This window comes from Triturus cristatus, chromosome 3_1 (genome assembly GCF_964204655.1).
Source record: "Triturus cristatus chromosome 3_1, aTriCri1.1, whole genome shotgun sequence".
NCBI lineage: Eukaryota > Metazoa > Chordata > Amphibia > Caudata > Salamandridae > Triturus > Triturus cristatus.
In genome coordinates this window covers 957015532-957087620 of record NC_140583.1, presented here as the reverse complement: position 1 = coordinate 957087620, position 72089 = coordinate 957015532, and positions in this window count along the sequence as shown.

The window sequence follows — 72089 nt, the reverse complement described above, 5'->3', positions numbered from 1 at the left end:
GAATACCAGCAGCAGAATTCCCTGGTGAGCAGTAGCTTTACTACAGTGATCTAATGAGCAACTAGAGTGCTAACATTCAGTATTTATGGCAAATGTGTGACACATCTGAATGCCTTCTTGATGGAACCAAAGTAAAAAACTGAAAGTATTTCCTACTGAGGAGACTGCAGTAAATGAGGAAATTAGGAAACTTCATAACAAATAAATCTCCCAAGATGGCCACCAGAGACAAAAGAGCCCAAATGTAGCCCAAATATCACCCAGATGTAGCCCAAGTATAGCCCAATGACAGAATGTCCCAGAGTGTTCTTAAGAACAACTAGAACGCTTACTGTCTTACTTATGACAAAAGTATGGCACGCCTGAAGCCATCTTGATTGGAATAAACTGGTAACACTTAAAACATTTAATTTAAAAAGGAACACAATGAGGGGGATCATTTTGCCATCGAAATTATGATTAGTGCTGAAGAAAGATAAATTAGGGCACATTTTGAGTGACTTCTCAAATCCTCTTCTATTTCATTAAAAAATTATGATATGCAGACTGAAACATGCAGTTTTAATACCAGCAGCAGACTTCCGTGGTGAGCAGTAGCTTTACTACAGTGATCTAATGAGCAACTAGAGTGCTAACATTCAGAATTTATGGCAAATGTGTGACATATCTGAATACCTTCTTGATGGAATCAAAGTAAAAAACTGAAAGCATTTCCTACTGAAGAGACTGCAGTAAATGAGGAAATTAGGAAACTTCATAACAAATAAATCTCCCAAGATGGCCCTCAGAGACAAAAGAGCCCAAATGCAGCACAAATATCACCCAGATGTATCCCACATGTAGCCCAATGACAGAAGTGTGCAAAACACTTATTTTTTGTATATTTGCAGGTTTATATAGTGCAGACTTGTCAGGTATTGGAGTGCTTTACATGCGCATTGGTTACATCACACAAGATCAAATTCATTTTGGTTGTAGACATGGGGAGATTAAGTGATTTGACCAGAATCACAGAATGTTGAGCTGAAGCAGAAACTCCAACCTGGTTCCCTAGTTGCAAAGTCTGCAGCTCTGGAAGTAACACCACATCCTCTCCCCTAGGTGCAACATTTAATCAAGTGGTCAACTGGATAAAAAAACATAAAAATTACAAATAATTTAAAAGTTCTTTGTCGCTATTTGAAAACTCAGAAAATATGTCCTCATTTTAGTTTTTTAGAGCACTAACCATAATTTTGATGCAAATATCTCATATATGTAATTTCTAAAGGAAATGCTCTAGGTATTACAGTTTTGATTACATCAAGATGACGTCAGGCGTTCCACACTTTTGTAATAAATATAGAATGTTAGCAATCTAGTTGTTCATTGGGATACTGTTGAGAGGCAGAGGCCAGGGGCACAGACTCTGAACATTGAAGGCAGGTAGGAGAGTGCAGAGGCAACAATTTGACCACACTGGGCAGGCAGGAAGGGCAGTGGCAGCAAAACAGACTATGGAGGGCAGTGGAAAGGGGGGCAGGGGCAACAAACCAACAATACAGGACTGGCAAGAGAGGCTGTGGCAATATAATAGACCATTGTGGGCAGAAGGAAGAGGCAGTGGTAGTACAACCATACATGCCAACAGACCCGTTTCAGCTAGGAAACGTCCAATGTTTTTAAGCTCCAATGGGCTTTATTTGATCTGTCTCCTGTCTACAATCTCCTCTTTTTCAATGTAACTCAAAGGGGAAAATCAATACCTCCGTTTTTTTTCAAAATCTCCCTCTTACCAAGTTCAAAATGTTCGCAAGTATGGTACATTGGATCATGATAGGCAGGAGGAATTGGGGTAGGGACATGGACTCGGATAGCAGAGGACAGGAGGGACATGGAGAGGTGCACCAAACTGACCCTACAGGGCAGGCATCAGGGTTTGCAGCAGCACAATACACCACACAGGGCATGCGGGCTGGGAGTGCAGCACAACAATCTACAGAAAGCAATAGGGAGGGGACAGGACCATGCACATGGACAACAGAGAACAGAGGGGAAAGAGGCAATGGTAGCTAGCTGACCATAATGGACAGACAGAAGAGAAAGCTGCATCATGTCATGAGTGATGTCATGAGTGATGTCACAGACCATGTCATGAGTGATGTAATATGTGACGTCATCAGCAGTGCATTGCGGGCGGGCGCGCGAGTTATAGTTAGCTGAACTAACTATAACGGGGGAATGTCAATGGTTTTGTACGAGTGAAAAGTCCAGCTAACTATAACGCCCCTGAAACCTATGGTTTTTTCAGTGAATATATATAGAAATTCACTGAAAAAAACATAGGTTTCAGGGACGTTATAGTTAGAAATTAGCATTTAAAAAAACCTTAGAAATTCACAAAAAAAAACCACAGGTTTTGGTGACGTTATAGTTAGTTGGACATGTCACTCGTACAAAACCAGAGAAATGTGTCCATTATAGTTAGTTCAGCTAACTATAACTCGCGCCCCAGCAATGCACTGCTGATGATGTCACATATTACATCATTCATGACATGGCCAGTGACACCACTGATGATATCTCAAATGACATCCCTGATGACATCATCCAGTGACTGAGTGTTTCTATAAAGTTTAAATATGTTTTATATGTATGCCACGGTGTATTGAAGAATGAGTGGATGTATAAGTGTCTGGATGGATGATTTAGTAGGTGCATGACTGATTGCATAAGTGAGTGATTAAATGTGTCTTACTGAATGCATGGGTTAGTGACTGATACAGACATTCACGCAGTTTAGTTTGTCAGTTGTTGTGTAAGTGGTTGCATGGGTTGGTGAGTAGCTAAATGAGGATCTATATGGGTTATTGATTGGTTGTCTGAGTATCTGTATGGGTGCCTGAGTGTCTGTGTGGGTGGGTGGGGGGTGTGACTCTGTGCATGGATGTGTGAGTGGATGATTCACTGGGCGTATGGGTTCAAGAGTGTATCTGTGAAGGGCTGTATGGGTGGGTGAGTGTGTGTATGGGTGTGTTGGTGAGTAAATGGATGCCTCAGTAGTGCATGTGTGAGTAACTGCATATGTAAAAGGCAGTATATGCGGGTGTTGGAGTGTATAAATGACTATTTGTGAGAGTGAGTGATTGTGAAAGTGGCTGTATGGATCAGTGTGTGCTTGTATTAGTTACTGTATAAGAGTGTAAGTATGTGTTAGTATATGTTTGAATAAGTGAGGTGGTGTGTGTGTATAACTGTATAGGTGAGTAAATGGGAGTGTGTTTGATTCTTTGCATGACTGACTAGGTGTGTGAGTAACTCTATGGATGAGTGGCGGAGTGTGGGTGTCTGTATAGATATGTGAGTGCATATGATAATGCCGTATTGATGGTTGACTGCATGTGTGAGTGACTGTATGGGTGAATGAGTGGATGTGTGTGTAGACCTAGTAATTAGTGAGTGGGTATGTACTAACTGGTATTGGTGTGTCTATGGTTATGAAAATGGTACTCTGTATTTTAAAGTGGGTGTATCAAAGGTTATATTAGGGTATGAGAAGGTGCATCAGATTGTCACGTGGATGATGTCATCAGTGATGTCATTTGAGATGTCATCAGTGATGTCATCAGTGATGTCACTGACCATGTCATGAATGATGTAATATGTGACGTCATCAGCAGTGCATTGCGGGGGCTCAAGTTATAGTAAGCTGAACGAGTGAAATGTAACGTCCTTAAAACCTATAGTTTTTCAGTGAATTTCAAAGGTTTTTTAAATACTAATCCAACTAGACCACCAGGAACTTCCAGTAAGCGCCACAGGACTGCATTGCAGAGAGGTGGTCCGAGGCCACGCTCCTTTTTACACCTCTCTGCAACACAACCCTGTAGCGCTTACTGGAGATACCTGGTGGTCTATTTGGCCCCCAGGGACCCTCAGGATTTAAGGGGACTTAATCCCCCAACTTAAAACACGCCACAGGACGTGTTTGCACACATGTCCCATTAGGCCCCACCCCCTTCCTTCACCACTGTGCAAACACACCCCGTGGCTCATTTTAAGTTGGAGATTAAGTCCCCTTAAATCCTGATGGTCCGTGGGGTCCAAGTAGTCCACCAGGTACCTCCAGTAAGTGCCACAGAGCTGTGTTGCAGAGAGGTGTAAAAAGGGGCATGGCCTCGGACCATATCTGTGAAACGCAGCACTGTGGCGCTTACTGGAGGTACCTGGTGGGCTGGTTGGCCCCCAGGGACCCTCAGGATTGAAGGGGAATTAATTCCCCAACTTAAAATGCGCCACAGGGTGCATTTGCAGAGTGTTGCTGGGAGGGGGCAGGGCCTCCGGTGTGATCCTGGCTTTTATTCTTTTTCTTTTTTTAGAAGGGGGGCTGTGTGGCCCCCCTTCCTTCCCTATTTTTTGGGCACTGGGGACCCCATCCCCCAGGGCCTGATCCCTATTTTGTTAATTTAATTAAAAAAAACAGAAGTGGGCCGTGCGTCCCCCCTCCCGAGGCAATTTTCGGCCCCGGGGACCCCATTCCCCGGGGCATGGCCAGTATTTTTTATTTTTATGTTTTACATTGGAGGGGGCACATGGCCCCCCTCCTCAGGGCATTTTTGGCCCCGGGGATCTCATCCAACGGGGCCGGCCTTTCCTTTTTGAATTTTTTTTTAGTGGAGGGGGGCCGCGTGGCCCCCCTCCCGGGCCACTTCTGGCCCCGGGGACACCATCCCCAGGGCCTGGCCATCGTTTTTTTAAATGTATTTTTGGGAGGTGGCCGCGAGGCCCCCCTCCCCAGGCCAATTGTGGCCCCTGGGAACCCATCCCCCGGGGCCGGCCTGCTTTTTATTTTTATTTTAAAAAGTTTTTATTTTATTGGGGAGGGGGCCATGTGGCCCCCCTCCTGTGCCACTTCTGGCCCCGGAGACCACATCCCCCGAGGCCTGACCACTCTGTTGGGGACCGTGGGGGGAGCCCCAATTCCCCCACAGTCCCTACCAGCTCCCCGCCTCCTGCGGGAGCTGGCATTGCTTTTCCACACGGGGAGCTGCTGGCATGCAGCTCCCCATGTGGAAAAGCAATCTGCTTTGGATTTTGAAAGCGAGAGCAGGAAACCTGCTCTCACTCCCAAAATCCAATACAGAGTTTACTATGACAGGGCGGGGATTTTAATTTGTTACCGACAGCAACCCTGCAAATCATTTTCCGGGACTTCCATACCCAGAATGCCCCACATGATATTTAATCTAGCCCATCTGAGGGCGTGGCACACAGCAGTATTTCAGGAGGAAGACCGGAAGCACGCTATCCTTTCCGCCAGCAGCAGCCTTGAAAAAGAAGACTTTCCTTCGAAACGTGTCAGGCAGGGGCTGACGGAACTGCTGTGGAGGTATCAGGGGCAGATTCACTGTCTGTACCTAGTGAAGGCTTGATGTCGAATGCGGGCATTGGAGTGCAGCCCACAGCTTGGGAAGGCTTGGAGCATACATATTAGGCGGCTGTCCCCGCCGCCGGGTCTGCACCACCCCATAACAGGGGGCCACATGGTTTGGTATCCAACCTAGCCGAATTGTGGAAGCGCCTGTCTGGGATTAGGACAGCATCTTCCCTTGAGTACCATCCAGGGATTTTAATTTTTTACCGACAGCAACCCTGCTAATCATTTTCTGGGACTTCCATACCCAGAATGCCCCACATGATATTTAATCTAGCCCATCTGAGGGCGTGGCACACGGCAGTATTTCAGGAGGAAGACCGGAAGCACGCTATCCTTTCCGCCAGCAGCAGCCTTTGAAAAAGAAGACTTTCCTTCGAAACGCGTCAGGCGGGAGCTGACGGAACTGCTGTGGAGGTATCAGGGGCAGATTCACTGTCTGTACCTAGTGAAGGCTTGATGTCGAATGCGGGCGTTGGAGTGCAGCCCACAGCTTGGGAAGGCTTGGAGCATACATATATATATATGCATATATATATATATATATATTTATGGCGGCTGTGCAAAGTTCTTGTCCGTAAATAAAGACTTTCAGCACTTACTTTGGGTCCGTGTTCGTCTCTGCGCTTTGACGGTGCGCGTTGGAGGAGGCGATTCCTGGTGTTATATATATATATATATATATATATTTATATAGATATAGATATATATATATAGTGGAGGGCCATCACCAATAATGACCTGAGCTACAGCACATCCAGACATTTACGTGAGTCACACCAAAGTGTTTGGACCAAAGCCAAGTTCTTTGGCTTGGTTACTATGCAGAAAACACCCCAGAGGAGGTATTAGAGTAATGGCCCTCCATAGACTTAAATCGAGATTCATTCTGCAAGCTGGTTGTTTGTTCCTGGATGGGATGACTAACAGTGAAGAATTACATTCACATCTATGAGTCTCTGTTGTTGTTATTCATCGTCCCACATGTTTTTCTTTCTTTTTTTTGGTTTTTCTCGGCACACAGTTAGCTTAATGACCGTTGTAGTTGTCTTTTCACTGTTTAATATTATATTACTGTACTGCAGATGCACTTTGAAACATGAGGCCTGGGGTGTTCATAGAAATGTCTTTTTTATATGCAGTTGTGTATTATTATAAAAATGATTAAATAAAACAATAAAAAAGGACTTGTTTTTTCTTTTTAATGATATCTGCCTCTTCTTTCTTTTGACCCTAGCCCATATTTATTTTGCACTTTCTTTCTCTATTCTCTCTTGTTCCAACCTTGGTCCAATAAGTCGGCAATAGTTGTTTTTCATGAGTATTATCAGTATATAGAGTATTAATCGATGATGTATTAGACATGGTTTGGTTATGAAAGTTAATTATTTATGTAATCTTTTTTCAATTTTAGATTTGCACATGGCTTCTTTGCACTGATGGGCACCATGGATTCAGGGATAATCTGCACGAAGAAGTAACAGCATTATAGAACCTCTTCTTTGGAATCTTCAGCTGCTTCAGCCAAATTGACTATGGTCTGTTCCTTTGATATATCTTTTATTACTTCCTGCTGATCCATTAAATAGATCTACGCTAATTGCTCATCCCTACATGAGGGAGATATCAAATATAGTGCCAGGCTACTTGACCCTTTTCAAAGCATCTCAATAACCAGAACGTACGGTCGTCTATAGCCACGTGATTTGACTTTTTGACTAATATTGCTATCACTTGTTTTCATTTAATATTACAAAGCATTATGGTAAAAGGAGTTTTTCCTTTTTGCAAGAATTACGAGGCGCACAGATTATTTTGATATGTTTGGTGTTTAAATATGTTTCTGATGGATCCATTGTATATAGAATTGATAACTTTTCACCCTGTGCGCATACTTTCTCTTTTTTTAAATATATTTTTTATTGCACAGTATTTCATATACATAAATACATTAAAGAATTCATCAGTTTGAAACAAAAGGTCATGAAAAAAAGGATTGCAAGACTCAATTGTTCAAAGACGTGCATTTTTTCCCCTTTTTTTGCCCCCAACCCCACCCAGAGCACACCCCTGGTGGCTGGTGAGAACCTCAATATATATATATTCCATTCTTAAAACTCTTGAATAATTTCCAGACTAATCATTCACAGCATTTATATAGCCATCTTAAAAATCCAGTGATCATATAAATCTCTTTCCTCTTAGGACAATAAAGTGCAATGTGCCATAACCACTGTGTCAAGGATTTGCCATTACTGATTCTCCTCTACCCATTCTGTCAGTGGCGCCCATAGTCTTAAACCTTTCATTCATGCCCGGATCCCCCTCCTCGCATTAACAACCTTTTCCAGATTGTAAACTGGCAGAAACTGGGAAAGCCAATGCTGAAATCCGGGGGGATGGGGTCCCGCCAGGCTGATGCGATACACATCCGCAGAACCGCCATACCAACAAACACTAAATCTTGTCCAGCATCACCCACCTCCTCTTCTGCCACCACTAACACAACCAAGCTTGAAGAGAGGGTACATTCTACTCCTAATGCTTCCTTAAAAAATTTGGTGATATCTTGTTTTAACTTCATGAGCATATTACAGGAAGCAAAAATATGAACCAGGTCTGCCTGGTGAAATGCACAACGAGGACAATATGTCCCTTTACCCCTCCCCCATTTAGCAATCTTATGTGGAGTGTAATAGAGAGAAAAACAGGTCTTGTAATATTGCACTTGTAGCTGAGCAGGAATTAGAATATTCTGTGCCATTTTATATGATTGCTGGAATATATCCTCCGAATGCCAATGTTCACTTTCCATTTCAACGACCATTGCTCCAAATCATCTTTTATCAATGAGTTAAAGAGATTATAGATAACCCGTAGTGACAAATCCCCATTCTCTACCAATTTCTCAACTACAACATTTCTGGAGAATCCTATCAGTCCGTCTCCTTTCTTAGACAAAAAGTCCCTTATTTGAAGATATTTAAAGAAATCCCTCCGATCTATTTCAAACATCTCTTTAAGATCCTCAAAGTAGACAAAACCCTCTAGAGAAAAGAAGGACCCTAGTTTAGCCAAGCCCGCCTCCCCCCATCTTTTAGTCAGTTGGTCCTTAAAAATCCCTGGTAGATTTGGGTTATTTGTTAGCAATGTATAAAAATTAAACCTGCCTATATCAATCAACCCACAGACTGTTTTCCACACTTTAAAAAACCCCAGTAATGTCTTAAAACAGACGTTTTTTATAATGGTTATCGTTTAGATATCACCACAGCCATACCCAGGCTTCTTCCCCCATTATGAGTTGGAGGGGGGTAGGAACTTCTTCAATGTTCCTTTCAACCGGTTTCTCTTGCAACAGCACCAGGCTACGCAATAGTGTGGTGGCCAGCAGTTAAGTCTGAGATTAGGTAAAGCCCATCTCCCCCTATCCCTGGGCAATGTAAGAAATTTGAAAGCCCTTCCTGGTTTGGCATATGCCCAAACAAATCGAGAGAATAGATCTTCTAATTTCTTCAGCCATTCAGTTGAAAACTCTAATGGAATTGCCTGGAAAAGATATAAAATCTTGGGAAAGAATAGCATTCTGACTATGTTACATCTCCCCACCATAAACAGATGTAGATAGTTTAATCTGAACCAATCCTGTATAGTTTTGACTAAAAGGCGTTCTACATTTTCCTTGACCATGTAATCAATTTTTGCAGAAATATTGATCCCTAGATAGGTCGCACTCTTTAGCACTCTGTCGTCATTTATGGTTATATCACCATTAACCACCACTTGTGTTTTATAGCGATTAAGAGCATAACCAGAAAGTCTCCCAAACCTGTCTGCTTCCTCTTCTACTTCCCGAAGAGTGGTTGTAGGGTAAGGGGTCACAACGGCAATGTCGTCAGCATTTACCAACCCTTTTATTTCCCAACCTTATGTCTGAATAGACCTAATGGCCCTGTTGTTTTCTAACTTGCGTATAATACGGTCAATATATACAGCTAACAAAAGAGGTGAGCTTGGGCAGACTTGGCGGGTCCTTCTACTTATTACAAAAGGGGCCGATAGGGCTCCATTGACAAAGACCCTAGCTGTTGGATGGTGATAGAGCATCTTAATGGGCTGCAAAAAGCCCTCCTTCATTCCATAAAAATTGACAAGAGACCCTGTCAAAGGCGTTTTCTGTATCCAATAGAATTAAAGCTATTGAATTCTTAAGTGTTGTTGAGGTATCTAAAAGTGTGATAACCCCCCATATATGATCAATTGTCCCCCATACTGGAATGAATCCATGCTGAAGGTTTGAGATTACCTTGTGGATAATTGACACTAGACTGGAGGCTAGGATTTTGGAATAGATCTTGCTATCATTATTGATCAAAGTTATCGGGCGATATGAACTAGGATCTATTGCTGGCTTATTTGTTTTAAGAAACATGACTATTTTTGCTGAGGACCAGGAGTTCGGAGGCCTACCCCCTTTAAACATATGGACAAACGACTGAGTCATGCATTCTTTAAGTTGCTGTGAGAATTTTTTTATAAACTTTAGTGGGTATGCTGTCCATACCTGTGGCTCTGCCATTAGGAAGGCTATTAATGCTTAGTAACATTTCTATCCATTGTGGGAGATCATCTAGCTGTTGTTAGTCTTCTGAGGAAAATTGCTTTACCGGGGTTGAGTCCAGATATTACTTGAGCTCTCTGAGGTTTCCCTTTAAATCATCCTGATATAGATTTTCATAGTACTGATGAAATGTGTGTCGAATACTATCTGTAATTAGCCCCTTAGCCCCTTAGTTAGATCCTGAATCTCCCGAATTAGGTTTTGCATAGTTTTTTGCCTAGCTCTCATCGCCAAGTGGTGCCCAATCTGTTCACTGCATTCATATGCTTTCTCTCTCCAGACTGTAAGTATTCTATCTGCAGCATTTTTTGTTATTATTTCCAGAATTGAGGATTTTTCTACTGCCACCTTTGCATGAGCTTCCTCCAAGTCCCAGCCCTGTTGTAGAGTTTTAACTAAATCCTCCTCTGCTTGAGCCAGCCTGATTTGTAGGTCGTATATTTGCTGCTGGCCTTTTTTTATTAAGGTTCAGGGAGTAACTGAGAGTTTTCCCTCGTATGTCAGCTTTCAATGTATCCCATACAATATCTATTTCTGCACTCCCTATATTTTGTTTCAGGAACAACGGGTTCCAGCTCCTCATATGAATACAATACTCTTCATTAACTAAGAAGGTTCACTCAAAACTCCAGATTTTTTGCTTGGGTTTAAAGCAATTTCCCTTGATCTCAACCACTAAGGAATTGTGGTCTGAAAGTATATGCGGGGCTTTCTCTATCATGCAATCATGAAGCAGGGAATAGGAGACTAACATAAAGTCAAGTCAGGCATGAACTTTATGTGGTATGGAAAAGTAAGTAAAACCAGGATCCAATGTATTTTTCCAGTTCCATACATCGCTTAGCCCATGATCTTTACATAACACCCTTAATGCCCTAAACACTTTAGGTTTCCTGCTAGTATATGTTCAATTTGTTTCAGAGCTCAATTTCTTATTAGTAGGTATATTTATATTAAAATCTCCGCAGAGAACAACAGGGAGAGGCCAGGCTACAAGTTCGCTGTTTACCTGCTTGAACACTCCTGGATCGTCCAAAATACTACCATAGATCGAGCAGATAGTAAAGGATTCTCCAGTACTTTTCTGACATTCAGTTATAACCCATTGGCCTAATCGGTCTGCTAATGTTCGGGTAAATTGCAGATTAGTATTACGTGTCAGAATCGCTACCCCTCGTGTCCGGGTGTTTTGTGTCGTCCCCCCAACCAACCTGTATCCTAGTAAATTCAAAAGATACAGTTGGGCCCCTTCTATATGAGTTTCCTGAACACATACAATATCTGCATTCAGTAGACGTAACCCTGTCGCAGTATTTCGCCTTTTCCTAGGATCATTAAGGCTACTGATGTTGATAGTGGCTATACGTATTTTACCCATCCCTTAGAGGATAAAGGTATCTAGACCACTCCTCACGCCAAATATGCTGAAGGAGAAAAGAAGGACAGCAAAGAAAACAGAGAAAAGCCGAAGGTAGAAGAAAAAAAAAACATACCCCCACCCACCTCCCACCACCTATACCTGAGGTAACCTGGCTCAGTCCGAGCCAGGGTGATGTCATCCAAGTAATCCCATCCTTGCTACTCCTCCAATCTTCCCCACCTGCCACCCCCAAAACAATATATCACATATTTCACTTATTTGCCGAACTACCACCAGTCATATTGAGTACACCACCATATTTGAGACACCACCATATTGAGACACCATCACAATCATAAACCAAAGTGCCATAGTACTCCATTATATGACCTATTAAACCCGATTCTCGGATCTACCAGAAATCTCCTTTAGATGCGTTTGGGCTTGGATTACTGAAATAAAGCTGCATGTTAACCCCTGAAGACAACTTTTAATCGGGCTGGATTCTGAAGGCAGACTTCAGCCCCAAGCTTTTGAAAAGGGGAAAAAAATTGCCTAAGTCACCTCCATTCAACAGTGGCATGTGTGAAATCCGGCCTGGTGAAAAACGTCACTCCTTCATACACTTTCTTGGCTGTTGGTTGAGCTAGGTCATAGAGGGCCTGTCGCAACAGAAAATTTCCAAAGTATAACAACATTGCCCGTGGCCGTACATGGGTATTCAAAGATTGCTTTGGGGGCATTAAAGTAAACCTGTGAGCCCTCTGAATTTCCTTATCCCAGTCCCAAGTGTTCAGCTCCAGAAAGGCACCTCTCAATAGGGAAACCATGTATTTTTCTGGGGTCGTTCCCTTCGGCCCCCTCTGGGATTCCCAAAAATCATAGATTGTTACGGTGTTGCTTATTTTCTTGATTATCCATTTTCCACATCATGTCTTTAACAATCCCCTATGCACATTGCACTGTGTGTCTAGGGCCACAACTTCTTTTTCCAGGTTTTCGGTCCGGACTTCTATGGAAGCCATTCTTTTGGCTATGTCCACGCATGTTCTGCCTACTTTTCAAACCATCCCATGTAGTTTTTTTGCAGCCAAACAAGCTCTCTGATTGTCCATCTTCGCCTCCTCCTGGAAGCTCTTAATTGATTGCAATACCATTGACAGGGAGGGATCATTCTTCTTCCCAATCTCTGAGACCTCTCCATCATTTGCCATTGTGAGATTTCCTTCAGCTCTATCTGTTTTATTTGTTAGAGTAGTTAGCTGTGAGGCTGAATAGTCCCATTTCAGATCTCCGATACTGCCACTGTCGGAGGTCTCACGTAGGCCTTTCCTCCTTCCCTTTTTTTATAGAGATTTCCCTTTCCCCTGTGGCTTTAATGAATATTCCGGCCCAGAGCTGCTCTTCCAATTAGCCCCTTCTCCCTCACTTGATGCTAATATGCTTGCGTCCGAGACTTCGGACTCATCTGTCAGAGAGTAGAATTTTTCAATCATATCAGGGGATCTAGCCCGTAATGATGGGGTGTTTGCTGCTTTATTCCTGATGTCCGTATCCCCACGAGAACTCATGTTTTGATTACTGCCTGTCTGGTTTCAGTTATTTTGTCACCGTTCGTGAGGTCTTGGCAGGAGTCTGTATGGAGAGAATCTCCTGCATCCAAAGTATGTTCTGCACCAGGTTTTGCCATTAGGCGGGGCACGGCTTCCGCTGTGGGAGTAGTCACGGCACCGGCTACAGTTTGCTCCCCAGCTCTCTTCTCTTGACCATCCGTCACATGCAGACCCACCCCGGTGGGACCGAAAAGTTTAGTGATCAGCGGTTGACAGCCTTCTACATCACGGGGTTCTTTTGATGTGCTTTCTTGATGGTTTCAGTTTTGTCCACTTTTTCCCCCCTGCTGATGCGACCTTCCATTTCTTTGCCGCTGGTGGATTTTTTATGGGCATTTCTTTCCGTGGGGGGCTGTACAGCTGCTGTTATTATGGCCACAGCAGGTTGGGTGCTCCTCATTTTTGCAGCTTTCCCGCTGCATCCCGTCATACCTGAATGCAAGATGTACTGCTGTGACAATGAGGATCTGGCCAGAAGTACGCTTTACCGGCCGCGCAGATTCCCCAGTCCAGCAGGGACCAATGACGACTGCAGTTGTTGGTTCGGCATGAATTGTGGCCACAGGCTGAGCATGAGCATCGAAATCGCTCGAGGAAAAAGCTGATCCGTGACAAGCCGCCGCAGGCAGAGGGGCATAGTGGATGCCTGAGTGAATGGCTCAGATGCCGGGGGCTGCCGCGTGCCGCCTGTTTCAGAGATTTCCCGAGGTCAGAGGCTGTGTCCGTCTGTCTCTCTAATCTTGACTTTCAGGTAATACACCAGTAGCATCCTGGCTTGGCATCGGCTTACAGATATTTGGTGGCTGGGAGTCCGACTGGAGGAGAGTCTCGAGCGAAGTGTTACTCTGACACCATCTTGACTCCTTGCACATACTTTCTCATTTTAAGTTTTGCTGGAACACTTGTGAAACCCCCCGAGTGAAACTTATTTTCATTAAGTGCATCGTCGCACTGACGTAGTATTTAGATGCCTGAGAAACTGTTGTGGTCATGTGACCAAGACTCTGGTGAGTTGAAACGCGTTATCTTACGTCTAACACTGAAATAAATTGTTACCTTTGCAACAATTCCGGAGTGGCTGGTTCTTTTTCGGGACCCTTTGGGAAAACAATTTTCTTCTGCATTTATATATAAATTCACTGAAAAAAACACAGGTTTCAGAGACATTATAGTTAGGCTGACATTTCACTCGTGCAAAACCTGAACAATTCAGTGGTTATAGTTAGCTAAGCTAACTATAACTCACGCCCCGCAATGCACTGCTGATGACGTCACATATTACATCACTCATGACATGGTCAGTGACATCACTACTCTGGGATTGGTGAGCGACAACTCTCAAAACTCCAATCTCTGCAGAACGCAGCTGTAAGAGTATTGCTGGACCTCCCAAAACATCATCCCACCTCAGCAAGCATGAAGAGGCTTCATTGGCTTCCTGTGCGCAATCGTATTCAATTCAAGATCCTATGCCTAGTGCACAAAGCAGTATATGGAGGCGGTGCAGATGACGTGGAAACGTTATTTCCTCGGTACGTTCCTAGTCGTACACTCAGATCCATGAGTAAGGGCCTGGTTGGCATTTCTAAATTCAAAAGGGCCCGTTGGGGAGGCAAGGCTTTCTCTTTCCAGGCAGCAAGCCTATGGAACAGATTACCTATAGAACTTCGGCTAACAACAAGTAAGTTTCAGTTTAGAAAGGCCGCGAAAACCTGGCTCTTTACCAAACCATAGATTTTCTCCTCGTACCCCTTTCCAGCTCAGCGCCAAGACGCCTCGGCATAAGTGCGCTTAACAAATATTTCAGTCAGTCAGTCAGTCAGTCAGTAACTGTGAGTGTTTTTAAAATGTTTGAGTGTTAAATATATATACCAAGGTGTTTTGATGAATCAGTGGGTGTATGAGTGCCTGTATCAATGCTTCAGTAGGTGTGTGACTGACTGTATAAGTGAGTGATTAGGTGTCTCAGTGAATGTATGGGTCACTGACTAGGTTGTCTGAATGTCTGTATCAGTCTGTCAGTTGGTGTCGAAGTGGCTGTATGTTTTGGTGAGTGGGTATGTGAGGTACTGTATGGGTGATTGATTTGTTGTGTGAGTACCTGTATGGGTGTATGAGTGTCTGTGTGGTTGGGTGTGAGAGGGGGTGTGACTGCCTGCATGGATGAGTGATTGCGTAAGTCAGTGGGTATATGGGTAAGTGAGTGTGAGGAATATGTGATGTTGCAACACATGCCTTTACAACGCATGCCTTTACAATACAGTCATTACAACAACTGCGTTGTTACCACGCATGCCATTACATTACAAGTCGTATCAACAACTTGCTGTAGTGGGCACGCTGGACTTAGGAATAGTATTAATTACTATTCCTACTCCAGTTTGTGCAACAGCAGGGAAGGTGTTGGATTTAAAAACTAACACATTCCCTGGTGCTGCACGCCCCCTGCAGTAAGTCTTTGATACGACTTGCGATGTAATGGCATGCGTGGTAACAACGCGGTCGTTGTAACGACCTTGTTGTAAAGTTACCGTGTTGTGTTTACAGCGTTGTTAATGCTGTTTCCCAGTGTGAGAGAAGGGTTGCATAAGTGACTGAGTGGGTATGTGGCTGTGTCAGTGAGTGAATTGATGTGTCAGTGGTATAGGGGTGAGTAAGTGGATATATGAAAGGCAGTAGATGGTGACAGCCTCTACTTAATTTTTGTTGATCTGAAGTCAGCTTTTGATGTCGTACCTAGAGAACGACTCTGGGAAGTGCTCAGTGATCTGGGAATTCCTTAATGTTGTAAGGCTCCATCAAGATAACTTTGCCCAAGTGAGATGTGGAAAATACGGGGAGCTTATCTCGCGCTTCCCAGTTAGGAAAGGGGTTCGCCAGGGCTGTGTCCTGGCCTCCACTTTATTCTGCCTCTTTGTCAATGGGCTCATTGACCATCTCAATAGAATTAAAGACAATGATGCCCCAAAGTTAGCCTCAGCGAGGGTGCCAGCACAGATGTTCGTGGACGACACCCTCCTACTTGCTAAAACACCAATGGGTATTCAGCGTATTCTCGACGGGTTTGCTAATTTCTGCAAGCTCCGGGGATTGGAGATCCATATTTTAAAAACAAAGTATATGGTCTTCAACCCCCCTAAAACTACTCGCCCCAACCCATCTCTCTATGGAATTCCCCTGGAAAGAGTTAAGGAGTTTGGTTATTTGGGTGTAACTTTGTCCCTACACTTTGAATGGGGGCCACAGATGGCAAATGCAAGGTTCAGGCTTATACAGACGGTGGGTGGGATTATGAAATTATATAGCTCCTCTGCATTTAAACCGGCGGGCCCTGTGGTGGAAGTTTATAAGGCAAAAGCACGGGGTGCTTCTTTATATGGGGCAGAACTGTGAGGGCACCGCCACTCTTCTGATCTGAGTAAGGTGGAGAATAGCTTCTTGCGGCAGCTCCTAGGCCTTCCTCGTAGTACTCTCCTGCTGCCTATTCGCATGGACTTGAGTATTAGGCCCATAGATGAGGAGATCGCCCTTAGAGCCATCACATTTTAGCGTCGTCTAAGGGCGACCCCGGAACTGTCCGCTTTTAGGGCTGAGCTTAAGGAGTTTTTAGCTCCCTGTATTCTTAAGAAAATTTCCTGGTTAAACCATATAAGAGACCACGCTTAAGTTAGGTATGCCAGACTTATGGAGGACACCTGACATAACATGCCCAACGATCCCCAGGGTGGCCCTAGTTGGGCGCTATAGATCCCACAAACTAGCGGCCACCCAGGAACGTTCTTCTCATGGTCGTTTGACTATGGAGTTTCTCCAAGTCAAAGACGTGTACAAAAGAGAATCCTTTCTGGATACCATCGAACCCCTTCTAGCCAGGAAACGTTATGTTCAGTTTAGGATAGGGTCCCTCCCACTTCGTTCTTTTACCAGCAAATGGGCTAAAGAAAGTAATAGTGAGTGACCTGCCTGTAAGTACAAGGAAGAGTCGATCACCCACATTTTCTATTTTTGTCCGGTTTATCTCACGCCGCACAAGCATTGGCTAATCCAACTGTTCAAGAACATCGGCTTTGTGCTTTGCGCGGAGGCATTGAGGGTCTTAAAATATGCAACTCCCCGGCCAATAGTGTTTGATGAGTAAGTGAGTGGGTGTGTGTATAACTTTATAGGTGAGTAAATGGCTGTCTGATTGACTCTATAGGTGGGTGAGTAGGTGTGTGAGTAGCTCTATGAGTGACTGACAGTGTCTGAGTGGCTGTATGGCTGTATGCGTGGATATATCAGTGGCTGTATCGGTGACTAAGTGGGTGTACAAGTGGCTGTATGGGTGACTGAGTGGATGTGTGTGTAGACCTATTAATTAGTGAGTGGATATGTAAGTACTGGTGTGGGCGTGTCAATTATTTCAAGAATGATAGTGTGGAAGTTGCTGGGGGTGTTTTTTTGAAGGTTACATAGGGGGTGAGAGGGTGCATCAGAGATTATGTGGATGATGGCATCAGTGAAGTCATCAGTGATGTCATTTGAGATGTCATCAGTGATGTCATCAGTAATGCCACTGACCATGTCATGAGTGATGTAATATGTGACATCATCAGCAGTGCATTGCGGGGGTGCGAACTATAGTTAGCTCAGCTAACGATAATGGCTGAATTTCTCAGGTTTTGTACGAGTAAAATGCCAGCCTAACTATAACGTCCCTGAAACCTGTGGTTTTTCCAGTAAATTTCAAAGGTTTTTTAAATGCTAGTTTCTAACTACAACCTCCCTGAAACCTGAGTTTTTTTCAGTGAATTTCTAAGGTTTCTTAACCAGCAGTCATGGATGCAGACTGGTGGAGATAGGGAGCTGGGCCTCCAACCACTGCTCAGGAATTCTGCTGCGTTGGACTTACAGGAGCTACCAGGAGGGCTTCTTGGCCCCCCAGGCCCGTCAGGAGTAAAGTAGATTTCATCCCCTAACAAGTAATGTGCCAGAAGGAGCGCATCCAGAGTGGTGGAGAAAGGGGGTCGTGGCCTCTGCAGACCTCTTAGCAATCCCACTGTGTGGAACTTACTGGAGGTAACAGGAGGGGTAGTTGGCCCCCAAGGATGTCCTTGGGGGCCAACCACCCCTCCTATTACCTCCAGTAAGTCCGACACAGCAGGATTGCAGAGTTCTCATACCAGGCCACACTCCCTTTGTCCACCACTCTGTAAACGTGCTCCCTGGTGCTCTTGGTTAGGGGATGAATCCCCTTCGCTGCTGGGGTTACTTAGGGGCCAACAAGCCTATCTGATACCTCCAGTATGCCCCAGATAGTGGGATTGCTGAGAGGTGGACACAGGCCATGCCCCCTTTCTCCACCACTAAGCAAATATGCCTCCTGGACCACTCTTGGTTGTGGGATGGAGTCTCCTTGCCTCCTGAGGGTCCCTGGGGGCCAACTAGCCCTCCTGTTATCTCTTGTAAGGCCCACCCAGCTGGATTGCTGAGAGTGGTCCCAGGCCACGCACCACTCTGCAAATGCGCCTCCTGGTGCACTGCTGCTTGGGGGATGAAGTCCACTTTAGTCTTGAGGTCCTCAGGACACAAGAAGACCCCATCGCCCGACCAGCAGTCCGCTAAGAGGTGCGCTTGCAGAGTAGTGTAAAAAGGGGCATGGCCTCAGACCACCTCTCAGCAATCCCACTGTGTGGGGCATACTGGAGGTACCTGGTGGGCTAGGTGGCCCCTTAGCACCCTTATGATTCAAGGAGACTTCATCCCCTAACCCAGAATGCGCCAGGAGGCACGTTTGCAGAGTGGTGCAAGGAGGGGGTGCGACCTCCGGCGAGATAACAGCTTCTCTTTTCTTTGTATATTTTTTTAAGGGGGTCTGTGTGCCCCTTCTCTTAAATTTTTTGGGGCCCTTAGGACTCTACCCCCCAGGGCCTAAGCCATTTATTTATTATTAAAAACGGAAAGTAGCTGCACGGCCCCCCTCTCGAGGCTGATTTTGGCCCCAGGGACCCCATCCCACAGGGCATGGCCAGTTTTTAAAAGAAAAAATCTACATTTAAAGGTGGGGGGACCACACAGCTCCCCTCCTGAGGTCTTTTTCGGCCCTGTGGACCCCTTCCACCGGTGCTATGCCTCTTTTTTTTAATCTTTATGGGAGGGGGGGCGCGTGGTCCCTTGGCCCCATCCCCTGGGGCCTGGCCTCACGTTGGGGACCGTGGGGGGAGCCCTAATGCCCCCATGGTCTCTGCTGGCTCTGCGCCTCCTGCGGGAGCCCGAATTTCCTTTGGACAAAGGGAGCTGCTGCTTTGCCCAAAAGCAATTCTGCTTCGCTTCATGGAAGCGAGAGTAGTTTTTCTGCTCTCGCTTCTGTGAAGGGAAGCAGAAGTTTGCAACGGCAGGGTGGGAGCAGCGTTCCCACACTGCCTTTGCAAACTGCAATGTCCTGTTGGTGGGCACCCCGGTACATTGCTGCAGCCGGCCCTAGGGGGGGGCTGTCGCCAGGGTCGTGGAGGGCTCCAGGAGGAGGGCCGTGAGGCCCCCCTCCCAACTTCTACATAGCACCGGGGAAGTGGTGGTCCCCGGGGCGCCACAACGGACCCCCATAGTTTAAATGAAGTGTGCCCCGGGGAGGTGGTGGACCCTGGGTCAGTCTGTGGGGGCATGAGGCAGGGTTTTAAAAAGTAGCCCGGGGAGGTGGCAGACCCCGGAGCTGCCGGGGTCACATGTCCCGTGCATTATCAGCAAAGCCCTGGGGAGGTGGGGGTCCCCACGGCCTCCGCTACATAAATCTGCACTGCCCCTGAGACCTCGCCCACCCGGGGGCTTAAAACAGACGAAGCGCGGGAGCTTGTACTTCGTTTTTTTTTTCTGCTGGATTCACGCACCCGACGGGAATCCTGCTTACAAATTTATTTAAAAAAAGCTTTTTTGGGACCCCCTGACCAGGCCTAGGGGGTCAGGGTGTTTCTACCCGGCCCCCTTTTCTTCTTTTTAATGTTTTTATTACCTTTTTGCTTGTGACTCACAAGATGGCTGCCAACACTTCCTGGTTTGAAGTGTTGGCAGCCAATCAGAAACAAGCTAAAGATCGGGAGGGTTCAGCCAATCAGATCTCACAATTCTCAAATATCGATATCTGTAAATGTTTACTTTCTCAAAAACTACTAAATGGATTTACTCCATTTAAAGAATAGAGTGCTTTCTGGACCAAAAGCTACATTTTTGCCAAATTTGGTGTAATTCCGTTCAGCAGTTCAGACTGTAGCCATGTCTAAAGTTTCCTATGGAGATTAACATGGAAAAAATAAATTTGGGACCCCCCTTTTTCTCGGCCCCCACTTGGCGAATCACCCCGAAACTTTCAAGACTGGACCTGACCGGAGCACCCCATTGATTTAGAAAATTTCCCGATGATTTGTCAACCGGTGCCAAAGATAATGGCAAAAGAAAAAATGCTTTTTGAATAGAAACAATGTTCTAACTATAATTACCTACTATATTGCAATTATGAGTTTTGGAATAATTATCAGCAGGTCAAACTTGATAATATTTAGTGGGGGGAACAATGCCCAGTATTTACCAGAACATGCAGATTTTGGTGAAACAAGTAGCAAAATCAGCATGCCATTCCCCAAAAACTCGTAAATGAGAAATATTTATAAATATCACACCAATTACCGTGTCACTCTTAACGAGGGCCTAAGTGGGCTTTGCCTCCCTGACTCCCATGGAGTGCATGCATTGTAATGAATTGGCTAGATGCATCTCAAAAAGTACACTGAATCATCACACATTTAGTTCTTTATCTTAAAGTTTCATGCAGAAACCAATTTTGTTTTGTTTTGTTTTTTCACCATAACAGGCTTTTAAAACATTGTAGTCAGGGCTCAATTGTCCTCATTATTTACAAAAATCTATTCTGCGACCTTGCACTGGTAGAGGCAATGCCTATAGTATTGTGAGTCGGTATCCTACCGCCCTTCTGTGCTCCGAGCTGGAATAGATAGCTTTCAACTGGCCTTTCATTAATTTGATGTGAGTCTATTACAAAATAGTCACAGCTTAGATATTGCTTTATGGTTACCTCTCTTCCATATTTAGTTTTTCAGTGTGAAGGGCCTTCTTCTCTCACTGCCTCATTTTATTGTCTCGAAGCACCAGCTAATTGCTCTCAACTAACACACGTTTTTCATTTAATGGAGAACAAATTATCCTGTCTGCCTCTGTCAATAATGTCTTGGCATATTTCCATAATAAAGAAACATTATTTCCGAATGGCCTTTCAGTTATAAGCAAATATGAGATTGTCTACCTTTCAATGCTGTCTGATAGAAAAGCCTGTTTGAAAAGAAGTTCCTCAGAGCATTAGCAAGTTCATTGTTTAGTGTTCTAGACAGGGTGATGATTACATTGCCTAGGCAAAGTCATCACTAATGAAAATAAAAAAAGGACCACTAACTCCTCCATATGTATTACTAACTAAGGTTTATTTTTTGGTATGTTGCATATCGTCAAGTCATCATTAAGTGGATGAGTGATCAGAAAAAATCTGTACAACATCTTTATTCATCATAGCTCAACGTGTGAAGAACAGTCCATGAGAAAAATGCACAATTTACCCTTCGTGTGCCGCCTTTCTCTGTGGTGGGAAGCGGTTAGCTTTACAGCTATATATTACTTGTAATAACAAAACATATTTGTGCAGTTTTCATCCTTTTGGATATTTTGAAAAATGCATAATGTAGGGACAAGCCCCAAAGGTTGATACTGTTAGATACAAATGGGTTTAGTCAGAAGCCCGTATAATTGCGGGTGCAAATTGTGCACCTAGTAAATTAAGCTATTCTGTGGGGAATGTTATTTCTCAAAGGTGCAGTTTGGTCATTATTCTGCGTTTGGACTTTGAGATGTGGGATAGCATTATAATTGTGCACGTTTTTCCCATTTCGGAGGTGCACAAAGTCAGACTTTACATAGTTTGCTCACTAGGTTTGCGCCGGGTTTTTCCTTGGTGCGAATCTCAATGGTCCATATTAGAGTCGAAATCCCAATCCCAATTCAGGTGCCCAGGGCGTTGGCGCCTAAATCAGGATTAGTGTGGCCACCTGAATGAGGACCTAATTGCAATATATTTAAATTAAAAAGACATGCATTATTACTTCTAATTGGCACCCAGTGCACTGAATAATTGTTCTGCTTCGGCACCAGCCAGCTAAGGATTTCAACTATCAGATTCTAATGAGTTTTCACCACGCAACAAGGAGGTTTAAACAGTGCTTCAGTGGTTCATCATTTCACATTCCCCTTCCAATCATATTGCCACATCACCCAGGTTTCACGCCCACGTACAAATGGTGCTCTTCTGAATTACAATAATCGCACTAAGGGCCTGATTACGAGTATGGCGGTCCCAAGGCCACTGCCACCACCAGGATCTTGGATCCCACGGTGGGGGCGGTGGGGAAAGCAGCAATTAATGGCGGCACTACACTGATCACAACCTGCATTTCCACCGATTGTTTCGTGGTGGAGAATCCGCCAAGACAAGATCGGCAGAAATGCAGGAGAGGAGCCCCAAACAGGGCCCCACGGCGATTTTGCCCATGAGTGTGTGTGTGCATGAGGGCACATGTTGTGCACACCCCCACTGCTTACACTATCATGCATGCTCTGTGTGTCATGCAAGAAATGGTGCATGGTACACAGTTCACCGATGTGCAAGTGGTGGTGCCATGGTGGTGGCTTGATCTGCAGGTTCTCTATGAGCCGAAGCATACAGCCGCATTGGCACAGCCACCGCAACACCGCCAGCCCAGGATAAAATCTTAGGGGGTGATTAAGATGGCGGAAGGACCACCACAGCAGGGCCGGCGGTGCCAACCGCCCGCCCTGCGGTGGCGGTCCTTCCGCCATCAAACAGATTATTCCCACCACCAGATTAGGATGGTGGTGGGATCTTGACTGCGTCTGCAGAGGATGCAAAGACGTCCGCCGCCAGCAATCGTTCTGATTGCCTGGCAGATGGTGCAGAGTGCCTAAAATGGTGGCGGTTAGGATGCATTGCGGTCAAGGCCTTTCCATGGTGCCGGCCATGGAAAAGCCGGCGGAAATTGCTTTGGGGGCCCGTTGCGGGCCCCCGGGGGAGGGGTGGGTGGCTGCACTTGGGGGGTATCTATGGTAGCCCCCTACATTGCCATGCACAAGGTGGCAGGCACTGCGTGGTGCCTGCCATGTTTTGCATGGGAATGCACATCATGTTTCTGGACATTGCGGCGGGTGCTGCTGTGAGAAGCAACCACCGCAATGTTAACTTGCAGAATGCGACCGCCAGGGTGGCGGTCGTTTCCTAATCAGGGATGCGGGACCACCGCATGTCTGGCGGCCAGTCCCGTTTCCTAATCAGCCCCTTAATGTGGCAGTACGGCGGTCAGACCTTCAAAGTCCAAATCGGGCCTTAAATCAGGGAGCAAATCCTACCCCCACACAGTCAGACACTGCAGCATTTTATTTACGATTGCCAAGGAGAAATGAGGTAATTTGGCATCTGTCAATAAGAAGAGAAAAACTTCTCACCAGCAATGCAAACATTTCTGGAAATTACTAGGAGATATGTTTGTAATATCGCCACATCCTGCTAGTTTTTAGGTCTGAGTTAGTCAAGGCCTTCGATTCTAATACATTTTTATCTACACTTTATTAGTTATAGGGGCTTTCAGCCAGCTCTCTTCATCCACTGGTCGTTTAGTATGTCATTCACATTTTTGGTCCGTGCATGTGGCACAAGGTCAGCCACTCTAGCCACTGACTTACATTTCTCTGAGTGAAAGCATTCTGCTCTTGCACAATGTTCAGTTGTATAGAAAAACTTAGTCATCTTCCACAGAAGTACTAAATTTCAAACATTGGCAAGGCCAAAAGTCAGTAACCAACACCAGACATATTTGAATTTGACAATGGTTTTTAGAAATATTTCCGACTCGCCAGAGAGAAGAAGATAGTCTATATTTACTTTTGTGGAGACATTGATTTTGCATCTCCCTGCAGTGGTACAGCACTTGTCAATGTCCTCCAATACATGGTCAGTGTCGTTTGAAAGATCAAGTAGTTCTTCCATTATAATTGTCTTTTCTCTAACAAGCAGATTAATGGGTGTATACCACAGAGTACCCTCAAGTAAGAAGCCCCCCACCTGCTAGATTGGATGAAAGCCCTCTTCAAAGACTTTGTGCGACTGTTAGTGTGATAACTGACTACACTCTGCCTGTTTTGGAAGTACTGGCCATGCTAAACTGAGAGAATCTTTTCAGGTGAAGGTGCGGTACATTTGTGCAACAGCTGCCAATTAAAAAAAACAACTTGTGAGCTCTCTTCAGTTATCTGAACCCTTTGCAGATCTTTGTATGTTACGGCATCATTCCACACAGTGTAGGATTCAACAACGAGCCACACTTCAGTAATTGAGGTTTCTCTTTTATGCCGAGAGAGAATCTTGGAGTCTGTCATCAGTTTCTTTCAATTTTATCACCAATTTTCCCTTTTGATAACATGTGTACATGGCGTTCCACGAAAGCCACAGCATTCATATAAGGGTTTGTCACAAAAGCAGAAAATAGGTCACAATGGCTTTAACACACCTTTGACATACAAATATGCAAGGATATAAACCATATTGATAAAAAAAACAAATTTGATTTGTCACATTTCACTGCAAGCAAATGGTGTTTGTCCTGATGGAGAAGGAATCTGTAGCATAACCCAGCAGTTGGTACATGGAAGCCTTGCTCTTCATTCATCAGAAAGTGTCTGGCTCCTTCCCTCTCTCAGAAGACATGTAGAGTTCTGGGCACTACAGAGCAGACACGAGCTCCTCTAGCAAGTAATCCAGACTTCAGGTATTGTCCCCTCACCTTTGGGAGACTGGCTGCCAGTTGGACCCCAAACCTGGTTGTACAGCAGCCTCTCACTACTCTGCAGATCTCTCCCTTCCTTGGTCATAGATAACTTGCAACTGGAACTAAGAGGGGTGCCTTGGGTTGCAATTTCATAAACAACTCACAGACAGAAGATGTGACCAGTTTGAGAGTTTCTTTTTATTTCACATGTGCTTTCCTTGTGTCTCTCCAGTCACAGTATTTGCAAATATTTAAGTTTCACACAACAGGTACCACTGTGGCTGTTTCCATTCTGAAGTGATCCAACAGTGAGGTTTCGGCACTTGGTTGTCAGCAGCCCGACTGAAAGAGTAATCAGTGAACTAAAAAAGGCAGGCCTCACCTGCATACTTCCTCACCTTCAACAATAGTCTGCAGTCTCCCCCCCACTCCTACCATTAACCAAATGGCGGTGCTTAGCATTCACTCATTGCTAAACCACATTGTCCAATTAGTATCTAAGGCAGCCCTGTCTCCATTCCCCTTGCTTCAGTGTCTGGATTTCATTCCTCTAGCTGATTGAATGTTATCAAAACACTTCCACTGTGTAGGAGCACAGTCCTCAACCTCCATCTTGTGCTAGGCCAGGTCAGGGTATCCAAAATGGATCTCACTGGCTTCCATTCATAGAGCACTTATGTGCTATACTGGCTACATACAGAACCATTCTTAACACATACTCTTAACATGCACTCAGGATGTAAGAATCTGAGTAATTGCATAGAAGTTGAACCTTACACATAGGTGAGCCTGTAGGCCTAATTTAGAATGACTAATCACAAAACAGCAATCCAGGTTCGGATGAAAGCCGTTCACCTCAAATGAGGCTATAGGAAATACGTCTGAAACACATCAACTTTAGGATTAAGTATCATTATCTTTCCTCTATGCATCCCGTCTCTCTTTATTAAACTTACCATAGAAATCCAGAACAAAACTTTACCTATAGGCAATTTTAGATGGATGTATTATGGATCCTATTGTCTCAATTCCATAATATATGAAAAAAGATCTCCTTTAAGAGCTCTGAGTTGAAGAAGCTCATCATGATCCCCAGCAATGGCATCTGGATGAGATACAACCCAATGAAGAAGCATCCAACTTAGGCTGGTGGGTGAGGGTCCACATTTTTTTTAGATAAAATGCAAAGACAGGTAACTATTGTTGTTTATCTCACTTATACATAGTAAATAGCCTTTGATAGCTCTTTAAGGATCAGGTTGTTGGAGTCTCGGGAGTTTTTAATGATTAGTACTATTCCGAATGACCCAAGTATTGATTCTTTTAACTGTGGTATGCTGCAACCACTGCTCTATTTTCTAAACTCATGACAGGGACATTAGTAATTGTGAACAATGAGGGCACGTGTGGTACACCTCCAGGTTACAGGCCAGGTTCAGGGCCCTTAAATTCAGAGACAGGCCTTGGCCTCTATGCACACCCTTAGATTAGCATAACACTAATGCAAAATTGCCAGCAAGCAATAAATACGGGCAGTTGAGCACTTAGGGCAGAGGAAAATGCTTGTGTACCATGATCTAAAAAGAGGGGTTCTGGTGACATCATGAACCACAATGCCAAAGCTGAGTTGTTTGTTGATGTATTTAAACATGAAGGCAACGTACCTTTTTGAAGCAATCTCATTTTTCAAAACTACTACTGACCTGATTTGCATGGAAATCTAAATGAAACACATACAATTCCAATAAGGGTAACAGGGATGGTTAGGTAAACTCCTGCAATTACGAGTGACATTGCCCCACCCATCTCGGTTTAGCAGATATTGTTTAGGAACAGTAAGTTATAAGTAAGTTACTGCAAGTCCTGTTATTCTTCCAGAGTCACTCTCCATTCAACCTTGTTCAAAAATATGGCGAGGGAAATCAGATTGGACATTTGAAAAAAGCTACAGAAAGATCCAACTTTCATTAATATCAAAATATCTGTAAGCATAATGCTGCTAGGAGAGGCAACAATATCTCATTGTCCACCCTTCTTGGAACTAGTATACTGTTTGATACTAGCCAAGTAGGCCCGCAACCATCTCATAACACATAATTCTTGGAAATGTCAATTGAGGATGATTTGTGTTTCGATTTAGATGTAGATGATGTCACACCCTCATTTTATCTGATCTATCAGAGGGCTTTCACACTATGGACCGTCTTACCCTTACCTCGAGTCTCTCCAGGATGAGCATATCAGGTAAAACATTATTGTGAATATCTTTCTTTCTCTGGAAATGCAAACAGATGGTGACATCTTCACCATTTATTTCATCACCCTTAGTTAAAAGTACAGTGTTCTGCAGGGTTCATCATTGTCACAACACATCTTGAATGCATAAACGAAGTAGGTGTCTTAAAACTTTTCAATGAAGTCTGATGAAATTAGCCTTTACAAAGAAAGGTTCACTGACAAAATAACTAAACCCTAAATATCGTGGCAAGAAATGTTGTGTCAAAAATATCTTTTTCCTATACCTAAAATGTAAATTATCAAAATATATTGTTTGACACTAATATCGAAAAATATATACAAAAACATCGTTTTTTAAAGATATATATGGTTAAACATAGTAAACATTAAAGGCGTGATTATGATGTTGGTCGGAGTTGCCTCCGGCCTACATCACTGCTGTTTCGGAACTGACCGACCTCGGGCCGGTGGTCCGAAACTACAATTGTGATGCAACCACAGTCGCAAACTCTCATTTCCCAATGGGAGCTTGTACAGCGGTCGGAAACCGGCCGCAGCACACGCTCCCATAGAGAAACAGGAGTTACTGTAAATCCCTGCACCGTAGGCCACGGAGAGAAGGGGACCCTGCTAGGGTCCCCCAAAGTCGCATTCCGACAGGCTTCCATGTCGGAAAGACTGATATGGAAAGCCTGTCATAAACCGACATCATAATCCCGACGGCTGAAAAGCCGTCCATAAGGGATTATGATGGGTTTCCGACCAGCCAACGGGCTCCTTGAGGCCGTAGGATGCTGGTCAGATTGACCGGGTGATTTAAACTCTGACCGCCTTCTTTGTAATTAGGCAGTCGTAGTTAAAACCATGGATGTCGGTCGGTCGGAGGCTTTCTGACCGACATCCAAATGAGGCCCTTATAACCCCATGTAACAGTAATATGATGTAAATTAAATATATTCTAAAAATATAAAAAATATATATAAATATATACTTGTTTAAACAAACACACATATAAACACTCACAATACACACATATATGTATGTGTGTATGTTTATTTACACATATAACATGTAAAACTATTAAAATAATAATTTTATTTTATATTTTAATTTACTTTTTTTACAATTTAGTAATATAGAAAGTAGATATGTATATATATATATATATATATATTATGTTTCTGTGTCTATATCTAGAGTACAGGATCTCTAGTTATTGATAGGGTTAGATATACTCAATAAATTTAAAAGCGTTATAAATTAACTGGATATTTTTTTTCAACATACCGATTTAATTACACATAAAAAAGTAAGCAACATAATAGAATACATTTTACTATAAATATTTTATACATTAAAAACAGTACTAATTAAAAGAATATAATTTTAAATGCACAGAAACATAATATTAATATAATTTTAAACAATATAAACAAAAGAATAACATTCTAGGAATAATACATATACTAATCTCACTGCAGTCTTTGCAACAGTAGGGAAAGCATTGGACTCAGGAGGGGTAAAATTTACTATTCCCACTCCAGTCTTTGCAACAGTAGGGAAAGCATTGGACTCAGGAGGGGTAAAATTTACTATTCCCACTCCAGTCTTTGCAACAGTAGGGAAAGCGTTGGACTCAGGAGAGGTAACATTTACTATTCCCACTCCAGTTGGTGTAACAGTAGGGAAAGCGTTGGACTCAGGAGAAGTAAAATGTACTATTCCCGTGCCAGTCTGTGCAACAGTAGGGAAAGTGTTGGACTCAGGAGGGGCAAAATGTACTATTCCCACTCCAGTCGGTCCAATAATAGGGAAAGCGTTGGACTCAGGAGAGGTAAAATTGACTTTTCCCACTCCAGTCTGTGCAACATTAGGAAAAGCGCTGGACTCAGGAGGGGCAACATTTACTATTCCCACTCCAGTCAGTGCAACAGTAGGGAAAACATTGGACTCAGGAGAGGTAAAATTTCCTATTCCCACTCCAATCTGTGCAACAGTAGAGACAGCGTTGGATTCAGGAGGGGTAACATTTACTGTTCCCACTGGAGTCTGTGCAACAGTAGACAAAGCGTTGGACTCAGGAGAGGTAAAAAATACTATTCCCACTCCAATCTGTGCAACAGTAGGAAAAGCGTTGGACCCGGAAGTGGTAGAATTTACTATTCCCACTCCAGTCTGCGCAACAGTAAGGAAAGTACTTCACTTCAAACACCTACCTTATTTTAATAGAAGTATTAATTTAATAAAATTATAAAACTATTAACTTAAAATCAAATATATCCATTAAAAAAACTATTATCCAATTAAACAATAATGCATTTTTTAAAATAGTTAATATAAAAAATGTTATTTATTAATTATTTCATTAAATTCCCACACTATATTCCAACATACCTAGTGACACACATTTAACATATATCTAAATGTATAAATTGTAAAAATTATACAATTTCCATATTTAATTAACAATGAATTAATAACAAATAAATAATAATCAATTAATATTTATTTACCTTCCCACCCTATACCCCTACAAACACAACAACCCACATCTAAAATGTGAATTAAAAAATTATAATAATTACACAATTTTCATAATTAACAAATAATTAATTGATAATGTATCAATAATTAAGAATTAATCAATTATTTTCTAATGAACCTCCCACCCTATACCCCTACAAACCCATTACCCCACACCTAAAAATTAAACTACAAAATTATAATGATTACACAATTTACATAATTAATTAGCAATTCATTTATTAATACTTTATCAATAATTAATAATTAATCAATTATTATTTTATTTAACTTCCCACCCTATACCCCTACAAACCCAACAACCCGCAACTAAATTATAACTTAAAAAAATATTATTTACACAATTTGCATACCTAATAATCAATACATAATTAATATTAATTCAGAAAATATACGTTTTTAACGTAACGTTCACAACCCACTACTGCACTATAGATTACCAGTTTGCAATCAAATAAAAAATATAAATAACTTAAAATTACAAACTATATTCAAAAACATTAACAACAAGTATATACACAATATAAAACATGTACAAATAAAATAATATTTAAACACATAAAGAAACTAAAAAAAACAATATTCTTTACCTTAAAAAATCGATATTTGGGGCGACTATATTTTTGCACATGATATTTCTGTGTCCAATTTTAAAGCCTCGACATTTCTGCAACTCGATATTTGTCACTCTGTATTTTGTCTGAATACCGCAGAGAAGGGTAGAGATTTCTGACTTTGCGATATGTCACCTGCAGTGGATCCTAAGCTTCAAATGACTTGAATCAGAGGTCCAACTCAAAATGGACTGTGTTTCAGGCTGCAGGAAAATGACTGGTTAGTTGTGGTATTCCCCACTGTCATTCAGGGTTGCTCCCCCATTAGCAGTGGTGGGAAAACACAGGAGCATCTTCTCTCTAGTTATGTACAGCCAACTCACCATTGCTGATAGGTGCACCCTATAAACTCCGGTAGCAGACATAATGAGGCAGTTCCAACGTTCCTGCAGTTGCACAACACCTCCTTTTCACTCCTATTTATTTGTTTTTAAACGTTACCAGCTTCTCACTTCATGATTTGAAGGAGTTTCAAAGAAGGTATGGAAAGTTGTGATGCATCTGCCCTTTGTAACATCACTCACCCATTTATCAATACAGATCTTTAACTATGCATGTAGAGTTAAGGCAATTGTGGAAATGCTTAATTTTAGCATTGGCAGAAGCTTCCATTTTCCTACAACTGCGTGAACCGTTGATAACAACTGCCCAGGCTGTTCTTCCTGGCACCTACCTGTGTTCCTTGGAAGGATTCAACATGAATCTACCCTTTCCAGGTGAAAGTTGCCCCACCCTTGCCTGCTCATGATGCCCCTGGGAGGAAAGCAATGCATAAACAGTAAAAGCTGGGTGCAAAGTGCACCTTTCCTTGGAACACTTGTAGGTACTCGGTAGGACAGCGTACACAATTTGGAGTGATGCAGCAGTGTTTGGTAGGTTGGACCGAGCCTTCATGTACTTTTTTTGTGGGCCTGTTTGAATGTATTCTCAGGCAAAGCAAGGAACAAGGAGGAAAGCTGCTGAGCCACACCAATCATCTCATTTACTGGAGAGGGCCTCACATTAAAAAAAATAGGTATGGGAAAATGCTTGCTATGTATAGCAACTTCAAGTTTGAAAATAATTTAAATAGTATGGCGAGCCATGAAGATCCACAGCTTTGCACACCTCAGCAAGGTTAACCCACCTAGTCAACTGATGCATATGTTTGGTGCAACATTTCACATCTAAGATGAAAATAATGTGTGAATCCTTAAAAAAGGCCAAAGAAAGAAAGAAAAGAGCTAAACAATATCTTGGTATGGTGGCCTTTGACCAATGAAAGAACGTTTCGAAAAAGAAACATATTGAAGCTAGAGATCATGGTGGTTAGAGCCCCATATGAAGCACAACCTATGGAAATCCAGGACCATGTCTAGCCTCTCTACCCATTGTTGAAATCTGATGATTCTGATGGCAAAGGGATCCAAAGGAATCCGAAATCTATTCAATGCTATGAAGCAAAGCTTTTTCCGTCTAAATCAAATTGAGATTGAGAGGACTTTCTCCAGTTTCAAATCCCGGCAAAGGACCTTAGCTGAAACTGTCTAGGGTAGACTATGCAAATAAGGCTTGCCTAGTTCTTCCAACACAACAGCTTGAGCATTTCTAAATGGTGCTGATTGTGAACACTAGATCTTTGCTTGGGCTGAAACAATAAGGCAAACTCGTTTTCCTAGGTACGAGTGTTAACTTACATCGCAGATTGTAAAACCAAACGTTTTTTAGATCATGGCAGCCTTTATCATTTCAAAAGCCATTCAGAACAAAGTTTCTCCACTCATAGGCAGTAAAATGTCTAGTTATCAACCATTAAGATCAATTTGCTCATTAGGGCACTTCTTGGTAACAGTACCTTAATTCAGGGGAATCGGAATTGGACGTTTGTTCATTCGGAGTAAGAACCTAATTTTGAATTTGGTGGTTGGAATATTATTTCAAAAATATGTTATATAACACAACTGACAAACTCGCAAATGCCCTACTCTATATAGCTTTTGGCGATCCACCATGTTTCCCCAGGGACAGCCTACTCTAATACCTAGGGAGAAAACCTTTGGCCAGCAGTCTGTTTGATACTGGGTAAACCATCAAAGTATCTCAAACAGTCCACAAAAATGTTCAGATTCACATTTTTTCTGTTTGGCACTGTGAGGAAAATACTGGTGGTCCCAAACAGGAAAACAAGAAAATTACTGCACCCACTAGAAGAAAAAACTTAGGGCCTTATTATGAGTTTGGCTGTCCTTCTGTCGACACGCCACTACCGCGCCGACAGGAGGACCACCAAACCCGTAGTGCGCCCGCCAGATTACAAGTGTAATTCATGGTGAGCGGGTGGTGCTGCTGGGGTCTCACGACAGGGGTCGATTAAGCTCATAGGAGAGCCTAACATGCAGACCACTTCCATGAGCGCGCTGACTGCACATTCCTGCACGCTGCGATATGCACCATGTTGTTCATGCCACACCATGCAAGAAGAGGGATGCAATGCCAGGGAGACACAACATGTGCCCCCCTACATGCACCCCCATCCGATGAGTAGCAGGAGGACCTAGTTGCCTCTTTGCCACCCTTTTCATGGCGGGCTCACCGGGAGCGACCCTTGACCCTCCCAGGTAGGTCGCTCCCCCTCCGCACAGCACCGCCTGTGTGTCCCTGCCCCAGCTGCCGCTGCTGAGGAAGTTCGAGGCCCTCCTCCACCCGCAGGCTACCACTGTGCCTCATCTCTGGTGGCCAGTGGTAAGCCGTAGGTTTGTTCATCTCCACTTTTTTCCGCTAGTTATTGGATTGTAGTGTATTGTTTTTATTGTTTTCACTGTATTTCCTGTATTGCCGTTGTCTTCATTACTGTGCCTGTGACTGCTCTGTTCCCCGTCTTTCCCCGCTGCCTGTACATGATCTGGGCCGTTTTTCCCTCTGTTCCCCTCGCTGCCCCATGCCTCTCTGCCCGTTTCTGCCTTCTGTCTCCTAGCTACCCCTGTATTTCTCTGCCCTCCTGCCTTCTGTTCCACTTGTATCCCCCTCATTTTTTGAGCCCTTTTACTTTCTGTACCACTCGATCTTGTGCCCTTCCCTCTGTTCCCTTCATCATCCCTCTCCTCCCCCCCGCTGTCCTCTGCGGCCCACCCCCCTGACTGCCCATTCGCTGCCCCCGCCTCCCAGCTACTTCTCCCTCCCACCTCCGCATATATGCCGGCCACTGATGCAAGCCCGTCCGCGCCTGGACCGCGCCCAACGCCAGAACCCCTGGCCCCCGCTCCCGCCACGACGACCGCCGCCGCTACGATGCCAGCACACTCCACGCTCTCAACCCTTGACGGACCCTCACCTGCTTTAAGGCTGCCCCGAAACACACACATGGTCCCTTCACTTGCCGGAACTGCAGCTACACCAGCCTCAGAGCCAACGAACCACCTGCCAAGAAAGACCGCACCCACCTGCGATGCATACTACTGAACACCCGCTCCGCACGCAAACACGCCGTTGAGCTCTGGGACTTGCTCGACAGAACATCCCCAGACATCGCCTTCCTAACAGAGACCTGGTTGAATGACTCCTCCACATCGCCAGAGCCATCCTACAGGGCTACAAGATCACCTGCAGAGACCGCACCAACGGAGTCGGAGGAGGAATCACCATCGTCCACAAGAACAGCATCAGGGTCGCGACTACCACCGACGACGCGCTCCGCACCGCCGAACACATGCACTTCCAGATCCACACAGACCCCAACTCCACCCTCAGAGGCATTCTCGTCTACTGATCCCCCGGACCCCGCCCCCAGTTCAGCGACTCCATCGCCGACTTCATCAGGACACACGCCCTGACCTCCACTGACTACATCCTCCTCGGAGACCTGAACTTCCACCTCAAGAACAACAACGACAACAACTCCACAACCCTAAACGATAACCTCGCCAACCTCGGACTGAAGCAACTCGTAACAACACCCACCCACTCCACCAGCCACACGCTCGACCCCGTCTTCTCCTCAAGGCCGCATGTCTCCGTCAGCCACACCACGAACTCCTCTGGACCGACCACCGCTGCATCCATTTCACCTTCCAGAAACCCACCACACACCACTGCACCCAACAGATCCCCACCGATGCTGGAGCAAAATCACCGAAGCCCAACTACATGCAAACCTCGCTCTCAGCCCACCCACCGAACCCTCTAACACCGACGACGCTGCCCACAGCCTCAAACGCTGGATCGAGGACTGCGCCAACACCCTCACCCCACTGAAGAAACCCCCCCACAGAGACACCAGCAATAGGGCCAGCTGGTTCACCCCAGAACTCCTAGCCTCCAAGCAAGCCTGCCAGAAACTAGAGAAGAAATGGCACAGCGAACAAACTCCGGACAACAGCGCAGCACACAAGGACGCCATCCGTAACCACCACCACCTCATCAGGGCTGCCAAGAGAACCTCGTTCAAAGACCGCCTCAACAACAACGCACACAATAGCAAGGAGCTCTTCAACATCGTGAAGGAACTCTCCAACCCCAGCTCCAACACCAACAACATCCCGCCGTCACAAGCCCTGTGCGACTTCCTCGCCACCTTCTTTCACCGCAAGGTAGCAGACATCCACAACAGCTTCAACACCCAGAAAGCCTCAACAAACAGCAACACAACAGACCCTCCGCACACCATTGACCACGACCCCCTGCTAGCCTGGACCAGCGTGAGCATCGATGACACCATCAAGACCATGATCACAATCCACTCCGGCTCCCCGTCAGATCCCTTCCCGCACCACGTCTTCAACAAAGCAAGCAGCTCCATCGCACCCCACCTGCGCAATGTCATCAATCTCTCCCTCGAGACCGCGAACTTCCCAGAGAGCTGGAAACACGCCGAGATCAACGCCCTACAAAAAAAAACAAGGCATACCCAAGAGACCTCAAGAACTTCTGGCCCATCTCTCTGCTCCCCTTCCTGGCCAAGGTCATCGAGAAAATCGCCAACAGACAGCTAACCCGATACCTCGAAGAAAACAGAATCCTGGACCCTTCCCAGTCAGGGTTCCACAGCAACCACAGCACCGAGACTGCTCTCATCGCCGCCACCGATTACATCAGGACCCTGCTTGACAACGGTGAGACCGCAGCACTCATCCTCCTAGACCTCTCTGCCGCCTTCGACAACATCTGCCACCGCACACTACGCGCACGCCTCCACGCCGCAGGGATCCGAGACAAGGCTCTGGAATGGACCACCTCCTTCCTCTCTGGCAGAACCCAGAGCGTCTGCCTCCCCCATTCCGGTCCAAAGCCTCCGAGATCATCTGCGGCGTACCCCAAGGATCCTCCCTCAGCCCGACACTGTTCAACATTTACATGGCCCCGCTCACACACATCGCCCAACAGCACGACCTCAACATAATCTCCTACGCCGACGACACTCAACTGATCCTCTCCCTCACCAAGGACCCCATCACCACCAAAGCCAACCTCTATGAAGGAATGAAGGCCGTCGCTGACAGGATGAAGACCAGCCGTCTGAAGCTGAACTTGGACAAGACAGAGATCCTCATCCTCGGCACCAACCCTTCAGCCTGGGACGACTCCTGGTGGCTGACGGCACTGGGAGCAGCCCCGACACCCACTGACCACGCACGCAACCTGGGAATCATCCTCGACTCAACGCTATCAATGACCAAGTAGGTCAACACCGACTCCTCCTCCTGCTTCAACACCCTCCCTATGCTCCGCAAGATCTACAGATGGATCCCGACAGACACAAGAAAGACAATCACCCAGGCCCTCGTCAGCAGCAGACTCGACTACGGAAACGCTCTCTACGCGGGAGCCCCGACCAAGCTCATCAAACTACTACAACGCATCCAAAACGCCTCGGCACTACTGATCCTCGACGTACCATGCCACGGCCACATCACCCCCCACCTGAGGGACCTGCACTGGCTCCCCATCAGCAAGAGAATATCCCTCAAGCTCCTCATCCACACACACAAGGCACTCCACAAGACCGGCCCAGCCTACCTCAACAGACGGCTCTCCTTCTACATCCCCAACCGCCAGTTACGCTCCGCCGGCCTCTCACTAGCCACCGTCCCGCGCATCTGAAGAACAACCACCGGCGGGTGATCCTTCTCCCACCTCGCCGCCAAGACATGGAACACCCTCCCACTGAGCCTACGACAGACCCAAGACCTGCTGACCTTCAGGAGGATGCTCAAGACCTGGCTGTTCGATCAGTAGCGCCCCCCCCAGCACCTTGAGACCCTCCCGGGTATGTAGTGCACTTTACAAATGATTGATTGATTGATTGATATGTTCAGTGGTGCAGCAGCACCAGCACCAATATATTACTGCTCCTGACCGCTGGTCCACCGCTGCTGGATCCTTGATCTCGGCGGTCGTGTGCCAGACAGACCACCGCACTCAGAATACTCCAGGCAGCTCCATGGTGGCGGTGGTTAGACTTCCACCATGAGTACGGCGGTCCTGAGGAATTCTGTATTCATAATAAGGCCCTTAGCATACTAGATAAAAAAAAAATTGTGTTTCAATGACAAATTCATTGTGTGCAGGTTTGTATTTGAAGAACAAAGCATTTTGCTGATAGGCCTCAATAAATATGACAGCTGCACAGACAACTTTAAGTGCCTTCATAGGATCTATGACAAAAGGGTCTCTTCTGAAGGCATTGAAATGAAAATATTCTGAAAGTCTATATTAGTAAAATATTCAGCGAAATGAAAAGAAATTATTAAAATTAACTCCGAATGGTTAAAAAATAGAAGAGCCGTTATCCAAGATGCAGTGAAATTTAGAGAAGAACTGGTTTTTAGGTCGAGTCTATAGCAGCGCGCATGCGCTGCAATAGGAAAACGACCTCTTGGAGCTCACCACAACTTTTCACACGCTTGTGCTTGTGGTTTTTTTGGGCTGACAGCCTATTGTCCTTTGCGAGTGTCTTTCTAAGAAAGACAGCACGCAATTGGGTAAAGGCGGGCGCATGTGCCGCCTTTCTCAACAAATGTAACCGCCCATGGCCTATTGCTTGCAGTTACGCGCAGTAGCTGCATCTGTTTCTCATTATGACCATTTGTTTATAATTAGCTTGTTCGCTTCCCTGCCGCGCTCGCTTGCCCCCACTCCTCTCTTGTGGGCTTGTTAAAAGGGTGGGTGGAGTTTGCCGTAACAAACGCACAAGATGGCGGCTCCCAGGCGGGCGTGAAGAGACTGCACAGTGCTACCCGGGATCTCTTTGGTGGCAGAGCGTTTCTCCCCGGTGTTTGCAAAGCGGAAGGGCAGTGTTAAGCATCTGGTGCAGCGAGTGGTGCTGGTGATCAGAGTGGAGGGTTCTGTGCCATTCGTAAGCTGTTTCTGTCTTTTTTTATATATATTATTTTTTTATTAAGCAGCGTGACACGCCTCCCTTTATAATCAACAATGGCGACTTTGCGCATTTCTTTTCATAGGCGCAGCTCGCAACCACTACACTATGACACCCTACACTTTGCCACATATTTGCAGATGTCTGACATTCCCCACAGCCTGACCTTGAGGGCCTCGATATAAGGGTGGCGCCCGGGCCGCACTCCCAGCCTCTCTGCCCTGTAGCAAAGGTGGATACAGCCCCGTGTGTTTTCGTTACCTGTATGTAGTGTTCCCACTAACCCGCGTTTGTGATAGCCAAAGCACTCACTAACAGAAGCACCCCTGAATGGACCCCTTTCACCCACTAACCTTTAGGCTCGCCCAGGGCGTCCTCTAACCAGTGCTGCCATTAGAAGGCCCCTGGGGGGGGTGCGGCATCACTTCTGTTGTATTTGATGATTTGTGTAGCGCTTAGAACCGTGTTTAACTTACTGCCTTACCTGCAGTGGGTGTGATGAGTCAACAACATGCAGAGCCCCCAATAGAGGCCAGGGCTAAAAACAAGAGTGCTTTAAACGCAGCCCCGTATTTTCCAATCCGTGACGCGACAGAAGTTCTTCATAGATGGGTAAAAAAGTCTGGTATACATACAGGATGTCTCGTCCCATGCACTTGCTTCGGGGATAGTGAGTAAATAGCCGTGAAAACACGTTTATGGGTGAACGTATTTGCCATGATCCGCCTTCCTAAAGAGATTATTATGTAGGGTGTCCCGGCAGATTTCAGTAGAATTGGCTCATGTCCCGGTTTTTTGAGAGGGTAAGCTGAAAACAGTGAGATGCATTTTTTAGGTGTTCCAAAAGCAGGGCAAGTAAGCAGCTGTTAATATGAGAAAGCAATTTAATTAACAGGTATGATGCTGGTTTTAAAAATTACATTTTATTTATTTTCTGTTTGCCTCTTCTGTGCTTCTATGAGGAATGAGGGCTGTCATTCTTAGCCACTTTATTGATGTAAATTTGTAGTCCCTCCTCTATATTTTCAAAATGTCCCATTATGGCTGCGTCCGGCCCCGGTGGTGTAGCAGCGGATCTGGTGCAGACGCACGCATAGCGCCTTTCAGTCTTGGACTATTTTCCAAGCTCTTTTCTTCTAGTTTTGTGTAACTGGTGAAGGCTCTGGGTGCAGCCGTGGGCTGGTGGGTTTACTGAAAGGGACACCAGGCCGTATCGTTCTTAACAAGCTCCTGGCTTGGAGCAAACACCACAGAGTGGTGCGTGGGACGTGGCAGCGCCGGGGGGTACGAAAGATGGGGCATATTTACAAGCAGGCGATAAAAAATTATCGTCGCTTTTCGGCAAAAGCGGCGCTAATTTTTTATCGCCTGCTTGTAAATATACATTTTATCGCCTAATTAGCAAGGCCACGCTAACGCGTGAAACCTTGCTTTAGCGTCAAGATTCCTAACGCCCAGCTTTGCATCTCTAATGAGACGCAAAGTGGGCGTTCCTGACCTAACATGATAGGAGAAATGTCGCTAAGCGACATTTCTCCTATCATCAAGCCCCACGCTATGAAGCATAGCGTCAGGAAAAGTAGCGATAACCCCTGTTATCGCTACTTTCCTTACGCCTGCTTCAGGACTGACTTAGCCATGATATTCTATAGAAGGTGGATATCATGGCTAAATTTGTGAGTCCCTATCAGCAAGCTAACGCCACATTGCGTGAGATTATCGCTGGGTTTCCAGCGATAATCTCACATTAGGCAGTTAGCGTGAGGATTTTTATCACTGAGGAGATAAGCGTTGCTAATAGCACGCTATCTCAGCGATAAAAATCCACGTTACCCGGCGATAAATATCCTCACGCTAAGAGAGCTGAGCGATAATTATCGTCGGATGTTGCTTATATGCCCCAACGCCCCTGCTTCGCTCGCAGCCGGACACCGAGGCGCAGAAGGAGAAAGGCATTGTTTACCTGGACTCTGATCAAACGGAAAGCCTGTATGATCTACTGTTTTTATACTTGGCAATCTAACAATTAAATGCGGTTATTATCACGGTGATTAGTAATACAATATTTAGCTAGCATTAGTGTCATCGTTATTTATATTCTTTTCAATAAATTCCTCACTCCCCAGCGGTGTGCGTATTGTTAGTAAGACTTTGGATTGCAAAAATCGCTGTTATTGCCTTTATTATGATGAGGATGAATGACGTTACTATATGTGTGATCAATAACTAGTCATAACAGATTCCGCATTTTGGTCGAGCGTGGGAAACCAGGTTACGAGCAGGGCTTTAAGTGGTCCGGGTCTTGCCGGGGCTGAGCACCAGGCAGTTCTAAAAAGCAGGTGCCAGGACGGGTCCCTATCGGGCTCTCCATGTTTGCCCTCACCCTCAGGTTGAATAGGAAACCTTAACTCTGCAGCAGTGCCACTGCTCAAAGCCTTTGAGGTAACTTCAAACAGACTCATTTCAGTTCTTTCACGGCCTCATCATTTCAGAGCGGGAACATTTTCAATCCAGTATACGAAGCCGTAGCTTATTTATTATATGCAACTAACAACTATTGACAAAGCCAATAGCCCTGGCTTGTTGAAGGTGTAATGTTACTTGTTGTATTATATATCTGGATGCAATAACAGAAGCAGAAAAATACCAGTCGTGCAGGGTCGGATTGGTAAGACGGGCACTCGGGCAATGGCCGAGGGGCCGGTATCGAAGTTCCAGCTGTGGGCTGGTTTTTTGGAAGCCTATGGGGGGCGATTTGGGCTGTGTCTGGTATGTTCAGCTGTCGCCAGTGGCCCAGTGGGGCCCTCATGGGCCTTTCTGGAAGCAGATGGGCATCCATCACCTCCCTTTTATCAACGGGCAGAGGTGTCACTCCCTTTCTCTTGCTGGGCCGGCCAATTAATGTGTGCATACTGAGTGGGGGCAGGGGGCCTGAGCAGAAGTGTCCTTATACACGTCTGTGAATGAATACATATACTCTGTGCTAGCACACAAGCTACAACGTGAGCACTGGCGTTTCTGCTTTGCCACATGCATCCAAACAACCCGACATCTTCACTGATATCTACCCCATTTCCTGTCCCTTAGCTCTTTCATTCCCGTCTTGTCCACCAGTAACACCTCCTGCTGTCTCTCACCCTCAAAGTTAAGTCATTTCCTGTCTCTACCCAACTTCCTTGCCCCTCCCAACTTTCCCTCTCCCATGCAGGTTGTAACTGCACATGGCGCTGTGCCAGTGTGACATCTCCAGCCTGCCTTGGCTTTCTTTTCAACACAACTTTCCATGCTGGAATTGTCTGAGCCCTCCCAGGATAATGTGCTGCATGACTAAACACTTATAAGGTCCCAAAGGCGAGACCTGTTGGCTATGCCAATGCTTGTTTATTTTGTTGACATTACAAAAGGCGGCCGGATATGTCATCCAGGTGTCTCTGCAGGACTTGATGATCCGCCATTACAGGCCGCCAGTTGAGGTTTGACTGCACACTCTTTCTAGCTCCAAAGCCCGGAGTACACCAGCTCCAAGAAACCCTGGAGACAAACTCCCAAAATTGCGCTTGTGGGGGTCAGGTCATCATCAACATTTTCATTTACTGAGCCGACACTTGCAACGACTGGCCAGTGTGACAACATTTTGTAAAAGATGATGGGTGTAAATGTCAATGCAAAATTGCAGGGCAGTTGTGTAACTTTTCTTGGCACTAGAGCAATAAATGCAATCTGGCTCAAGTGCTTGTTATTCCATGATAGCGTCCAGAACAATATATCTGTCAGCTCTAGTGAGCCTCCGGTTCGCACAAAATGTGCTATTCTCTAGTTTTAAATAAAAAAGAAGCCGAATCCTTTTGTGTCATTTCTTTGGTATCCTTTGCTGGAATGCTGTATCAAGAATGTAAACATTTAAGAAGTATTTCAAGCTGCTCGCAAATATGCAGCACGCTGAACAAAAGTTGCAGTTTTCTCATAGGATCGACCACATTCTTGGAAAGCCTTTTATGTGACTCCAGAGAAGTTTCAGTTTCATCAGGTTGAGCTCCCCACTGATAAAATAAGGGCTTTGTTGAACTTGCCATGTGATACTATTCATGAGCCTTCTAATACTTTCTGGTACCTTTTATTGAAAGTATGCATGAGATCGAATACAACCGAGGTTACTGGGAGGACCATGGGAAATAGTACAAGCACAAAGGGCAGCCTCAGCGGTCTACAGTGAAAGAAGCATTTCACGAAGATAATGTTAGGGATTTAAAACTGAAAAAATAAGGGAACACTGTGTGCAAGCAACACATATAGACATATAATTTGAAGCTCGAATTTTACAAATGTTTTTTTTTGTATAATATAGTTTTACTGTGTTACACCAAAGATGGTGTTGGCATAGTGTTGACATTCTCCCAGTTGACAGCTCTCATACTCCTGATTCTAATGCTTGGCCCAAACACTGCTACAGTACCAACTCTCAGCTAGCCAGCAGCTACATTTGCTGTATAGAATGACATACACACACACACACACACACACACCCACGCGCACACACACACACACTTTCTCTCTCTCACTTGTGGCAACTAATGATAATAAGCAGCACCATTACCTGTGAGTGCAGGCGATGGGGGAAAGAATAGGGCAAAGGATGAATATGGATAATCAAAAATAATTGGATTAGTGTAAAAAGTTTTATTACAACCGGCACATTTCATAACTAATCAAGTGTAAACGTTTAGATTCGGAAACGTGTCTGACCCTCGACTTCGTCAATGGTTCATGCTTACCTGTGTAAGTTTATGGTGCACATCCTTTACTGAAGTTTTTATATAAGGAATTTCTTATCTTCCTCGAATAGCAAAATGGTTCTATTTGGAGCACTTTTTTGCACTTTATTCCCCAAGTATGTCCAGTTCATTCACTTTTAACTAGATTAAAGCTAATGCTGCGAGAGTGCAAAATGCAAATCGCATTTGCATTGAATGTTCCTGACCACTCTGCCAGTCACCGGAAAATGCCACAAGGCTAAGGGCCTTATAATGAGTTTGGTGGCATGTTGGAGGTGCAGCTACCGCCGCACTGTTGGTCCGACCGCCCTATAACAAGTAGGGTGGACGGACAGCCATGGGACTGCTACTGCAGTCAGGGATCTGCGATCCCTGGTTGTGTTGCCACGGTCTTGAGGCTGCAAGATGCTTGGTGGGGCAACTACGGGCCTGCAAAGCATATTACGAGTTTCCGCTACGCCACGGTTTTCATGGCGGTGAGCCTGCCATTTAAACTACGGTGGAGAGGAAGCAAAGGCCTCTGCGTCAGGGGATGCATGCAGGGGTCCACATGGCATGCCCCCCTGTCTGCATGCACCCTCAGTTCCTTCACGACATAGATTTGACAGTCCATGTCCTGCAAGAATTTACTTTGAGGTTCCCATTGCGGTGCCTTTTTTATAGGCACCGCAGTGGGTCCGCCAAGGAATCGCCCGCCAGTGACGAAAAAAGTAATGATGGCGGGTGGCGTGCACACAGGTTTGGGGGTGCTGGGTAGTCCAGCTCCCGCACCACCAAACTCATAATAAGGCCCTAATGCAGTGCAAGATACTGTGTATGAAATGTACACTTGAGTGACATATGTTATTTACATATAGCATATAACTTTGTAAATCCCATTTAATTAAAAACCTACTACCAATGACTTCTCCAGTCACACTTACAGATACACTAAACTCTGCGATTTGGACCCTTAAAGCCTGATTCACAAAGGCACTTCTGCATATACGTGTACATTTACAGTAGAGAATGGCTCTATTTATGGGTGTCAAGTATCCTCTAAAGAGTACCTGGCAGGCGTAAATGCTTTTATCACTGCACAGTTTTCCACCATGACTGTGTACATTTACATGGTGGTCGATCCAACACTAGGGTTGGGTAGTAGACATGCTACAGCATGGTTTACCTTTGAGATTTGCAAACACCCACAATCTTGAGATTGTAAACATCCATCAACTGCTCTCTGATCCTTCCCCACCATAGACGCAGTCACAGATTTACTCCAACACAGTGCTGGAGTAAATCCCCTTCCAGAGTGGGAAAAGGAACAGAACCCCCCCAAACTTTGTTGAGGATAGTATATTGTGAAAAAACGTCCTCCTCATCTCTTTGAGGGTTTTCCTGAAATGTTAAGACTGCCCTCATGAGTTTGAACAGATCCTGCATATTATGCCTTTGGGCATATTTTCCATTAGGACCTTGCCCTTGGTCTTCATCGGCAGGAACTCTAGGTCTCTTTCTTGATATTCCTGCATTGTAATGTTTACTGCCACTTTAATTGATGGTTCTAGACCACTCCTAGAACAAGAAATGACCTTCTCCTCCTCCTCTTCTTCTGGCTCTGGATTCTTTTACTTTTCCAAGCTCTTTCTGTGTTCCATGTTGAACACTTAGATGGCTATTCACAAACTGCAATAGTACAAAAAAAACATACTACAAAATGCTATACACAAACGTATGTGCAGAGTTTATGCCTCTGCCACTCCTATCTTTTTATGTGTGGAGATCTCATTCTTGACTGTGGAATCTCCGCACACGTAGGTATATGTTTTAGTAGTAAATACAGGAAGGACAGGGGTGAGAGGCAGAAAATGGGGAATACATATGAGTAAAGGGGGTGATTAGGAAAGAGTAAGTAGTGGTTTGGGGAGGATCAGAGAGGGTCAGGGAGAAGGTTAGGGAGGGATATCAACCTGCCCTGAAAAGAGTAAGTCCATAGCTAATCATGCACTTCTATAGTTACTACAGCCAAAAGGGGACCCAGAATAGTAGTAGATCACTACACTCAGAGCTGAGGTAAGTCTAGCAACATGCATGTCCAACCACTGGTATTGCAACCGCCTCCTTTAAAAAATAATGGACTTATGGACAACCCGCCCCCCCAGGAAATAACGTTAAACTAAATTAAAATAGTAATTAAAAATAGTAATTAAAAGAGTTAGACATGTAAATAAATATAATTTAATGTAAAAAATATAGTATAAAAATAGCACAATTGTATTTAATGATAACATATTTTAATCGCTTTTTTGCATTTATCAATTAATGCAATTATAAATATATTTAAAGTATAATTAAATTACTTTTGATGAATTCTATACATTACTTTTAATATTTATTAATACATAATAACAAATAATTTTAATTTTTTAGTTCTACATTTAAAATAAATATATAAAATGTATTTACATTGCTATTTTACGTAAAAATATTTGTAATCATGTTTTTTCGTGGCAAATAAACATTTAACATTTTCCCCTATATTTTACCATAGGGAGACTGTAGTTGAGGTGGAGAGCTCAGCATGGTTGGAAAAGCAAGTTTGAGATTCAGAAGTCGATAAATGCGTACGTTTTGCTGTACAAGACTTGAACAGTGACTATGGGGATCCTCTGTCGAACTTTACTTTGAATCTTGGCAACCCGTAAAGAAAAAAGCATTCTGAAGTGATTGATAGACATCCTTTTTGGTACAATAGAAAATACATAAAATACATTAATTCATATTCTTTATGTAAGGGGATGTTGTTTTTAAGGGGCTATGTGAAATTAAATATGGCTAGCACATATATATACTGATATTGGTTTTGGGTTACCCAATGACATTTATAAAGGGTTTCTGTCGGAACCATGACATTTTAAAGGAATCATGTCAAAAAAGGAGTACCAAATGGTTCTGTTAACCATGTGAGTTTGTTATGGAGCAGAGCAGAATTTTTAGTGAGATAGAAAAGCAGGAAGGAGCTGATAAAGAATCTTAAATTATCTGAAGTGAAATGCTCATGTAAAGTTATTTCAGGAAAGCAAAGTATGTGTTCTGCTCCACACAATGCTTCCAGTGACACTGTGTGCATGAGGCCCACATCTGGGCATAAAAGTGGAACTGGAGCCAAGCTATACCCGGCTGATAAGACTAATTTGCATATAGCTGGGTCCAAACTGAGGTGGCATGGTGTGCAAAATAACAATGGATTGGAATGCAGGCCAAGTAATTACCAGTGGCTGAGAGTATTTCAAGCATTCCATCCTAGGGAAGATCCTATCTGAAGCAATTAATCACACGCCACTAAGGAGTGGGGAAGGGAGCACTTCCTTTAGTTTATATTACCCTCACACACCCTAGTGGTGTCATGCTTCATCATCGGGTCACCCTGACCCCTATAAGTCAGGGTGGGCTCGACCGTATTTCAGGGTGCCTGGAAGAGTTAAAGATTAAAAATCCGCAAGCAGATGCCGGTATACATTTATTCTTGGATCTGCCAGGGATATTAAAATATTCAAAATGGGGGGGGGGGGGGGGCAATGGGATTTTAATGGTCCTATGACCCTAGTGCCAACATGTTTCAGTCCTTGATTGGCCCACCAGGGTCCTGGACTTTCATCAGGGCAAACAAGAGGTGTCCTCCCCGCTAGGAGTGAAAGGGGAATTCCTTATTCTACATCAATGGCTCGAGGGCAGAAAGCTGCTCCTTCGAGCGACCCGACCTATTTGTCGTATTGAATTTTCTTTACTCCATCTGTGAGTAAGGAGAAACAAAAGGGAAAGAAAAAAGATCATAGTATAACATTGCAGTGTACACTTAGCTCTTCCCATGTGTGATGTGCTTGTGATGACACCCATGCTTTCAAGACAATAGGGTGTGCTACTGCCATCACTCAACATACTAAATTAGTATCTATTTCCAGTAGTTTTTCACAATACCACACCCTACTAAGTGGTATATATAGTGAAGTGGCGAATAAGATCGCAAACTGCCGGTACTTAAACTTCTATGTGTACGTGTCACCTTTAAAACACTCTAGTGTCGCTCCCAATAAACCACACCATGCTCAAGTCACTCGCTACGTTTATACATTCATGTCATTAATGCACCACCCTCTTCCTTAACCCTCTTTGGGAGAATATATGCATCACTGAGGACTCCGGCATCAAGGGGTAGCCCTTTAGTTAGACTTTGTCGGTATTTAATATATGCGCCGTGGGTGCCAGCAGTAACCAGCATAAGCAAAAAAAAAGAAAAGAACAAACAAAGCCGCATTTAAATTGCCATTAGTAAATTATCTGGTGAAATTGGTTCAATAACATCGTACTTGTCTTGAAGGATCTGCTTCTATGGTCCTGTATACTTACACCATCAAGGGTCCAGCCCCGCAAATAATACCTATTGTGACCGAGTCCCAGGGCTTGTGCCTCGATCAACAGTATGTGCCACATTATATTGCCGATACGTTCGTGGGGAAACTGGATCCAGACACGCCCACTAGGGTGTGTAGCCACACATGGGCGTAGTGACAATGAACGCGCCCAATGTGACGTTGAGGAATCATGGGAAATGTAGTCCCATGTATACTTGGTATCGAAACCAGTGTTTGTTTCAAAAGGACAGGGAAAAAAACACTTTAAGTATGGAACCCCTTAATGTGTTGTACTGTGTCCAATTATTGGCATTCTCATACACTTCTAGAGTTCAGACAGTGATATTCGGCACTTCGCACTCTTAGTTTTTGGCTCCATGAAACTTTATTGATGTCATTGTTATGCTCTATTGTGACACAAAAAGCATCCTAGAATTAGCGCGCTTGGGTTTTTGGCTATGACTATACTACTGGACCACGATGTTATTATTCCATTAAAAATTCTATCACCACGAGTGTTACGTCGTGAAGATGCCGTGTGTGGCACGGTGCTAATTTTAAATAGCTCGAGGTCGTTTTTATTTTAACAATTGCTTAGTTACTTAAAACCCTTGCAATATTTACAGAATATATATTTACATAGTAAGTTAAGATCATTAATAAAATCTTCATTTATCAAATATAACAGATTAGAAAGAAGTCTAGTAATTTCAACTTAAAATTTGAAAATGCTGATATGCGGACACATTTCAATTCGTGTACATGCCAATAGATTAAAATTCGCCCTTAACGGCCTACCAATTTAATATTGACATTTGATAGTAACTTATATATACATAATAAAACCCGATATGCATAATGAGGCAAAGTTTGAAAATAAAATCTGTAGTATCCAAATATTTCTAATGGTAGGAGGCAAACGTAGGTCAAGAACATTTAAATTCAAGGGGGTTCAGTTAGAGTCAATAGTTCAACCCCTAGTAATGTTGTGGGGACTCTGATTTGCTTCCAATTGTTTGGTGTAACAGTTAAATTGTTTCTTATGTCAAAAACACTGAATGATTTTCATGTTCTTTAAGTCTTTGCTCCACTTTCAGTAGAAATTTGATAAAACGGTAATTTAGTTGAGTGTCCCCTGGATCGAAGCAGGCTAAAATAGCCTGTCTTCTTGTTCGTATTCTTCTTTGGTTGAAAGCTTTTTTTAACAGTTGTTTTCTTTCTTCCCTTACAATATTGCAGGAACAAACTAAATGCAAAAGATCCTCCTTGCAGCTCCCACAGAGGTGACAAGTGACGGGTAGACTACCACGTTGCCAGCGAGCCATATGTTCTTTGGCTGGTAGTAACCTTAGCCGATATCTTAAAAACTGCTGCTTAATAAAAACCGGATTGCTGGTGGCGAAGTAGTCTTGTGGTGAGACAGACTTATAATTGTTTAGTGTCATCCACCCATGTGCCCTTTGAGCTAGTGTAGCTTTATCTTCTGTTGCTGATTGTATTTTAAGAGACTTCTTTACTAAACGTTTAAAGGCCTGTTGGTCAATTGACATTTCCTAAAGCTGGCCGAGACCTGTATGCTCGAGAGACTTTTGCAGATACTCTCTGCCTGGTGATATATGACGATTCTGTGACTCATCCCACAGCATGTAATTGAACTATTCAATTCAGCTTTCCTAATTTTATTCCAGCATGTTATATATGAGCAGTGCCTGGCTAGTGATTGCTTGACAAGTCAGAATTCAAGCCTTATCTGTGCCAGTGAGGTGTAACTTGGCAAGGAAAATATAAAACTATAAGCTTGGGAGTCTACTTTGTTCAACGTGGTTGCTTCCTGCCCTCTTAAAGCCTCGCTTCCATATGTAATTGTTGGAAGGAATTTTGCTCTTATGACCTCCAGTAGGGGCGATAAAACCGGTCCCGCAACCTTTTTCTTCAAATTTTTAAAAGCTTTAGCTAAAACCAGGCCTTTCTTTTTGATTGCCTCCTTCTGTGCATCTATGATTACTCCAAGATATTTGTATTCGGCTGTATTTTTCAACTGCCTTTTACCCATAAACCAAGCCTGTGCTTGTGTCTTCTTAACGTTATAACACATTGTTTTCGTTTTCCCGTAATTAATCTGCAGGCCATTGGTTTGCGAGTAAGTAGATATTGTAACGAGAAGTCGTTGTAGCCCCACCCGAGTGCGACTCACCAGTACCACGTTATCGGTGTAAAGAAAAGATGATATTGAATTTGCCCCTAGATTCGGGGGATGGGGGTTGCATGATTGCAACATTTCCGTCAGGTCCGCCAGGAAAAGGTTAAATAAGGTTGGTGCCAAAACACAGCCGTGTTTTAGGCCTCAGGTAGTTTGAATTTTCCGAGAAAGATGTGTGCCAGCTCCTATTTTAACTTGAACCCATGTATCAGTATGGAGCATTATCAACATTTGTAAAAGATTCTGCGGTATACCCCTGTTTGCTAGTTTCTGCCATAATTTCCCCCAGTCGACACAATCAAAGGCTGATTTAAAGTCAATAAACACAAACATAAAGGAAATTTTGATGCGCGAGCCGCATGCATGAGTAAAGAAATTGCCAAAATATTCATCATTGTGCCGGTCGATTTCATAAACCCAGTCGGATTGTACGGAATTATATTATTACTAGAGGACCATGACGTCAACTCCTCCAGGACAGTTCCGGCGAAGTATTAAGCCTCAACGTCCATCAATGTTATGAGCCGATAATTTCCTGGAAGTGATCTATTCCCCCTTTTGAATATGGGAGATATAATTGACCCCTTCGAAGATTCAGGAATAATTTGTATACTCCTAATCTCAATAAATACTGGTGCCAGGATTTCAGCCCAAAGGTCTGGCTTGTGTTTGAAGACCGCAGGAGATACACAGTTTGGGCTGGGAGTCCCCTCTTTCCGTCCTTTAGTTATCTGCCTTTTGATTGTATCTATATTTGACTCCGACGAGCCCATGTACTGCATTTTTGAGGGAATTACCGGAAGACTCGTTGGTAAATTTTCTTCTGATGGATCATTGAAGTAGGTTCATAAGTATTGGACCCATGTAGCCTCTGGAATATGAGAATTAATTGCTCTGTTGTCTGAATTCAGGAGTTGATTTATTGTGGACCAAAATCTGGTGCCATTTTTACGTTTTGTACCGAAAAGCAATTTGACCCATAGTTCGTTGTCTTTGTCTCTTTGAATTCTCCATTTTAGCTTTTTGATTTGTTGTTTATTTGACTTCAGTGTTACAAATGCAGTTAAATCACCCGGCTTACTCCTAAGGATTCTCAGTGCTTTGTTAATTTTAGATTTATATTCCCGGAATCTGTTTTCATGGTTTGCAGTAGCGGCTTCTTTATTTATTTTGTTGTTACCTTTGGGTTTTACTGGTTTAGAATGCTTTTCATAAATTATACATATGAGTCGTTCCCACATGTTAACTGCTGTACTTTCGTTGCTTGAAATTTCCTGGAACTTATCCATTACAGTTTCGTGCAATTGGTCAAGCCCTACTGTTGAGCTCTTAATACGTCTGCAGTTTATTAGATATGTTTGGTCAATTATTTCCTTTATATGCATTGAGCGATTAATACATGGGGAAAATATAACTTCTTGTGGGAGGTGGTCACTACCAGTTCTGTCCTGTATTAGAAAAGAGTGAATGTGTTGAAATAAACTCAGGGAGACAAATGTGTAGTCCAAACATGAGCTGGAATTACTAGAATAGTATGTAGCATTAGGCGGGTTGTCTGTTTGAATCCTTCCATTTAAGGCCCTAAGAGATAGATGTTCAAGATCCTCGAGAAGTTGGTGACCCATTTTTGACCATTTCCCTAGTGTGACTGCTCTGGTCCGGTATTTCCCACAACACAGATTGGGAGATTACTAGATCGCCTGCCGAAGAGTCCATTAGGTATAGGTTGAAATCCCCAGATACTATGAAGTGGGTCGCACTCTCTGTCTCCAGCAATCTCGTTAATTTATGTACTAACTTTTTACTACCATCAACTTTGTTTTTAGGGTGGATATAAGTGCTAATCATAATAACTTCTGTCGCAGCATTTTGGATGTTTATAGTACATTTGATAGCATTCATTCCCGTGTCCTTTTTGTCCAAAGTTGTTCCTAGGATTCCACTAGCTATCGTGATAAAAGTAGCCAGCCCCCCTGAAGGATGCCCATGTTTTCTTTATCTTCACCAAGTACATCCCAAAGTGCATGTCATGCTCTGTAATAATAAAAGCGAGCAAGGGCAGTGGGCTCATTAGCACATGCTTGGACCATTTCCCAAGTACATATTGCGCTATCTTGAAAAAAGTCCCCCATTGTTTTGATACCCAGCCCTTTCAAAGCCCTCATGGCACCACGTTCAAGGCCTATAGGAAACCAGAAGCACCACGTCAGTGGAATGTGCAGGGAATATAACAAGGAGCCAGCCTGCTGCTCCAAAAGCTGGTGCCAGTAGTGGATTGTGGTGTCAAAAATGCCATGTTGCCACGTTGGTTTACTAAATAATGTCTGTGGCAATGAGTGTGGAGCTGCTGCATCCCTTTCTAGGAAAAGGTGCGGCATTTCGCTTGGGCCATGAATCCAGTAGTGTGAGAACCCACTTTCCTCTGCTCTGTAATAGGTCTCTAAGTCTGGGGCATTAAGGCCACCCATATCATAAGGCCAGGTGAGCGCCTCTCAATGCACTTTCGGTTGTTTACCCGCCCCAGCCAGGTTTATAAAAAAGGGCCCACAAGTTGTCAAACACTGCATGTGGCAGCAACATCAGAATATTTAGGAACAGAAAAAGGAAGTGCTGCAACACCACCATCTTCATTATGGCAATGCACCCCATGGATGACAGTGGTAATTTGATCCAATGATCAACCGCATCCAATAACCTTTTTGCCGTTCCATAGTTGTTGAACGTGTCCACTGCCAAGTCTGTGTGCCCCTTTATCCCAGATACCTAACTGAATCAGTTGACCTCTGTAACGGGTACTCCAAGGATATCTGCCTCATAGCAGGGGTTAGCAGAAATATTATGGACTTATCAGGGCAGTGCCTTTTGCAGGTCTGGTGTCAATCTGTTCAGTAGTTCCTGAGAAAATAGCATTTAAAAGCATATAAATATCTATAAGCGTGCACCGTGCGCGCATCGTGCGCACGGTGCGAGCACCCTAACCTGCGCGAGCGTAATTCTGATTGGTGGTTACATGTTAGTCAACGTTCGAATCGGTCGAAATCAGGAAGTGTCGTCCGCCATTTTGTTTGTTTTCAGTGCGAGAGTGAAAAAGGAAGGTGGCGAACGTGAAAGGGGGCAGGGTAGAGAGTTCCTGACCCCCTAGCCTTTGTCAGGGGGTCCCTGAAGGACCCCGAAGGCAGAATTTTTTTTTTTTAATCGCGGGGGTGAAAAGCCCAAAAAAAAAAACGTACAAATTCACTTAAAAAACCATAGGTTTCACACATGTTATAGTTAGGTGGATATTTCACTCGTAAAAAAACAATGAAATTCCCCCGTTACAGTTAGTTCAGATAACTATAACAAGCGCGACCGCCACTTTATCACAAGGATGATGTCATCAGTGATGTCATGAGTGATGCCACTGACCATGTCATGAGTGATGAAATATGTGACGTCATCAGCAGTGGATTGCGGGCGCGTGAGTTATAGTTATCTGAACTAACTATAAGGGGGGAATTTCAATGGTTTTTTACGAGTGAAATGTCCAGCTAACTATAACATGTGTGAAACCTATGGTTTTTTAAGTGAATATATATATATATATATATTATCAAAGTGTAACCTGGGAAGTGCAATCCCCGTTGTCCGTGATGTTCCCAGAGAGCGCATGCCAACGGTTCAGCTACCAGGGTATATAGCAAAGGAGGCAGGGGGCATCCCAGGGTGGTGCACCTACCGATATTATTAGGAGCAATGACTACACCATTGACTTGGATGTTGGTAACCAATAGAGCACTGACACTGGGTGTAGAAACACCTCCCCGACCCCTATGCATCCTAGCACTGCAAGCATGAATTACAATTCGACAGAGTCAAATGCTTTTTCTACATTGAGGAACCTTGCTGCTGCGTGAATCTCTGAGTCTATGCGCTGCATAGCACCAAATAATGTTCTGAGGTTAAAAGTAAGGCTACGCCCGGGAACAAATCCAGCCTGTTCTGACTGCACTACCCCTGCAAAAGCGGGGCCAATTGGCTTGCCAGACCAGAGCACTAAGCATACAATTTAGTATCTACATTTAATAGGGACGATGGTCTGTAGGATGAGTAGTGTGCTGGAGGCTTGCCGGGCTTCAGAAACGTTTAGTTTCTCTAAAAATACTGAGGATGTTGCAGACCTCGAGGCCTCATAGCACAATACTTGCCTTTAGGTACTCTGTGAGCACACAATCATGTAGCTCTGTGCGATCATGCTTCTTCTTGCACTTCTCACATTTTTCGAATGCAGCTTGTTTGGCGTTTACACCAAGGGTTTATTACAAGTTTGGCGGTCTGTGGACCACCATACCAGCAGTGGCAGTCCATCTGCCACAAGCTCAGCGGTCCAACCATCGTATTAGGAGTTGTGTGTTTTAGCTTTACGAAGACCACTGCAGAACCGCTGACACTGCCAGCCAACTCTGACTGCGGATGTAGCGGAATGGGCCAATGAGGCTGTAGGAGACTCATACTGCCTGTGAAACTGCTGGCCCAATTATGAGTTGATGTGCAGCTGGTGTGACCGTGGCAGTCCAACCGCCACATCTGAGACAGCAGAAATGGAGAGCTATAATGCCAAAACTCAACTCTACTCATCTTCTAATGTCATGGAGCCCATCGGACACGTACTGCCGCTGCTTTACCTCTTCCACCACGTTCAAAACTGACTTGTCATGGATGAAATTTAAGGTAAGTCATAAAACTACCTGTTAACATAAACTCCTCTGAAAAACAGTGCCCCGCCATGGACCAGGCAATGGAGTTGGGGTCCCTAAGTGATTTACATGTATACAGGGACCCTGTCTGGGATTGTTTCAAAACAATAATCAAAAAAACATCTGTAGGATGGCCTCCTAGGCTAAAACACTGGTACTGCACAGGCGCACTGTACAAAAATGGACATGTGTTTGCAAATTATATACAGCGATAGTGATGAGTGCATTTTTTTGTGTTCCACAACACCACCTCCTCAAAAATATCACACCTATCAATTTCTGTCACACATCTTTTGCCCTTTCTCATTTGTCTGCAATGTTACTACTGATCTTCACTAGTCATGCCGGTAGTTGTAGTCACTTAAATCTCACTTTACCAACACTTGCAAAATGGTAACCTGCATGACTAGTGTGGACCAGTTGTACCATGGCAGACAAGTGAGAAGGGGCACAAGGAGTCTAGCATCTTGATTAGAGTTCCAGTCACAGGGCCTCATAGTAATTGTAGTCTCTACAATCTCACTTTATCAACCCTTGACAAACGGTTAGTGTACCATACCTGTTGGCAACATGCATTTGGGATGGACCATACATTACATTTTAACACATATTATGGGTCATGGATTGATATGTTCATGGTAATGCACTTACAGACAGCATTGCAACATGTGACATGTCAAGGAGTTGGATACTTGTGTTCTTAAATGCAGCAATACACATTGCCACACACAAACCAACATCTCAGATGCTTTGAGTATTGCATGTTAGGAGAGTAGAGAACACAATAACAAAAGAAGAGTTGACAGTAAATAGGACTTTGAGACATTGTGGCAGATATTGAAGTGTACCGTACTACAGTCCACTTCCCCCTCTATTCCTGTGAAGCCCTCAAAATGCAGGATGGCCAAGACTTTATGATCCCAGGGAAAGAGTTGTATTGGTGCCATGGGAGGGCCATCGCGAGACCTTCTGAGCATCCAGGTGGTGGTTGTTGTACCTGGTACGCACCCTCAACCTGAGGTCGTTCCACCTCTTCCTAATGTCACTCTGTGTGCGCAGTGTGGTGCCAACAGCATCTACTCTTTTGACTCTAATCCTGTACCTCATTTCATTTTTCCTACAGAGAGGAGTATTCAGGACTTGGGATCCAAAAATGTGTGGCTCTACTCTAATGGTTTCATCCACTATGACTGTCAACTCTTGCTCAGTGAAGCTTGTTTTTTTCCAGGCATGGTGACAAAATAAAATGTGAGTAAATGTATGAAAAACAAACAAGTGATAGAGGTAAAAAGGTGCAAAACAAAAATTACAGGTGGTAGAGAGTGCTAAATGGGAAGATGAATTTGGGTAGCAGAGAAAATGTCTGTCTGTCTTGCTGTGCTGCAGCTGTGGAACAAGGGATGCTGGTCAGGGATGGGGTGTGTTTTATAGTGTGATTTGCAGGTGTGTCCACTTGTCAAAGCACATCAGCTGTGTAGTTTTTAAATCTATCCAATGGTCACTGCTGTTTTTTGCTTGAACCATGGCAGTCAACCACCATTGGGTAACCGCTGTTTGTTAACCACCGCTGGGAGACTGCAAGCATGACTGTGTAGTCGTAATATGTTTGGCGGGGGGACTGTGGACGTGACAATATTGCAGATCACCACCGGGTAGAATACCATGGCCACGGTTAAAGACAGCACAATTCGTAATACGGCAGGTGTCGTAGACGGCGCGGATGCTGCGTTCGGGCGGTCGGACCATCAAACTCGTAATCGGCCTTTAACTGGGTTTTTGGTTGGCAGGAATGATGGGCCACTAATCACTTTCTTTAAATTCTCCTTTGTGTATTCTGGGGCCTCTCTATCTGTCACTGTATGTTTGAGGGGCAACAGCCATTACAACGTGGCTGTTTGCCCGCATACCAAACATGGCAAGCGTTACAACGCATGCGTTGTAACCACGCATAGTCATTTCTACGCTTTTTTTTTACATCGCATGTGCTTTCACCACGCATGGCTTTACAATGACTTTCGTTGTTAAAAAATATAGGCGATCCACCTCGTTGTGAGGAAACAGAGGCTCTTCCGTTTCCTCACAACGACATGTACCAGCCCTCAGACCAGATGTGCAGCAGGAACCAGGAGGAGAGAGAGGAACCACGAGGAGAGCAAGGTAAGGGGGATTGGGCCTGGGGGGTTACTACTTTAGGGTAAAAGGGGGTCGGGTGTGTGTGTAGTGCAGGGAACTGTTTTTGGGTATGGTCGGGGAGTCATGCAGGGTAGTGTTCTAGTGTAAGGAGAGGACTGCGGGTCTGGGCGGGTCAAGCTGGGGTAGTTTTGTAGGGTTTAGGGTAGTGTTAGGTTTGTGCAGGGTAGTGTTTTAGGGTAGGGAGAGGACTGGGGGTCAGGGGAGGGTCATGCAGGGAGTAGTGTCTTAGGGTTTAGGGTAGGGTCGGGGGTCGTGCAGGGTAGTGTTTTAGTGTAAGGAGAGGACTGGGGTCAGGGGGACGATCGTGCAGGGGTAGTGTTGCAGGGTTTAGGGTAGGGTTGGGGGGGTCATGCAGTGTAGTGTTTTATTGTAAAGAAAGGACTAAGGCAGGAACCAGGAGGATAGAGAGGAACCACGAGGAGAGAGAGGTGAGGGGGATTGGGCCTGGGAGGTTACTACTTTAGGGTAAAAGGGGGTCAGGTGTGTGTGTAGTGCAGGGAACTGTTTTTGGGTATGTTTTAGGGTAGGGAGAGGACTGGGGGTCAGGGGAGGGTCATGCAGGGAGTAGTGTCTTAGGGTTTAGGGTAGTGTCGGGGGGTTGTGCAGGGTAGTGTCTTAGGGTAGTAGAGGACTGGGGTCCGGGGTGAGGGTCATGCAGGGGGTAGTGTTTTAAGGTTTAGGGTAGGGTCGGGGGTCATACAGGGTTGTGTTTTAGTGTAAGGAGAGGACTGAGGGTTGTGCAGGCGTAGTGTTGTGGGGTTTAGGATAGGGTCGGGGGTCATGCAGGGTAGTGTTTTAGTGTAAGGAGAGGACTGAGGGTCAGGGGAGGGTCACGCTGGGGTAGTGCTGTAGGGTTTAGGGTGTCGTCGGGGGTTGTGCAGGGCAATGTTTTAGGATAGGGAGAGGACTGGGGGACGGGAGGAGGGTTGTGCAGTGGTACTAAATTAGGGTTTAGGGTAGGGCAGGATAGTGTAACTTACCTTAGGTACTTTTACTAAGAGTATACCTTTACCACGCATGCATTTGCGTTGTAATGGCATGCGTGGTGAAGGCATATTCATGGTAAAAGTATGCGAAGTAACAGTAGGTTGTGGTGAATGACACGCGTGGTATTAGTACACATTGTCACGTGTCATATTCATGTTTGAGAGGCACCTTTGGAGATCATGAGGGAGAAGCCTTGAGGGAAAGGGTAAAGAGAATTGAGCCTGCTCTTGCGGTTATTCAACCACACTTCGTATTACAATAATAGCAAAAGGAACCCATATGACGGTGGGTATCTGGGAATGGAATTATTTGTACCAAACAGTGGTTCACTTGGAACTTATCATACCGTAAATACAAAATTAGCAGAAGAATAACTGTATACATTCAATGTATAGGAACACAGAATTATGTCTATCTTTTGTGGAAAATATTTAAATTCGACAACATTTTGAAATAACCAACGGTTAATACATATAATTGGATTGAGATCAAACAGTAACAACAAAGTCAACTGCATATGGGATCCACTGTTGATAATGTTTTGACCATATACAAATAATAGTTCATCCCCAACAATTGATTCCAATTTTATTTGGCTGTCAAGTACCTCCTGCGTATGCTTAAACTTGCTGGGAAGCAAGTTATATTTCCACATTTTTTATTGAAAGTAAGCAGCTAGAGTACTTCCATCACAAAGTAAAGTGAATCCAGCCTCTCAGATGTCTCTGAAGAATATGCTTAAGATATCTTTACCCTTATTTATGATTCCATCCATCAAAAATGATGGGCAAGCATTGCTTTATTCATGTCAGAAACAGTATACATCAAAGCGTTGGTCTCTCAACCTTGTGAAATGCCACTACTAAGGACATAATACAGCAATATTGGTAGAGGAGTTGGCCCAATGGCTAGAGCAGTCGACCTCGAATCTGGGGAACGGGGTTCGAGTATCGGCAATAACACTGAAAATCCTTTGATTCTGCGCAAACCACTTAATCTCCCCCTGCGTAACAAAAACGAACGTGTCCTAATGTAAAGCAACTGGTGCTATGTAAATCGCTCTGATACCCGATTCGGGTCAAGATCGTGCTACGTAAAACTCCGTTTAAAAAAAAAGATACAATTCATTTTATGTTTATAATGGTAATTTAGGCAATTGTACCTTCCAGTGTGGGGCAACGGGCCTAATCATTGTTACCTGACAGGCTGTCGAATGTGGGCCTAAACTAGTCGGGGAAATTCCCTCTCTTTAGAAAAGTGTGGGGCTGGCCTCGAACCTTGTAAGGGAAGGAAGATTACCTTAAAATACACCCAGAGTTAATGTTTGACCCGAATCCCAACATTTAAATCTTTCAACGGGTTGTACTTAGATGAATGACTGACAGCTGGAAGTAAAAACGTTCACACTGAAGCTACTTAAATATGTCAGTGCTTTTTTGCCTTTGCGGTGGCTTAAGTGCATGCACATATTTGGAATTTCTCAAAGTTACATAACTTAAACCTGCAGAAGGCCTAAACAGAGAGAAGCAACCCCTGTAGCTATTTTTGACTGGTGCTGACTACATTTTCTTTATTCATTTGGAGAAATTCCAAATTATATGCATTAATTTCAACAAATGAGTTATTGTAAAACAAGCGCTTAGCTCCAAGCTGTGCCGCCCTTCATGATATAGCCCCTGGACCGCATCATGAATCACTTTTCTTCTGCTTTTTGTCATGAGCTATCTCCAAAGAAGTGTGTAAGTTCAAGATCACAAGCTATCTCCAGAGAAATATGCAAGCTCAAGATCACAGATTGAATTCTGTACTACGCTGACTCTGCCGTGACAGAGCTTGCAGCATGTTCTTCACGGTGTGACATGCACGCCACACCATGATGGAATAGGGATGCAATTCCACGGGTGCACAACATGAGCCCCCAGCATTCACCCCTAGATTCAGACCCGGCCGTGTGCCCTGTTAGGGCCCCCTTTTCTGCATGTCTGCCACCCTTTTTATGGTGGACTCATCGCTATGAAAAGGTGGTGTATGTGTAGGTTGTAATATGCTCAGAAGTGCTGGCATCGGCCCCGGCACAGCCCGCATATTGAGGCCGGTTGCAGACCGCCGGCGCAGCAGGATCCTTGATCCCGGGAGAGCCGACAGTCTCGTGGTGGTCAGACAGCAACACTCAGAATACTGTGGGTGGACCCGCAGTGGTGGCGGTGGTTGGACTGCCACCGTGAGTACGGCGGTCCTGAGGACCGCTGTAGAAGTAACAAGGCTCTTAGCCTTCAAACCGTTCGACCATGACCGAATCTGGGCTACTGCAATTCTGTCCAGCTAACTAAGGCACTACCAGAGAGGTTGTGCTTGATTGCCCCTTTGAAGAGTTAGTATACAAGGGCCAAGATTAGAACATAAACTTGTTCTCCTGTCTAAGAGCAGACTACTAAATGATACTTTGTTTAGGGCGGCCTCACTCTTCTGGTCATCTGATTTTTTGTCTCAATGAGTACCATTAAGCTTCAAAATAGCAGGCGCTGTTAACATCTATGGCATGCTAGAATCTGTGGTGGTGGGGCAGAAAAAACAAAAGCTTTTATCATTCTCTGTTTATAAAGGTATCTATGTTGGAGAAGATTGCTTGCCAAACACACTGCAGCCCTGGCGATCAGATGGATAAGACCCCCAGCACTGGGTAAAACTGTTATCATCCACGAGCAAGGAGGGATGTTCCCACGGGTACTCGGGGAGCCCTAATCTAAAATATGCTTAATTGTTTATAGACATTTATCAGACATTAGCAGTAAAAATGTGCAATGGAATGAAAATTAAACAACAGTGCAGCACTTCTAGAGAGTTGTATGTGCTATGAACGAAAAGAAGCTTTAAAAAGTGGTTCCGAGTAAACGTTTTTGTCGTACTAATGTTATCATATTTTTTTACTAAGTAAACCAGCATAGTGAAACCCTTTCCTGATAAAACATAATTTCTTTAGCCTGTGTTTTGGGTCTCTGGCTGGAGCAGGGGCACCCTCCTCAACGCCTGTTTTTCCTTTTTTTATGTGCCCTCTTCCCTACTCTCCATGCCCCTTGTCATGCTCCTCTCCTACTTATTCCCAGTTTTACAAACCCCTTCATTTCTTTCCCGCTTTACTTCCATTTTTGTAACAAACCCCTCGCTTTTCTGTTTCAAACCCCTTGCTGCCCCACACTCACACTTTACTCTTTTTTTAAACCCTCTTACTCACATTCCAACTTAACTCCCATTTGTCATACCCCTTACTCCACCTTCCATTTTACTCCAATTTTTTTTTACAGATCTCTTATTCACTCTCACTTTATTCCCTTTTACATTCCCCATACTCATATAAATGCTAGATTTCAGTTTTTTACAAACTCATTGATCCTCTCCCACTTTACTCAATTTTCTAACAACCCTCTTAATCCCACTCCTTCATGAAGCATTACCCTGCTCTGCCTACCTCTTTTCTCGCTGTATACAAACCCCTTACTTCCCCTCCCACTTTACTTTCATGTTTTATAAACCCATTACTCTCACTCCTGCTAACTCCTATTTTTTCATACCCCTTACTCCATCACCTGCTTTACTCTTGTTTTTTTCGAACCCCTTTTCAATTTTACTTCATTTTTTAGAAACTCTTTACTCCCCTTCACGCTTTACTCTCATGTTTTTTACAAACCCACTGCCATCTCACTTTATCCCCCTTTTCACATATACTCTACTCTCTTTCCTGCCTTACTCATGTTTTCTCAAAAACCTTTATAAACGTCCTACTTTACTCTCCCTTTTTGACAAACCTCTTACTATCTCCTGTATACCCTTCCTATTTTGTCTTCTTTCTTCTTTGTCACACAGTGCTTTAAAAGAACATTTATATTTTCTTTTGGCGAAGAAGGAATGTATGTAATTTAACTCTTCTCTAAATTGAAATTTAATCCTTCTAACTTTCTTCATTTCAAGCCGGGTCTGGTGGCTTGGTGGACTAATGCGTCCACTTTAGGGGCCTTTGTTCGACCTCATGGTCACACTTTCAAATCAGGTGGGTCCACTCTGTCTTTTATCCTTCTGTGGTCGATAAAATGAGTACCATTGAGTTGGGTAATAGTAAACATCTGTTATTCAGTGCCAAGATGCCCACGGGTGAACGTGAGCTTTACAAATACCTATGTTATGTTCATTTTAGAAATGTTTCTAATGTCCCTCATTTGCAAATTGAGTGAATGATTGAGTGACATATGTGTAAGCATAACCTACAAACGCACTAGGAACTTGAAGAAAAACAGAACATAAAATTATTTAAAGACTTTCTGAAAACTTCAGTGGTTAAAAAGTTGAAACAGATTACAAAAAGGTTTGAGCCAGATGTACAAAGCATTTTTCCGGACTCAAACGACCCGATTCTCAGAATGTCATTTGCAACCAAAAAGTGCTTTTTTAAATGTTCATAATGTAAAATGTGATTCAGTAACTTGTTATCGAATCTTCTTTTGCATTTGGAAGAGGAGTGTTTAGGGCGTCCCTTCCAAATACGGAATCGGCATGTTTTACTGTTTTGCAACCAAATTCCAGTCGCAAAACAGTAATACTTTGCCACCAGTTTAAATGCCTGATTATGTGTTTGGTAATGCACGGTGGCACACCACCGCCCCGCTCCCACACCGCTAATCACGACCGCCGGCCACCCGCAAGATTAGACGTTTTCACCTGGTCTGGCAGGTGGTCGTTTGGCGTTCCCAGGGCGGTGCCTTTCAAAAGGCACTGCAAAGGGAACGTCAAAGGCCGTTACTGCAAAGCATGGACTCCGAAGTCCATGCCATGCAGGAAAGGTGGTGCATGCACGCCGGGGGGCTCACCATGTGCCCCCTGCATGCATCCCATGGCCATGAGGCACCAGGAAGCCCTGTAGGGCCCCCTTTGTTTCCTCACCACCACCCTAACAAATGCAGTCTTACCACCGTGTTCAGGGGCCCAGTGAGGAAACTTGTAATATGCACCACCAAGCATATTGCGGCCTCAAGACCGCTGTGCCTGGGGTAGCAGATCATTGGTGACTGAGGTGGTCCACTCGAGGTCTGACCGCCGTACTCGTAATACAATCAATCAGGGGTTTATAAAGCCCAGCTACTCACCTGCAAGGGTCTCAAGGCACTTGGGGGGCGACTCCGTAGCGTGCTGGGGTCATCCAAAGAGCCAGGTCCATAATACGGCAGTCAGACTTCTGGTACGGCAGTCCCCGTCCACCACAGCACCTCCACCATGGGTTCAGTGGTCCGATGGACTACCAAACTCATAATCAGGCCCTTAAACTTGTGGTAACTCATTCACAAGGGGGAATGGCTTCCCAAGGGCCCTCTTCCCATCTGAGAATGTAAATAATAATGTTTTTTAAGAGCAGGCAGTGGTCCCGCAGACCACTGCCTACTCTTAAACAAGCATTCGCGATGCAATAGGTCTTGAATTTGTGAAACTTAGACCTATTGCCATTATAAACATGAAAGCGGACGCTGTGCTGAAACCAAGTGCAGTCCCCGAGTATATAAAAGTAATGCGCATTGTGGCCTGTGTGGGGCACCATGGTAATTACAAAAAAAACATAAAAGCGTGTGCCGTGCTACAGCAGGCAAGGTAACTTTTATGTAAGTGGAGATGATGAGATAGATGTGACAGCGGGGAAAGAGAGTAGTGGAGAAGGCATTACCACCTCTCTGCCTACCTGCAACAGCTCCTGAGCATTGGCCACTGCTATCTGCACCTTGACTTGCTCCATGATGAGGACCGGGTACACCTTCGCAGACCCCCCTGCCCCCGCCAGGGAAAAGTCAGATGAAAACCATCCATTTTTTGCCAGCACCAGGATAAATACATAAATGAAAGTCACAACGTGCAACGGAACACTACCCGAGAACCGGAAGAGCAGGGAGGGCTTTTCCCGTCACTAGCATGCTGGGAGATGTAGTTACGAGCATGAAGGATTGCATCTAACAGAGAACCCGTGAAAAGGTGGAAATAGAACAAGAATTGTGGGAAGTTAATGAGAAAAAACTTTACTGATCTGCACATCCCTAAACCATGAGAAGAAAAGAATGCATCATGAGATGGGATAGAGCAGAGGTTAGATCTGCATACCCTTGAACTGGTTATGTAACCACATTCCATGACAAGGTACCAACCCCCAACATTCTGGCTGGGTATAGCCATAAAGAACGAAAATGTCCAGTGCCTATGTGCAGCAACAGAACCTATTTGTCTTACAACTGATGCATAGCTGGAGCATGAAGTAAGTTCAAATGTCACAATATATGTTGGCACACTACGCGGCACTCTCCTTCTATGGAGACATTGTACAAGAGAGCATGCAGCAGATGAGAGGGAGGGAGGGGGAGTGACACATTCAGATACACGCATCACATTTTAGAAGGTCCCAGACTGCAAGAGAGGGAAACCCTGTATGTTCAATGTCCGAGAAACAATTAATAAACAGAGACAGGATGTGAGTAAACGGCCTCGTGTTAAATGAAACTAAATCGCAGCTGATGTTTATAATAGACGCAAGCACTTGTAAAAAGTTCAAAGAAGCTAAAAACAGACTCAACGTGCTAAGTAAATAAAACAGTGCTTTTGAAAAAAAAAAAGAACAAACAAGGAGCGACGGGTGGGTGGCGGTGGGTGGGATGATACAGACGTGCGCCAAGCACTGACACAAGCATTAAGCAATGCAATTAACAGAAAAAAGTTCCCCAAAATAACAGATAAATTGCCTGATCGTAACAAAACTGTGCTTGGCCAGTACTGCTCTGGAAAAAAACTGAAGTGATGTACCGCCGCCTAAATGAGTTACGAGGCAGCAAAGAAGACCGACACTGCGCTGAACAAATGGTAAGCAGCAATCAGGAGCTACATCCTTTACTGAATACTTCAGGTCTTGCAGACAACACATGTGAGCTGCCTAGGCTTGACCTAAAAATGAAACTTCAGGGTTTCATTTTTTTTTTTGCTTTGTAAGTGCATCCCATTTTCCTTTAAGGCCGCCATCCCCGTGTTGGCTGTGATTCCTAATGGGGTCCTGAAAGAGTGAAATCACAATATTATCAGGATTAGCAACCAAGTATTGTTTTTGTGCATTAAGGTTTTTCAAGATCTGCCTCTGTGGTTGTTTCTTTGGCAATTCTTAGAAACAATGACTGGGTATTGGTTGGCATGTAATTGTTTTGCGCACTCTCCCATAATACCATGTGAATTTATTTTTCCCCCCTGACTTCTTGTTGACATGATTGGTTACGGGCCTCCTTAAGTAAGCTTATACATTTATGGAATAGTTTTTGTCCAAATGAAGACCCTTGACTAGGTGGGGTTGAAACACCATCGACACATCTGGTATTTGGGAAGGAATAAAGACCCTCATTTTCAATTGAGTTTTGATCTATACACTATTTCAAAATACTAAACTAATGCCTTTGTTTGCTTGTTTTTAACACACTATTGTCCCGATTACAGTTCTGGTAGTCCAAAGACTGCCAGACTCGTGGGGGCGAGTAAGTGGCCCGACCTTCCTATTACAATATGGGTGGTGGGACCGCCACAGCCCCTCCACAGCTGCCAGGGAGCCACTGTTCCCTGGTGGTGTTGCGGTAGTCAGGAAGTAGTGATATGCTTGGCTGGACCTACGCGGTCCTGCCAAGCATTTTGCAAGTTTCCTCTCCACCACAATTTTCATGGTGGCTCCACTGCCCCAGAAACCATGATGTAGAGGAAATAAAGGGGGTCCTACAGGGCCCCCTGGTGACTCACGCTCTGTGGATGCGCACAGGGGGTCACACACAATTCTGTCCATGCAGTGCAGAACCTGTTTTTGGCATTCCCATTGCGGTGCCCATCTTCAAGGCTCCGCTGTGGGAATGTAAAAAACAAAGCCCGCCAGACAGGAGTAAACTCCTACTCTGGCGGGCGGTCTGACCACAGCTTTGGTGGTGAGACAGCGTAATTGGGCCTTATGACGCTGATATTGATGTTGGTGGAAACACCATCACTTGGACCATTGACAGACATTCCTTCCAGCTGACTGCCGCATTATAATGCAGGTGGTCAGACTGAAACCATCGGGGGAAGACCTCCGCCTCCGACAGGATCTATGATCCCATCCAGGCAGCAGTCGGAACCGTATCCTTTGAATTTAGGCTGTGCCAAAGCAGGCAACGCCATCGGGATTATGATGTCCCTTTCTGACATAACCTTTCATGGTGGTCAGTACGTAATGAAAAGTCTGTCGGAAAGGGACTTTGTGGGCCCTGGTGCACATGTAGTGCCCCCACGCACATCCATGCACCATGTACCATGCACCACATGGTGCATGCAATATGGTGCATAGATATGCACAAAGTGCTCTTTACACTGCAGCTTGTGCTGTGGCCCTTTTCCTGGGCCACAACACATGACACTGTGTTAAAGAGCACTTTTCTGACATCCTAATTTGGTGGTCGGACCACTGACTGTTTATCAGGGGGGTCTCCTGACCGCCATGATAGCAGGCGGCAGTTCGACCTCCCACTATCATAATCAGGCCCTATGTATTATTTAATTTGTCTTTGTTGTGTAAAATGTTGACCACTAGGTATGTAAGTAGTCATACTTTAAGTTCTATTTTTGTCTCTATTTGTTTACAACAATATTTCACTATGTTTTCTGAAATTATAGTGTGTGCACTTTATTATTTCATTTACATCTTGTTGATTTTCATGCACTCTTCATTAATTGATTTTATAGTTGATTTTCCCTATCTGGAGCCACAGTTGTTTACATAAACTTTCTAAAAGCAGCATTTTCAAAATTATAGCCAAACATCCAAGTTCACCATGAAAGGGGATTTTTCATAATCAATGAAAAGACACAAAACATGAACAGTTTACTTGTTCCTATTCAAAAGTTATAACCTATTATATGTAATAAGGTAACTCCAATGTTATCATATGGGATAGGTAGGCCTTGCAATAGTGAACAATGACTACAAGAGATTTTTACTATATGTCTAACTTTTAAAATACGATGCACCTTGCCCTCTGGGCTATTCAGGGCCTACCCTAGAGGTGATATATGCATTGAAAAGGAAGGCTTAGGCTTGGCAGTGGGTTTATTTTGCCAGGTTGAAAACACATGTTTAAAACTGCATACCAGCTGCAATGTCAGGCCTGAGACATTTTTAAAGGGGTACTTAAGTAAGTGGCACAATCAATGATGCATGCCCCCAGTAGCATTTAATTTACAGGCCCTGGACACATGTAGTACCACTTTACCATAGACATACAAGCAAATCAAATAGGCCAATGAGTGTAAGCCAATGCTCCCATGTTTAAAGGAGACAGCACAAGCACTTTAACCCTGGTTAGCAGTGGTAAAGTACACAGAGCCCTAAATGCCAGCAAAAACGGGTTCAGAAAACAATAGGGTGAAGGCAAAAAGTTTTGGGAGAAGCCTGCAGAGAGGGCCAAGTCCAAAAACACCACATTAACATAGCACAATACACCCTGGTTCTGTATTATAAATCTTAGTTTTTATTTCTTATTATAATAACAATTATTTGTTTTATTTATTTATGTCATTTGTAGAGCGCATGAATCACCCCAACTGGGGTATTTCCGCGCTATGACGGCCCTAGAAAGCAATACCCGGTGCTTAGAACACCTGGGAGATTGGGATGAACCCTAAGTTTCTTATTAGGTTTGCGAGTGGCGTGACATAAATATTGAATAGGGTCGGGCTCAAGCATGAGCCCTGGGGTACCCCCTTGGTGACATTAGTAGTTTGTGATCTAAAAGGGCCAAGGTTAATGGTTTGCGTTCTTTCAGGTAGGAAGTTCATCATCCATTTTAATGCCATTCCGTCAATGCCTATGTCTCTGAGCCTTCCCAGCAAGATCTGGTGTGAAATGGTATCAAATGCAGCAGACAGGTCAAGCAGTATGAGAAGTACAGCTTGACCCCTGTCTGCTAGCATTCAGATGGTGTCTGTAACTGTCACAAGTGCCGTTTCCGTACTGTGTCTAGGTCAGAATCCTGACTGTGAGGGATCAAGGCTATTGGAGGATTCTATGAAACTGGTCAGGTGTTTATTTATATGTTTCTCTAGCAATTTACTTTGGAACGGGAGTAGAGAAATGGGTCGGTAGTTAGTAACGTCATTTGGGGGGAGTTTGGCATTTTTCCTGATGGGCAAGATCTGAGCTGCTTTCCATTCCTCAGGGAGCCTGCCTTCCTTTAGAGAGCTATTTAAGATGGAGCAGATAGGGGCGGTGAGCTGATCTGCTAGTAAGGGGGAGGTTTTGGCTGGGATCAGGTCTGTACTTTATTACATTTTCACTGAGATTAAATATTCATGTAGTATAAATTAATGTGTATTATACATTTCACAAACAAAATATTGCTCTATGAATAATTTAAAGTGAGGGGAAATATGTGCCCATTCTATGGTGTATATGTAAAATGAAAACATATTATTACTTTTATAGGACAAAATCCCTTACTAACTAAAGCTTGCCATGCATATTCACATTAGCAGGTTGTGTACCTATGTATGTCAATAAAATTATCAAAGGGGAGCATTTAATGTGTATATTTGTTGTTGTTGAGACATCCTATTGTGGTGGACAGAGCATAAATAATTGTTGAAAAAACTACATACTGATTGAAAATATTATTGTATTCATATCCTTATGTGGAAATTAATCATGGTATGTTTTCATCTTGCCTTTCACCAAAAATAAATCTAATTGGGTTATAAAACTTTCTTCTGGAACATACTCTGTGTTACTGTGGATATGCTTTATCTATATTTTACTACAATATCTAATAAATGTGAAAATGAATATACAAAATGTATTCAATGGTGGGTCAACTGTCCACCATCTGGACTACTGTAGCAAACAAGAAAAGTAATGAATGGAATGCGTGCATTAATCTCAACCACTGGTAACTGCTCAGCCCACATCCCAAGCCATTTTTTCTCCAACATGTCATCTCAGTTTAGACGAAGCCATGTGCAAAACAGTCTTGACTCTGCTCCATTCAAAACAGTCCAGCCTGATCTGGCTGGCCTGGTACTCTATGAACTTGAACGTAAGTAACCCAAGACTTGTTTCAACCTAATTGGAACTCTTCATTCGATTCGTGTGCAGCTTGGTTATAGTGGCAAAATAAGCACATGCCACCTCTGGACATGCCCATCATACTTAAGCATCAACTATAACAAAATAAATCTATCGTTTTTTGCCCATCGTGCCACCTTAGATTTGACCCAGCCATATACAAATCAGTCTTGATCCGGCTCCATTGGGAACAGTCCAGCCTAAACTGCCTGTCCAGGTCTTTCCTGAACAAGAACACAAGCCCAACTACAATCATATTTTGAAAAATTCTGTGCAATTTTTAGCGTTAATTATATATGCAACTTTTAATTTTTTCAATTATGTAAAGTTACATTTTTTGAGGTGTGGTTTAGTTTCATATGCTTACCTCTCTAGAAAATGTTTAACATTATGGAACTATATTCTTTTAATTTTTAACGCCTTCCCTAAAATGGCTTTGATCGGATTGCAAATAATAATTGTGAATTCTACGGTGTCTGGCACCTTCTCTAAATGGTTTTGGTTGTAATTCAGAACCCTTCAGTGTCCAACGCCTTAACCACAATGTTTTAGATTGAGTTAGCAATAGTCAATTGTACACTCTCACTGACCAACACCTCCCCCAAAATGGTTTGTTTGGAGCGGAAATAGTAAATCTGACTTCTTCAGTGTCCATCACATTCCCCAAAGATGTGTACATTGGTCTGGGAATAATAAATCTGGCCCCTTCAATGTCCAACTGCTTCTCCAAGATGGTTTACATTGGAGTTTTAATGCATAATGCTATCCAGCTATCCATTTAATTCTTAACAGTTTATTTTGTGTAGTTTACTTTTGTGTGAGAATAGCATGTATTATGTTTTCAATGCATTTGTGTTCCAAATATGTTTTTGCTGTTAGTGGGTGTGGTACATTCAAACTATTTAATATTTTATTTAAGGTTGATGTGTTGTCGACCGGTTGCTTTAGTTTCTGTACATTTCACTAATACACTTGTATAGGTACACACATATTTTCTTTTCACATTTAAATTTTATTGATATACACATACACATGTTTCTTATACATACAACTTTATTTACAAACAACAGGAAACAATTGTTTGACATACTTTTGTTGTACAAAACATTTTACATATTTATTTTCAAAAGTTAATAAAGGTTGACATGTGATTTGTCTTATTACATATAATTATATAGGTCACATTGTTACATCTTCCGGCATATAATTTATCATTTTTGTTTACGTATAGGTTTTCAGCTTCAAAAGGTAAATTTTTTCGCAGTAACATATTTTTCTAATATATATTAATTAGGAGTATTTGTAAATTATGTTTATTTTTATTTGTCTTCTGGGATATTGTTTAATTAAAAAATGTAAGTTAGACTGATTCATAAAAATAATTATAATACATTATAAGTTTTTTGTAGGTTTATTTTGGGTTTTATTTTAATTTGATTTGTTAGGTGGTTCTTAGCAGTGCTCTTGCTATGTTTTTTATGTAGTGAAGGTCTTTGTTATTTATAAACAGTTTTACTTCACATTGCAGAATTTTGTACATTTCTTAGGTCTGTTTGGCTATTTTAGGTTTGATTTTGGTTAAAGATTATTCTAGGCCTAGTTCTTGACAGCTTTGTTCCTTTTTCAGGGTTTCTAGGAATTGGTATAGAGTAGAATAACTTTGTCCTAAGGTGACTTGGAAGGCATTGAGACATACTTGCACTGCTTTCTTTGTTTTGACTTGTTGGGTCATAGTGCAGTCATAGACATTCCACAATGGTATGTCAAACTTGGCTTGGTGTCTGTGGCCAGCACGGTGCAATCTGCCAATACAAGCATCATAGACATAGTTCATTAGGGTGCTTAGGGCCCAATTTATGTCTTAGAGGTATATATACTGCCGGGTCTGGTGGCTCAGTGGACTAATGCGTGTACTGTAGAGGCCTATGTTTGATCTCATGGTCACAGGTTCAAATACCAGTGGGTCCACTCAGCCTTTTATCCATCTGAGGTCGATAAAATTAGTACCTTTGAGTTAGGTAGCAACAAACATCTGTTATTCAGCGCCAAGATACCTGTAGTGGTGAACGTGCACTTTACAAATACACATGTTATGGTATACTCTGTTGTAGATAAGAAAATCAGAATACATTTTTAACATTAAATATTGTTTTATTTAGTATTGTTTTATATGATATTGACTTCTTACTTATTTTGTAATGTTTTGTTAGCTTGGTTATTATAAGTTATGAAAATATTATTGTTAATTATTTGTACATTTTTTGAGTAGAGCATATATTTTTGCTTTGGTATTATATTTAAAGACATTTTTTATTTTATTTTATTTCTTTTTTATTGATGGGGTGTTAGGTTTGTAGAGAATTAGGCTGGGATATGTTTTACTATGCATTTTGTCAATTAAAACAAACATTTATTTAATTTTTAGACTTCAATTGCTTAATTAGATTATTATTATTGTAAATGATTGACTTGCTTGAAAATATTTATTTGATTCATTTTTATGTATTAGGTTTAGATTTTTAAACAGGTGGTGTGTTTATTGTAATCTTTTTTTATTTGTTGTGATTTGTTTTTTATTTTGATGTTTTTGTAGGGGAGCAGGTTGGAAAGTGTTTTAAATACATATATATTTAAAGAGAGTTTTTAAGTGATAAATAATGTAATAACTGGTTATTTAGCTTTTTAATAAGTGCATTTTTTATTAATACATTTTACACACATTTGATTGTTTAAAAAAGGGTAAATATATATATATATACATACATACATATATTTGTAATGCAGTATTTGTACATTTCATGATTGTTTTGTGGTGTGCATTATTTATGTATTTTTTTATTTTATAAGTATTTTTAATTTATATTTTGTATATTGTTTTTTATGTTGTGAATTTATTTTGGATATTTAATATTTAGGGGCGATTCCGATTTTGCTTGAAAGGGCTCCTGATGGCATCCGTCAGGAGCGAGTCCAAGTCGCACTTGCGATTACCGACCGACTCGTTTCGCCGTACGAGGGAGCAAGTACAATGTGAATATCGCCTCACACTCCGAGCGACTTGTACCCGTCAGCAAAGCCCTCCGGAAGACTACAACATGGCCGACTCGTACAGCGCAATGGGTTCGATTTCCAAGGGACCAAGTACAATGCGCGCATCGAGCAGCCAGATCGACTTTGAGCCTCCTCCGAATCGAAAAAGCTTTGGAAAGCGGACTTTGGGGGGCCATAGCGGGCACCCCTTCACCTATAGCCTAATGAGTCAGTCACAAGGAGGAACCCAAGGGCCCCCCAACACCTGCATGCACGGTGCGGAGGCCATCGAGGCGTCACAGCGACAGAGGGTGCCCTTTTCTGTGACATACCTTTTTTCTGTATGGGAGCCTATGTACGTAACGTACATCAGGCTCCCATAGATAACAATGGGACTCCGAGCAACCCAAGTCTGTCAGCGCGTACTTGCATCATACTCGGGCGCTCGGAGCCCAGGAACATGAATCATTCGGAAAACTCCACAGGACTGAGTCGGCCGTAGGGCTTTCCGAAGGAGATCAGAATCGGGCCCTCAATGTTATATTAATTACAATAATTTTTGTATTTGTAATATAATAGCTGTAACTATTTTCAGTTAGTTTCTTTTAAGTATAATTACATTGTTAGATTTTTTTATTTTGGTTTTTCAAGTTAGGATTTGGAATAGTAAATCTGTACCCTGTAAAGTACAGGAATGTCTCTTCTGTAGCTCAGGTTGGAGTGGTAATATTAAAACTCACACTCTCAAAATCCTGAGAATAGTAAATCTGACACCTCCAAAGTCCACCACTTTACTAATGTTGCTGAGGTTGGAGTGGGGATATTAAATCTGACCCTGAAGAGTTAAAAACCTTACCTACTGTTGCTCTCTTGGAGTGGGAGTAGTGCATTTGACCCCACCAAAGGCCACCACTTTCCCTACTGTTGTTCATATTGGAGTGGGAAATTGCAACTTTAAGTTCCTAATGTTGCTCAGGTTGGAGTGGGAATAGTAACAAGCATTGGCAAGGCCAATA